Here is a 72,089-nt window from a genome sequence, read left to right on the forward strand (position 1 = left end):
AACTCCCTAGACACCACAAACACATGGGAAAGTGACAAGGACATATACTCATGCGAAAACAAAACAGCTGGATGAGAAAAAAGAGGAGGAGACACAGATATAGGCATGTCATGCGCTTCTAAAATCATGTAAAACACAGCAAGTGGATTCCAACCAGAGTCTCCCTTTTTGCCAAAAATTGGGCCACAGACACCACTTAAGTGGCATCACTTGTCCCCCAGTTGCAAACTTGAAAGGTAGATTTTCATGAAGCACAATCCAAATCCACAAGCCTTTACTCTCCCCAGGATGACACCGGGGTAGCAAAGTCCTTGCTGAACCATGACTTGTTCATCTTGGCTCATTGTTAAAAACACAGCAAGGGGACTCCAAGCAGAGTCTCCCTTTTTTCCAAAAATTGGGCCACACACACCACTTCAGTGGCATCACTTGTGCCCCAGTTGCAAACTGGACAGGTTGATTTGCATCAAGCACATTCAAAAATACGCCATCCTTAACTGTCCCCAGGATGACACCGGGGTAGGTAGCAAAGTCCTTGCTGAACCATGACGTGTTCATCTTGGCTCATTGTTAAAAACACAGCAAGGGTGTTAATGTTGGCCATAAATTTACTTTGATGCAATCTAGTCATGCATACCTCTTAAACTGTCTGCAGTCCAAATTATGAGTCACTTGTGGTAGCATGCATACCACTCTCTTTCACCCACACCAGAGACACGTACTCGGATATGAATTGAAAGTAAGACTGATTTATTCCGGAAGTTGGACAAACATTTAAAGGGAATTATTGGCTAGGTGCCAAGAATACGTAAGACGTCTCCTATTGGATAAAATAGAACAGCTTATTCTGTGATATACAATATACTGTAATGTGCTTGCTTCCTCATTTATATTAAGCAATGTCAGCATGATTCACTTGTTACAAGACTGTCTGTCTGAGTCTTATGCCAAGAGATATATGTGTGGTACAGTTCAAATACCATCTTAAATCCTGTTCTTTATGGATATCTCCATGTAACTCTTATATACTCATAATAGTTCATAATCTTGTCCATAACAAGGGGACTCCATGCAGAGTCTCCCTTTTTTCCAAAAATTGGGCCACACACACCACTTCAGGGGCATCAGTCGTCCCCCAGTTGCAAACTTGACAGGTTGATTTGCATGAAGCACATTACAAAATACGCCAGCCTTTACTCTCCCTAGGATGACACAGGGGTAGTAAAGTCCTTGCGAATCCATGACTTGTTCATCTTGATGAACTTTAGTCTGTCCACATTGTCACTGGACAGACGCGTGCGCTTATCTGTCAGCACACACCCAGCAGCACTGAAGACACGTTCCAAGACAACGCTGGCTGCTGGACACGACAACATCTCCAAGGCGTAAGTGGCAAGCTCAGGCCATTTTTCAAGATTTTTAAACCAAAAGCAGTAGAAACGTAGGAGTACTAGTGCAGAAAACCAAAGAAAAAACTCCTAAAATTAATGTTTATTAGTGTTCAATATTAAAATCTTTTACCATAAAAGCATAATTACTTTTAAATAACTAGATTATAGACTGGTCACGTGAGGTGAGTGTGAAGAAATGGTAGAGCCGACTCGTGAAAAAGAGTGCTGATTGTCTCTACACTCTAGGTAAAACAACTTAAGTCGTTGTAGTTTTTACCAGGTAGTTGCCCTATAATTATAGGGAATATAGGGAAAGAGATTTATATCCCTCCCTTTCACCTACCTACCAGCGGAGGTGCACCATAAAGTATTGGGTACCCCCCGCTCCACGTTGGCTCTCCCTATTCTATCCCTGCGACCCGTCAGTCGCAAAGGAAAGCACTCACCACCAAAGAATAAATCAGTGCAAATAGTCACAGGTCATTACCAGAATCTGGCTGCCATAAAAATGACACCCATAATATAACTGTACATATATATATATTCCTGCACAGTCATACAAATAAATGATGCTTATTAATGTAATCACATCAGATCTGGAAATAAATAAATAATAGATCTTAACTAGAATCTGGTTGCCATAAGTATGACAGCCGTGATGAAACTGTACATATGTGCGTTCCTGCACAGTTATACAAAGAATGATATTTAGTATAATCACATGGAATCTAAGATAGATAATAGTAGAAAATCCCAGCAGGGATGACTTATCTGCTAGGATCAACCAGTAGCAAATCCCGACGCGTTTCCCCCCTATATTTATCTTAGGGGTTCATCAGGGGAAGAACTAAAGATTTCATGTCCGATCCAACAGATTTCTTTCTTAGTTAGTCTAACAGTCCTAATAACCATCAAAACGACATCAGTGGCCCATAGTAGGGCCTACTTTGTAGATGGCACTTCGGGGTTACTGTGCCTATAAGCGCCAGCGGTCACTACATGCCAGACGACTTGCCTCCTACTATGGCGTTGCGGAGATTGTCTTTCTTTTTCATGACGCGTGCCAGCACTTCGGCCCTCTGCTGCTCTCTAGCGGCAATTTCATGGCCCAGCTGGCTCGGCTCCCTGTCCCAGTAAGGGGCGTTTGCGTGCCCCTGCGCGCGGGTCGGGCCCCGCTGGACTTCGCCCACACCCACCACGACCGGTACTCTCTTGTGGGGGTCCTGCGGTGACGCGGCCTGGGCTGCTGCTTTGCAGCAGCGACCCGGCGCAGCCTCAGCCGAGGCGTGGGGTGCAGGGACAGCAGGCCTCACCTGCTGGACCTTCCGGTTCCCGGCTTCCAACTCTCCTGTAGCCGGACGGACTGCCGGAGCCGGGACAGTCTCGGGTGGGGCCACTTCCGGGGCCGACGACTTCTTTTCGCGGACGGACACCTCCCGCGGGATCTTCCATGGCAGCGGGAGGGATGCGGGCCGTTCACGAGTAACGCCTACAGGCTGGTCCTCTAGGGCGGACGTACTGGATTCCGCTGCCGGTGTCGGGGACAGCAGGCCTAGTGGCGAGGCAGCAACAGCCGGTGCGGGTGGCGGGGGAGGCAGCAGGGTGAGCGGGCGCAGACCGAGCCCCTCAGCTGCAGCGACTGGTCCTTCAGGGACACAGGGGCATGGGTCGCTTATCCGCTCCTCCAGCACTGTCTCCACCTCGCGTCTCCACACGGCCGCCGCTACCTCCTCCATTTCGGCCACCCACCGCTCCATCAAGAATCGGACCTGGGCCTGCAGGCGGCAGCACATTTGCGCGGTCCGGGCCTCCACCCACGCCGCTGTTCCTGGCGTGAGCTCCGGGATCTCTGCGTTGCCGGATGGGACAGACATGTCAGCGCTTGTGCTTCCAGGAACCGGATGTATCGCAGAGTCCTGGCGTCCCCGCTTCTTTATGCTCTCGGTTACATGAGGCAGGCCTTAACCCGCCCCCCCTTAGTTCTTTCTAGCACTTCTCTCTTCAGGGGGCGGGGCCTCACTTTTGCGCCTTCCCTGCTTGGGTCAGACGCTTGAGCGGGAAATCTTCGTGCCAAAGATGGTGGAACTTAAAATTTTTCGGCCGGACGCCGCCGGCGGGGACTGCAAGGCACACTTCTAACGGTAGGTAGATCGGTTCTATCCTGTTCGTAGACGCCAAGTTGTCGCGGGCGGAGGGGACGCGCTCACTACGCTCGGGTCCGTGGCTTCTGCTGCTACTGCTCGGTGGCTCGAGCGGTGGGCTGGACCCGGGACTCGAGCAGCGCTCCTCGCCCACGAGTGAAAAGGGGTGGTTTGTTTGGGGAGATAGTTCGTGACGCCACCCACGGGTCGTGGTGACGATGGCACCACCGCTGCTGGTGACGGGGATCCCGGGAGCGATGGTAGGGAGCAGCTAGGATGTTATCCCCTCCGTGGGTAGGGGTTGGTGTTCCCGGGGCCCGGTGGTGATACGGGGAGGCTGGATAGCTGGGGTGCAGGGTTGCAGGGGCAGCGCGGCGCGGTGCCGGATGGCACTGTTGTACTCACTCAGGCACAATTCACAGAGTCTCTGGTAAACCAAACGGCTAGATGGATGGGTCCCGCAGCCGGCTGCAGTGTCTTTGCTCTCCCCGGACAGGTGATGGTGGCTGTCTTTCCGTGCACCCGTGTAGAGTGTTTTGACTCCGATGGTTTCCCCAACGGTAGTCCGCTCCCCGGCGTATAGGTACCGAGGGAGCCCTTTTTGCCCGCAGGCGCTGGCCCTTGGATCTCTAGACTGTGGCGGTGGCTGTGTATCCTCACGGTGTGGACTGTTGCCTTCTAGCGGGTCTTGGGTGTTAGGAAACCCCTGGGGTTCCGGTCACTTTCGGATTTGACCATTGTCGGCGGCTCCAAGCCTATTCGGGGTCCGATGGCCCTGCCTGTGTGGTTAGCTTCACTCCGCTCCCCGGTTCGGTACCGGCGGGCCACCGCCCGACCCCGGTCCTACAGTTCTGCAGAGATTCACTACCTCCTGCAGACGGCCACCACCGTCTGCCGACCTTACTGACGGTGCCTGGGCTCCTACCCAGACACACACAGACTTGTACTCCTCTTACTTTCACCTCCAAACTCAATCTGTCACTTTTCCCGCCTCCAGGCCTGTGAACTCCTTGGTGGGTGGGGCCAACCGCCTGGCTCCGCCCCACCTGGTGTGCACATCAGACCCTGGAGGGAGGCAACAAGGGTTTTTCGTTGACTGGTGTAACTGTCCAGGGAAGGGGGTGTGTGTGGTGTCATATCTGTGACTACCTGGCTAGTCCAGGGCGTCACATAGGCATCATCGAGTCTATAACATCTTTCACTGTAGGCATCACCGAGTCCATACCATCTTTCACAGTAGGCATTACCGAGTCCATACCATCTTTCACTGTAGGCATCGCCGAGTCCATACCATCTTTCGCTGTAGGCATCACCGATTCGATACCATCTTTCACTGTAGGCATCACTGAGTCCATACCATCTTTCACAGTAGGCATCACCGAGTCCATACTACCTTTTGCTGTAGGCATCACCGAGTCCATACCACCTTTCATTGTAGGCATGACTGAGTCGATACCGTCTTTCACTGTAGGCATCACTGAGCTTATGCCATCTTTCACTGTAGGCATCTATATGGATTTACTCGCTTTCAGGTGGCACCGTTCACACAAGCACATAGTTTCTTGTGCAAACTGGAAGGTTTAATGAGTCCATAAACTTCCAACAGAAAGTAAGACAATTTTGGTTTTGCTGCATTTTTGACTTGTGTGTTTGTTCCAGATGTTTCCACACTCATTAGTATGCATGAAATCTGCAGCAAAAACACTGAAAGAATTGATGGAGATGTGTCGCCCCTACTAATAGTTTAAAAAAGCTATGGCTTTAAGAGACGGTGCTCCCCTGTGTGTGGTTTTTCGTGGACTAGCCAGCAGAGTCAGTGCTCCTGTTTGAACTGTGTGGTTGGACTAACCCTGCCCAAAAACTTCGGGAAACAGAGAAATAGCGAAAAAATAGCTTAGGGCGGGAACACTTAAGTCGATTCACCTGAGAGAGTGATAGAGAAGAGCGGCACATAGGGTCCGGAGCCGTGATTATAGTCAGGCCCCATAGCAGATCCGCGCCACCTGCGCACGGGATGGGAGCTCAATTACAAGAACCGAGCTCCCCAAGTAGCTTCAGGCCATGGGGGTCCAACACTAAAGGGCAAGGAGGGAAGGACCTACAGGCTACCGCACCAGTACTGACCTGGTGCTTGAGACCATCACGGCAGAGACCGGTACCCCCGGGCAAGCAAAGGACAGTGAGTAAAGACCTAGAACTGCAACTGCCGTGTCTGTCTTTCAGTGTTGGCGCCAATGGCCACTACTACCACAATCATCCTTCTTGGGGCCTAGTTTCGCCTGCAGGAAGCTGAACTACCCTAGCTGTGACACCATCCGCCCCACAGGACTGCGACCGCAGCGGCGGCTAATCCCTGGCCACATACCACAGGTGGCGTCACGTGACAACTCCCAACATCCTCATCCTTACCCATCCTCCATCCTTCTCCCTTTTATTGTACACCTCGGGGCCACAAAACCGGGCAAGGGCCACCTGTGACATTCCCCTGACCCGACATCTCCGGCCCGGCGACAAGTACAGTTTAACCCCTACCCCGTGGGTGCCTCAAGGTGCAGTACCTTGTGGCGACTGAAGCCTCAGGGGTGCCACAAATGCGCACTTCTCTGTACCTGGGTATTTTCTATTTTCCTTCTTGTGACTCTGCAGAGCTTGACGAAAATCCTGGTATGTAGGGATATCCCCAGAGCTGAACTGATCACATAGTCACAGACCCGTCGCCCCCACAACTTGGAGTCTGTGTGGGTACTTGATACTATTGTACTGCCCTGGGGTTTGGCTGCGACCGCCGAGCCGCTCGGGTCCATGCTCGGGTGGGTGTCGGTGGCTCGAGCGTCCCCGGACCCGGGGGGTCACGTCGCTCTATAAAGGGGGGTTGTTTTGGTGATCAGGTGGGTGTGCGGCCGGGGCCGCTATGGAGATTGTTTGTGACGCCACCCACGGGTCGTGGTGATTGTAGACACCACCGCTGCTGCTGATGGTGGGGGCTCCCAGGTGGCGGTATTGTGGCGCAGCTAGGTGTTGACCCCTCCGTGGGGGTGTGAGTCCCGGGGCCCACTGGGGGTGATGAATGGAGCTGTCGGAGGGATGCAGGGCAGGGCGGCTGTTACGGTTGCTGCGAGCACTGGAGACTATGTCCAGATTTCTTGCTACTGCACATGTGCGAGCGCTGGAGACTAAGTCCAGATTTCTTGCTACTGCACATGTGCGAGCGCTGGAGACTAAGTCCAGATTTCTTGCTACTGCACATGTGCGAGCGCCGGAGACTAAGTCCAATCTTGGAGCCATTGCACATGTGCGGGTGACATCATCGCTGACACGAGGTCACATGTCTCTGACACCTTCTATGCCGATTGGTCGCTGGTCATGTGCTTGTGACGTCTTGCTCGGTGATAGGCCAGCATGACGTCACTCCTGTCGTTCTGGAAGCGGATTGGCTCTGGTGTCCTCCATCTTGGATGAGGCACAGAGTCTATATAAGACCCTGACACACGCCGCATGGTGCTCAGTCCTCTTGGTTCATGCATATGAGTAGACGCTCTGTGCGCGTTCCTCTAGGCATTCCTCTGTCTATGCTAGGTGAGCGCTACCGGCAGGGTAGCGTTCTTATACCTTACAGCTTCGGCTGCTGTCCGTATCCTTACCTCTTAGGGGAGCGGACATAGGCAGGTGCCTGAGGCACATGGTCTGGCTGGGCCTTGTGATTGTACTCGTAGGTGGACGTTGCCGCTAGGGTAACGTTCCTTATACTGCGTCTGGCAGTTGTTCGTATCCTCGCACACTAGGGGAGCGAACAGAGGTAGGAGCTTTGTGCGGCTTACGCTGCTGTTCGTCTCTTTTGTACCACTAGAAGAGCGGACCTAGGTAGGTGCCATTTCGCACACATTGCCTTTGTCTCTGTGATTATTAACAGAGATCATTCCACACACCCTCCAAGTAAGGGAGGAATTGCTTTACTTTCTTATTATATCCTTCTGTGAGTTAACAGAGGTATTGCACTCTGCCATAGTCTGCAGCAAAGTCTTTGCACGGTGGACCCTGACTGTCTGATACTCCTTTCGGTTATTATCAGACAGCCCCCCGTAACATTAGGACTGAGCCAAGGGTCTGGCAGTTATGGCAGAATATCAGCAGTTACACCGTTACATACAAGTACTTGAGTCACGGCTCAAGAGTATAGAGGATAAACCTCAGACCATGGTGACATCTGCACATGATCCTCGACTTGCTCTACCAAACAGATATTCTGGCGATGCCAGATCATGTCGTGGTTTCATTAGTCAGTGTCAGATACACCTAGAGGTTAACTCTTCTCGCTTCTCTACGGAGAGGTCCAGAGTAGGCTTTATCATCTCCTTACTTCAGGACAAAGCCTTAGAATGGGCGACTCCCCTATGGGAGCGCTCTGATGTGGTTACTCTGAGACATCAAGACTTTCTTGATGCTCTTAAGGCGGTATTCATGGGTCCGCAGGTTACCCATGATGCGGCCCTGAGACTGTTAGATCTATCTCAGGGTTCGTTATCCACTAGTTCTTATGCCATTGCTTTTAGAACTCTGGTGGCAGAACTAGATTGGCCAGAGAAGGTGTTGATTCCTATCTTCTGGAGAGGGTTGGCTGGCTATGTCAAGGATGCCCTTGCTACTCGTGAAGTCCCTGCTTCTCTGGAGGACTTGATCACAGTAGCAACGAGGATCGATGTACGCCATAAGGAACGTAGACTCGAGGTCTCTTCCTCACGCCCTAAGCATCGGGCTATTCCAGTTGTTGAGGGTCCACTACCATCTTCCTCAGCATCTGAAACATCTCCCACTCCTATGGAGTTAGGTCATACGTTCTCCAGACTACGCAAGTCTGGTCCTCCTATATGTTACGTATGTCGTCAGGCTGGGCACTATGCCAACAAGTGTCCTAGTCGTCAGGGAAACTCCCTGGCCTAGTAACCATTAGAGGGGGGTTACTAGAGACGTCTTCTGCACCCTCTAAGTGTTGTATCCCAGGTCAGCTCTCGTTATCTGAGAATACATGGCCTATTATGGCTTTTGTGGATTCCGGAGCTGACGGGATTTTTGTGTCCTCAGGATTTGTAAAGGGACACAATATTCCCTCTATCATGTTAGAGGCGCCTATTCCTGTCCGTGTTGTTAATGGAACTATGTTGTCTGACTCCATTACATTGAGGACAGTTCCCTTGCGCCTTTCCCTGTCTCAGGGTCACATAGAGGAGATTTCTTTTCTTGTTTTGCCTGAGGGTATAGACGACGTCCTTCTGGGTCTTCCATGGCTTCGGACTCATGCTCCTCACATTGACTGGGAGTCTGACAGCATTATTAGTTGGGGTTCGAAATGTCAGTCCCGATGTCTTCCCTTACCACCTAAGGTCGTTGCAGTTGCATCAACTGATCTCTCTCCCATACCTACACCCTATTTGGATTTCGCTGACGTGTTCTCCAAACAGGGTGCTGAGGTTCTTCCACCCCATAGGCCGTATGACTGTGCCATAGACCTTATCCCAGGTTCGGTTCCACCTAAAGGCAGGGTTTACCCCCTGTCGATACCTGAGTCGGAGGCCATGTCGACCTATATAAGAGAGAGCTTAGAGAAGGGGTTCATTCGTAAGTCTGTCTCTCCCGCGGGAGCTGGGTTTTTCTTTGTTCGGAAGAAAGAGGGTGATTTGCGTCCCTGCATAGATTACAGGGGTCTCAACGCAATCACAATAAAGAACAAATACCCATTACCTTTAATTTCGGAGCTCTTTGACAGACTGAGAGGAGCTCAAGTTTTTACGAAGTTGGATCTGCGGGGTGCGTATAACTTGGTACGAATTCGAAAGGGTGACGAATGGAAGACCGCTTTTAACACCCGAGACGGTCACTATGAATACCTCGTCATGCCTTTTGGGTTATGTAATGCACCCGCAGTATTTCAGGACTTCGTAAATGATGTGTTCAGGGATTTACTGTTATCCTCAGTAGTGGTGTATCTGGACGACATCCTGATTTTTTCTCCTGATCTGGAGACTCATCGTCAGGATGTCGTTCGTGTCCTTTCCCGTTTAAGGGAGCACTCATTGTTTGCTAAACTCGAGAAATGTGTATTCGAGCAGTCCTCATTGCCTTTTTTGGGTTACATTATCTCACAAGAGGGTCTGGCTATGGATCCTGCGAAGCTCTCTGCTGTCCTGCAATGGTCCGAACCTCATTCCTTGAAGGCGGTGCAACGCTTCTTAGGATTTATAAATTATTACAGGCAGTTCATACCCCATTTTTCTACTTTGGTGGCCCCTTTGGTGGCCTTGACTAAGAAAGGTGCTAATCCCAAAGCCTGGTCTACTGAGACATCTCAGGCTTTTGAGGCAGTAAAAAGACACTTTTCAACTGCTCCCGTTCTTCAAAGACCCGATGAGAGTAAGCCCTTCCTCTTAGAGGTTGATGCCTCTTCAGTGGGTGCTGGTGCGGTCTTGTATCAAAAGAACGGTGCAGGTAGAAAAAGGCCGTGTTTCTTCTTTGCTAAAACCTTTTCACCGGCAGAGAGAAACTATACCATTGGGGATAGGGAACTGCTCGCCTTGAGATTAGCCTTGGAGGAGTGGCGTCACTTGCTGGAAGGAGCGAAACATCCTTTCCAGGTCTATACAGACCATAAGAATCTGACGTACTTACAAACCGCTCAGCGTCTGAATCCTCGCCAAGCCCGCTGGTCCTTGTTTTTCTCCCGCTTTCACTTCTCCATCAACTATTTGTCTGGGAGTAATAATAACAAGGCAGACGCCCTGTCTCGCTCTATGCTTTCTACCCAGGAAGAGAATGACGAACCTCGTCTTATCCTTCCCTCCAGGGTTTTTCATACGCTCTCCCCTGTGACGTTAGACCAAATCCCACCGGGCAAGACATTTGTTCCGCCTGATCGACAGAATGATATACTGTCATGGGCCCACACCTCAAAGGTGGGTGGGCATTTTGGTATTAGGCGGACACGAGAGTTACTGGAGAGGTGGTATTGGTGGCCACACTTAGCCAGCCACGTCAAGAGATATGTCGGTTCCTGCTACTCGTGTGCTCGCAACCGTCCATTACGGCAGAGACCGGCTGGGCTCTTGCATCCTTTACCAGTGCCAGATAGACCATGGGAGGTGGTAGGCATGGACTTTGTGGGTGATCTTCCATGTTCACAGGGACATAGATTTGTGTGGGTCATTACGGACCATTTCTCCCGGATGGTTCATCTCGTACCGTTATCGAGAATCCCATCTTCCAGGGTACTAGCCAAACTATTCCTCAAGCATGTCTTTAGGCTTCACGGGATGCCAGATCGTATCATTTGTGATAGAGGCCCGCAATTTACTTCCCGTTTCTGGCGAGATCTTTGTAGCCTTCTGCAAATTGAGTTGAATCTCTCTTCGGCATACCATCCGGAGACTAATGGTTTGGTTGAACGTACCAATCAATCTATGATTATATACCTTCGACACTTTGTTGCTGAGAACCACGATAACTGGTCCTCCCTCCTACCCTGGGCAGAATTTGCCCTTAACAATTCGCTGGCTGAGGCCACTGGGCAGACACCGTTCGTACTCAATAATGGGCAACACCCTAGGGTACCGGTACCGTTTCCCGCTGCTGCACCTTCTCCTCTTGTGGCCGACTGGGCAAATAATGCCAGAGAGGTTTGGGATCGGACTCAAGAGTCGATCCAAGCATCTAAGGACCGTATGAAGACGGTGTCCGATCGGTTTCGTCGCCCGGCTCCTGTCTTTTCTCCAGGGGACTTTGTGTGGCTCTCTGCAAAACACGTGAGACTTAGAGTGAGCTCTGTCAAATTTGCTCCTCGCTTCCTGGGTCCTTATGAGGTTCTTCGACAGGTAAATCCTGTAGTCTATCAATTGAAGTTACCTGTCCATCTTAGGATTCATGACAAATTCCATGTCTCACTGCTAAAGCCGGCTATTTTACCTCACGCTCGTGAAGTGCACTCTCCTGCCTCTGATTCCTCTCGCTCTAGCTATGAGGTACGAGCCATAGTTGGTTCTAAGATGGTTAGAGGGCGCAGGTTCTTCTTGATAGATTGGGAGGGCTATGGCCCGGAACATCGCTCTTGGGAGCCTGAGGAGGCTGTCCATGCTCCCGACTTAGTTGCCGATTATCTGCGTCGCCGGGAGGGGGGCCCTTGAGGGGGAGGTACTGTTACGGTTGCTGCGAGCACTGGAGACTATGTCCAGATTTCTTGCTACTGCACATGTGCGAGCGCTGAAGACTAAGTCCAGATTTCTTGCTACTGCACATGTGCGAGCGCTGGAGACTAAGTCCAGATTTCTTGCTACTGCACATGTGCGAGCGCCGGAGACTAAGTCCAATCTTGGAGCCATTGCACATGTGCGGGTGACATCATCGCTGACACGAGGTCACATGTCTCTGACACCTTCTATGCCGATTGGTCGCTGGTCATGTGCTTGTGACGTCTTGCTCGGTGATAGGCCAGCATGACGTCACTCCTGTCGTTCTGGAAGCGGATTGGCTCTGGTGTCCTCCATCTTGGATGAGGCACAGAGTCTATATAAGACCCTGACACACGCCGCATGGTGCTCAGTCCTCTTGGTTCATGCATATGAGTAGACGCTCTGTGCGCGTTCCTCTAGGCATTCCTCTGTCTATGCTAGGTGAGCGCTACCGGCAGGGTAGCGTTCTTATACCTTACAGCTTCGGCTGCTGTCCGTATCCTTACCTCTTAGGGGAGCGGACATAGGCAGGTGCCTGAGGCACATGGTCTGGCTGGGCCTTGTGATTGTACTCGTAGGTGGACGTTGCCGCTAGGGTAACGTTCCTTATACTGCGTCTGGCAGTTGTTCGTATCCTCGCACACTAGGGGAGCGAACAGAGGTAGGAGCTTTGTGCGGCTTACGCTGCTGTTCGTCTCTTTTGCACCACTAGAAGAGCGGACCTAGGCAGGTGCCATATCTAGTGGTTCGTGTCCTCGCACACTAGTGGAGCGAACGCAGGTAGGAGCTTTGTGCGGCTTACGCTGCTGTTCGTCTCTTTTGTACCACTAGAAGAGCGGACCTAGGTAGGTGCCATTTCGCACACATTGCCTTTGTCTCTGTGATTATTAACAGAGATCATTCCACACACCCTCCAAGTAAGGGAGGAATTGCTTTACTTTCTTATTATATCCTTCTGTGAGTTAACAGAGGTATTGCACTCTGCCATAGTCTGCAGCAAAGTCTTTGCACGGTGGACCCTGACTGTCTGATACTCCTTTCGGTTATTATCAGACAGCCCCCCGTAACAGCGGCATTGCGGCACTTTGGGTGGGAATGGACCTATAATGCAAGCCTTAATCAGTTGATTTGACTCAGTCCAGTTGCTTCTGGGCCTCGTACAGGGTCTGAGTACCCTTCTTTTGGTGCTCCGGTTTCGGTTTGACTGCCCGGTTCAGTACCGGCGGGCTACGACCCAGCCCAGGTGCCTTGACGGTTCCGCCGGTTCTACTCCCGGCCTCCTGCATATGGCCACCACTGTCTGTCTCCTGGCCACAGGGTCCCTAGGCTCCCACCTAGGCCCTGACAGATTTACTTCTCAGCTCTCACAGCTACCTCCTCTCCTTTCCTCCCCCTAACACGAACTGTTTGAACTCTCTGTTTTTTGCCCGCCCCTGCCCATCAATCCTCTTCGCTGGGCGTGGCCAACCGCCTGACCCCGCCCCCGGGTGTGGATGTCCGGGGCAGATAGGGGTGACTCAGGGTTTTGGTTGACTGGTGGAACCTTTTTGGGGGACCAGGTGTTGTGCAGTGGACTATCTGTGACCCCTGGCTAGTCCAGGGCATCATATTCCCCCTTGGTTTAATGCAGACCGTCCGTGGGCTGCCGGGCCACCACCACCGGGTTTATTTTCTTTTTCTGAAAAATAGGAAACACCACATGCACAAGCATACTAACATTATGTAATACTATTGTATGTACTGAGGATTTCGATTGCGTTAGGGCAATGACAACCAGAGACGAGTTCTTGGTGCAAGATGTTTATAATATGCAACCAGCAATATGTACATAAACAGAACAAAAACACAGTAGAACATACACACAGGAAATACCTTCCAGGGTCGGAGCGAAAGGGAACTCCCGGGACCGCGCACCGGACTCCCCCAGGGAGACCACCAAGAGCGAACCCCTATACAGGGACTGTCTGGCAATCACCCCAGAAGGCCTAAATGCGCAGCAGCCGGGACACAAAAGGGCAATAGGTAAGTCCAAAAATGTCCGTACGGTATGAGTCCAGAGCGGTTAAGAAACGGAAGGAACCGGGCAGAAGTACCGACCAAAGACGGCAAACGGAGTCCGGGCACAGCTAGATGAGACCAGATGAAGTCCAGAGTCGGTGTCGGTTGTTTTTCAAGGGGATCCAAATAACAATCAGGCACCAAGAGCAGCAGGGCAGGAGAACACAGGAAACAGTATACTCAGGCACTGGACTAAGCTTTAGGGGCGGCTTTTATGCAGATGGACAGGAAGTAGGGCAACAGAACAGAAAACTCCATGTTAACAAAGGGCAAGCTCTTTCAAAATAAAACTGGAAAACCCGGAACTCTGACACATTATTTACATCAAGAATTCTTTTTGATATTGCCATAACGGGAGGCACTTTACTTTTAATGTTACTTTAAATGGTTTAAACGGGAACGGGTCCATTTCCTTCCGCTTTCCCACCCGAGCAACCTGACCTTGATGCTGCCCCTAAGAAACGGGCAGCACCCCTTTTCCCCAGTCCGGAAAACGGAAACTGACCCAGGTCGCCCAAGCGGGAACGGGTACGGTACATCGCACCCGGCAGTCATTCAGAGGCCCCGCGTCCAGGGGACCCCCGACCCGGAGGATCGCCACCGGTTGCAATGGTGGCGGGCCTTGGCCAACAGTTTCCCACAGGCCCATCCTCCAACCAGCCTCTCCGGAGACTGGCAGCAGCGGGAAAGCATAAAAAGGGGGGGGGGTTATTTACAAACCCAATAGTTTTTGGGTGGCCTGCTAGTTCTCAGCCATGTTCATGACTTCTCATGCAGAAGGGGAGGGTGAAACGGGGACAACATCATTCCCAACAGGAACGGGCACTTCAGTAGCTGGTCCGCTACCACAAACATAGGTCCCAACGGGGACTAGGCAGCCGGAACTGCTACCTCATTTTAATTTTTCTCTTCGGCTTCCTCCTTGTACTCCTCCTCGACTATGACCTCGTCGGAGTTGTACGGTGGGTGAGGGGAGTGGGGCCGCCCGGGAACATTGCGGCTCGCCCTCCTCTTGACATCAAGGGCGAACCAGCCCCTCTCCCCACAATGCCGGGTGTATATCACCAACTCGCAGGGCTTCAGGTCACGATCCGGGTGACCCAGGGGCAGATAGCTGTAGACATCCCGCCGGGAAAAGAAGACCTCGGCCTCCAGGCCCGGCTCATAAATGAACCCCCATCCACATCGGGGGCAAAACTGCCGGACCAGGCCTTCATAAATCTGGCCCCGCATCCTGTAGGTGGCATTCCAGAGATTCTGTTTCTCCCGGTTGGTGCGGGCCAGCACCGCGGCCCCTCGCTTCTCCCGTGCCTCGACTTCCCGGCCTAGCTGACTCTGCTGCCACTCCCAATACGGGGCGTCTGCGTGCCCCTCAGGTGCGCGGGTCGGCCCCAGCCGGAGTTCCCACGTGCCAACTACAATTGGCACTTTCTCCTGGGAACCCTGCTGTGTCGTGGCCTGGGGTGCTGCCCTGCAGCGACAACCCAGCACCGCCTCAGCCGAGGCTTGGGTGTGGGGAGCGGCCAGCTTTACCTGCTGGGCGGGCCACTGGGTATCTGGCATCTCCGTCTTGGCCGGGCGGACTGCCGGGGCCGGGATCTCTTCGGGTGCGGTTGCTTCCTGGAGTGGCGGGGCCTCCTCGGAAGCGGGCTTCCTCCGGGAACCCTCCTTCCATGGAAGCGAGACAGGTGCGGGCCGTGCATACGGTCGTCCGCGGGCTGCTTCCACAGGCGGATCCTTCTGGGCAACTGGGACGGACTCCGCCGCCGATGTCGGGGCAGACCAAGCGGGGAAGCGGCAGCAACCGATACGGGCAGCGGAGGGGGTGACAGGAGAATTGGGGGCAGACCGGGTCCCTCAGCTGCAGCGGCCGGTCCCTCAAGGACATATGGGCGTGGGTCGCTCGCCCTCTCCTCCATATTCGTCCCCATCTCGCGTGCCCGCATGGCCGCGGCTATCTCCCCCATCTCGGCCGCCCATTGCTCCATCAGGTACCTCACCTGGACCTGCAGCCAGCAGAACATGAGGGTTGTCCGGGCCTCCACCCACGCCGATGTTCCGGGCGCGGGCTCCGCGAATTCGGGGCTCTCGGACGGGGCAGACATGCTGTATGCTCGAGTTCCAGGAACAAGACGGGTAGCAGAGTCCTGGAGTCCCTGCCCTTTATCCGTTCGGTCACATGGGATTCAATCTTCGGCCGCTCCCCCTTGGTTTCTTCCTGTCACTCTTTTACTCTCTGCAGCGCCGCTCTGTTCCCAGGGGGCAGGGCCTCGCTTCACGCTCTATTTCTTGGGGAAGATGGTGAAGGCGGGAAACTTCCGCTAAAAGATGGCGACTTCTCCGTTTTTTTCAGCGGGACGCCGCTGACGACAACTTCAAGGCGCACTTCCACGGGTAAGTGGACTGGGTCGATCCTGTTCGTGATGCCAGAAGAGTCGATGTGTACCACTCTGGGGCTCGGCTGCGGCTCGGCTGCGTGCTCGGGTGGGTGTCGGTGGCTTGACCGTCCCCGGTCCCGGGGGGTCACGTCGCTCTGTAAAGGGGGGCTGTTTTGGTGATCGGCTGGGTGTGCGGCCATGGCCGCTATGGAGATTGTTCGTGACGCCACCCACGGGTCGTGATGATTGTGGGCACCACCGCTGCTGGTGATGGTGGGGGCTCCCGGGTGGCGGTGTTGTTGCGCAGCTAGGTGTTGACCCCTCCGTGGGTAGGGGGTGTGAGTCCCGGGGCCCGCTGGGGGTGATGAATGGAGCTATCGGAGGGATGCAGGGCAGGGCGGCGTTGCGCAGCGCTGTACCTGAGGGCACTGGTGTACTCACTCAGAAGAAACACACCGGAGTCACTGGTAAACCAAAAACGGAATGGTGGTCGGTGCCCGCAGCCGGCTGCGTGATTTCCCCTACTCGGGCTGGAGGTGACTTCTTTCCCTGCACCCTCTTGACTGTGTGACTGCCTATGTCTCAACAACGGTAGTCCGCACCCTGACTTGTAGGTGCCGGAGGAGCCCTCTTGCCCGCAGGCGCTGGCCCGTGGGATTGCGGTGCCTGGGCGATGGCTTGCTATCCCCCTCGGTGGGCTGTTGCCGTCTATCGGGACTTTGGGTGGGAATGGACCTATAATCCAAGCCTCAATCAGTTGATTTGACTTGGTCCAGTTGCTTCTGGGCCTCATACAGGGTCTGAGTACCCTTCTTTTGGTGCTCCGGTTTCGGTTTGACTCCCCGGTTCGATACCGGCGGGCTACGACCCAGCCCTGGTGCCTTGACGGTTCCGCCGGTTCTACTCCCGGCCTCCTGCAGACAGCCACCACCATCTGTCTCCTGGCCACAGGGTCCCTAGGCTCCCACCTAGGCCCTGACAGATTTACTTCTCAGCTTTCACAGCTACCTCCTCTCCTTTCCTCCCCCTAACACGAACTGTTTGAACTCTCTGTTTTTTGCCCGCCCCTGCCCATCAATCCTCTTCGCTGGGCGTGGCCAACCGCCTGACCCCGCCCCCGGGTGTGGATCTCCAGGACAGATAGGGGTGACTCAGGGTTTTGGTTGACTGGTGGAACCTTTTTGGGGGACCAGGTGTTGTGCAGGGGACTATCTGTGACCCCTGGCTAGTCCAGGGCGTCACACTATGATCTATGTTAATTTCCCATATTATTATACTACGTGGTGTTCCCAAAAATATTATTTCCGAAAGAGGAGTTCAGTTCTTGGCTAACTTTTGCCATAGTTTTTCCTCCACATTGGGTATCAAGTTATTGTTTTCCTCAGAATACTATACCGAGACTAAAGGCCGCTTTACACGCTACGACATCGCTTAAGCGATGTCGTTGGGGGTCACGGAATTTGTGACGCACATCTGGCCGCTTTAGCGATGTCGTTGTGTGTGACACCTATGAGCAATTTTGAATCGTCGCAAAAACGTTCAAAATCGCTTATCAGTGACATGCCCTCCTCTTCCCAATTATCGTTGCTGCTGCAGTAACGATGTTGTTCGTCGTTCCTGCGGCAACACACATCGCTACGTGTGACACCGCAGGAGCAACGAACATCTCCTTACCTGCGGCCGCCGCCAATGAGGAAGGAAGGAGGTGGGTGGAATGTTTCGTCCCACTCATCTCCGCCTCTCTGCTTCTATTGGGCGGTAGCTTAGTGACACCGCTGTGATGCCGAAAGAACCACACCCTTAGAAAGGAGGCGGTTCGCTGGTCACAGAGACGTCGCTATGCTGGTACATATGTGTTACGGGTCCGCGCCATGGGCAGCGATTTGCCCGTGTCGTACAAACGATGGGGGCGGGTACGCACGCTAGCAATATCGGTACCGATATCGCAGCATGTAAAGCGGCCTTAATGGACAGACAGAGGATGAATCAAGAGATAGAGCAATACTCGTATTTGAAGTGTGGCGCCCTGGACTAGCCAGGTCGTCACAGGTACTGCAACACACACCCCCACCCTGAGACAGGCACATCAGCCAGACACAAAATCCTTGTTGCCTCCCTCCAGGGGCTGATGTCCACACCAGGTGGGGTGAAGCCAGGCGGTTGGCCCCACTCACTGAGGAGTTCACAGTCCTGGAGGCGGGAAAAGGAGAGCAGATCAGTTAGGGGAGTGCAAGAGTGAGGAGTGAAGTAGGAGTGGAGGAGTAAACTGACCGTGTCCGGGTGTGTGGCCCGGGCACTAAGAGCAAGGTTGGCAGACGGTGGTGGCCGTCTGCAGGAGAGGCGAATCAACGCGGAACCGTAGGACCGGGGACGGGCGGTGGCCCGCCGGTACCGAACCGGGGAGCGAAGTGAAGCCAGCACACACAGGCAGGGCCTGCGGACCCCGACCAGGCTTGGAGTCGCCATTAGAGGTCAAATCCGTCAGTGACCGGAACCCCAGGGGTTTCTTAACAGCCAAGACCCGATTGAAGGCAACCGTCCGACCAGTATAAGGAAATACAGCTACCGCCACAGCTAGAGTTCCAAGGGCCAGAGGCTGCGGGAAAAAGGGCTCCTCCGGCACATATATACGCTGGGGAGGGGGTTACCGGTGGGAATCCATCGGGACCGAACATACACAAAGGTGCAGGGAAAGGCAGCCACCACTAACCGTCCGGGAGAAGCTACAGTAGCCAGCTGCGGGACCCGTCCATCCAGCCGTTTGGTTTACCAGAGACTTTGCGTACATTTGTGGCTGAGTGAGTACAACCGTGCCATCTGGCACCGCGCTGCGCAGTCCAGGTGACCCGACACTTTGCCAACCCTGCCTCCCCGTCACCTCATCGGGCCCCTGGACCACCAACCCCTACCCACGGAGGGGGAGAACAACATCCCAGCTGCTCCCTGCCATCGCTCCCGGGATCCCCGTCACCAGCAGCGGTGGTGCCCAACCTCACCACAACCCGTGGGTGGCGTCACGGACTTAATCCCCAAACCAAACTACCCCCTTTCACTCACAGGCGAGGAGCGCCGCTCGAGTCCCCGGATCCGGCCCACCGCTCAAGCCACCGAGCAGCAGCAGCAGCAGTGCCGGACCCGAGCGTTGGCGAGCGCAGCGGCATCCTCCCCGCCCGCGACAACTTGGCGTCATGAACAGGATCTTACCGTTCTACCGGCTGGTAGAAGTGCGCCCTGTGCCCCGCCGGCGGTGTCCGGCTGAAAAATTTCAGAGTCCGCCATCTTGGGCGCGAAGATTTTCCCGCTCGAGCGTCTTCTCGAGCAGTGGAGGCGCGAAAGCCGAAGCCCCACCCCTGAAGAGGAGGTGCCGAGAAAAGACCAAGGAGGGACGGATGGCGTCCGGCCGCATGTAAACAGAGGCCATAAAAGCAGGGACGCCAGGACTCTGCCGCCATTTGGTTCCTGGAAGATACCGCTGCCAGCATGCATCGTCCGTCCGGTAGCCCCGCAGTCCCCGAGCCCGCGCCCGGCACCGTGGCATGGGTGGAGGTCCGGACTGTCCAACTGAGCAGCCGTCTGCAGGTGCAAGTGCAGCTCCTCCTGGAGGAGTGGGAGGCCGACATGGCGGATGTGGTGGCGGCCATACGGAGACGCGAGGTGGAGGAAGACTTAGAGGAGCGGGTAAGCGACCCACGCCCCTGTGTCCCTACAGGATCAGTCGCTGCGGCTGAGGGGACCGGTCTGTGCCCGCTCACCCTGCTGCCTCCCCCGCTACCCGTGTTGGCTGCTGCCGCCCCGCCACTAGGCCCGCTACCCCTACAACCGGTAGCGGAACCCTGCCTGTCCGCCCTAGTGGACCAGCCTGCAGACGAGGTCCGCAGACGACCCGCACCGCTTCCGTGGAAGCTCCCGAGGGCAGCGTCAGTCTACGAAGACACACTGGCGGCATCGGAAGTGACCGCACCCAGTACCGTTCCGGCTCCGGTGATCCGTCCCGTTCAGGAGGAGGCGGAGGCTCAGCAGGTGAGGACCCCTGTACCCATATCCCACGCCTCGGCTGAGGCTGCGCCGGGTCGTCGCTGTGAGGCAGCACCCCAGGCCATGACACCGCGGGACCTTCCACAGAGGGCGCCAGTAGTGGGCAGTGTGAAGGAGGTCCTGCGGGGCCCGACCCGCACGCAGGGGCAGGCAGACGCCCCTTACTGGGACAGGGAACCGAGCCAGCTGGGCCGGGAAATCGCGGAGAGGGAGAAGCGAAAGGCTGAGATGATAGCCCGCACGATCCAGGAGAAGGAGAACCTCTGCAGAGCCACCTTCCGGGCACGGGGCCCGATACATGAGGGTCAGGTGCGAAGATTTGACCCCCGCTGGGGGTATGGATTTATTTTCGAGCCGGACCTTGAGGCCGAGGTGTTTGTGGTCCGCCAGGATGTTAATGCCCATCTACCAGAAGGCCACATACACGCGGCACTGTGGAGAGAGGGGCTGGTTTGCCCTTGATGCCAAGCTGAGAGGAGGCCAGGAGGCCCAAGAACCGGCCCAGTCCCCTCCTCCGGCCTGCGGTGTGGACTTGAAGTAAGGCAGCGGTCCCTCCGTTGCACCGTTGGGACCACCAGTACCGTTACCCTAATAAGTAAATGAATGATAAGACTAATCAAACCGAGAGAATGACCTGATTGAGACCGTGATTGACCCGGCCGTTGCCGGCAAGTTGTCCCCGTGGGACCGTTCGCATGAGGAACTCTTCATGGACATGCCTGAGAACTCGCAGGGCACCCACGAACTTGTGGAATTGTAAATATGTTGGGGGCATGTTTTCCGTTGCCGCCTCCGGAGAGGCAGGTTTGGAGGATGGGCCTGGAGGAAAGTGTTGGCCCAGGCCCGCCAATACCGAAACCGGTGGCGATCCTCCGGGGGTCAGGGGTCCCCCATGGACGTGGGGTCCCCTGAAGTGACAGCCGGGTGCGAGTTACCATACCCATTCCCGCTCGGGCAGCCTAGATCTGGACTGGGGTCAAGGGGTGCTACCCACTTCTTAGGGGCAGCATCAGGGCTAGGTTGCTTGGGTGGGAGAGCGGAAGCCGTCCGTCCGTTGTTATTAAAAATGTATATATATGTGTTTTGCAACGTTTAAGTGACCTACCTCCCGTAAGGGAAGAATTGAAATGCATAAATTGTTGTTGTTTTATATTTTCACAGTTAAAAAGAAAAATAAAACCGGTGATGGACGGGCAGCCCGCGGACGGTCTGCATTTAACCAAGGGGGAATGTGGCGCCCTGGACTAGCCAGGTCGTCACAGGTACTGCAACACACACCCCCACCCTGAGACAGGCACATCAGCCAGACACAAAATCCTTGTTGCCTCACACACACGGAACATTTCACACGGGCAACACACACACGCGTCAGTTATTTCACTCACGCACACATGGACATTCCACACGCACGTACGGCTAGCATACGGGATACACACGCAGGCCACACATGCCATAAAAACGGACCTAAAAAACGGAAAACGGACCCGAAAAACGGCCCGTTTTACACGGATGTGGTTTTAACGGATGTGTGTTGGAGGCCTGAGGTTGAGTTGCACTACACTAGTAGGTTTTCTTCTGCCGCCTGGATATTTCCATTTCATCTCCCGTCCTCTTTTTACCATGTCTTGTGGATTTTCTATTATTTACTTCATGCACTGTGCACTTTCATAAATATTTATCACTACTTGCTTCTATTAAGAACTGTGATGATCTATACACAGGATCAGGTACAAAGCTGTCATTATACTATTAACTTAATTCAAGATGTCAAATGTAAGAATTCTCATCAGAAGCCAGAATAATAGTTAATAAGTTATTTATAATATTTTTTTTTTATCAGTATGTCTTTGAAGTGTGGGAGGAAACCGGAGTACCCGGAGGAAACCCACGCAAACACGGGGAGAACATACAGACTCCGTGCACCGTGTTGCCCAATAGTTGTCAATGTGGCCCTGATCATGATGGGGCCTCATGACGTAGATGTAACTTAATATAGAAGTCACTTGATCCTTGAACATGTTTCACCACGGAAAGTCAAGGTAATTATTAAGAACAGAAACCGAGCCCGGAATCTGTTTCTTAATGCAGCAGCAGCAGGAAACTCACTCATTCCGTGAGTACATCTGACTGCGGAAAGTCCAGTAAATGTCAAATCTATTGGTTGAGAACAGAGACCGAGCCCGGAATCTGCCTCCTGATGCAGCAGGAAACTCACTCATTCCGTGAGTACATCTGACTGCGGAAAGTCCAGTAAATGTCAAATCCATTGGTTGAGAACAGAGAGCGAGCCCGGAATCTGCCTCCTGATGCAGCAGGAAACTCACTCATTCTGTGAGTACATCTGACTGCAGAAAGTCCAGTAAATGTCAAATCCATTGGTTGAGAACAGAGACCGAGCCCGGAATCTGTCTCTTGATGCAGCAGGAAACTCACTCATTCTGTGAGTACATCTGACTGCAGAAAGTCCAGTAAATGTCATAAGCATGAGTAAGAACAGAGTCTCCGAGCCCGGAGTCTGTCTTTTTTCTGATGTGTTGTCGACTTGTGGAATAGTGATCACATACGGTTGGATTCTTTCTTCACTGACGGAACACGATGAAACCTCTCTTTGGAATAGTGATCTGCAGAAATAATAAATATGAATGATTATGACTGAAGATGGAAACTGGATATCATATTTACGTGTCACGAAATGTACTATTAGTTACTGTCTTATAATCTTGTGGATTCCTAGACTCAGAATGTATCATAATGTCTGGCACTAAGCATTTCATGGATATCTAAGAAGTACAGATCAACCAGACTCTGAGAATTACATTAGAGAACTAATATTCACACTGAAAGCTCCATGAAAATAGATATGGGTAATCAAATCAGTGTCATCCAATCCTCTTTAAAAAGCATCAGTCACAGAAGCGATAGCACAGAGAACAAAATTGAAGGCCTCTAAAACTCAAGTATCGCCAATTAAAAAGACCAACAAACACCTAAAGGCGAAATGAAAGCATTTAGGTAAAAAATTGCCCATGTAGAAGATCTTAATCTGCAAAATAACTTAAAAATGAGAGGAATCCCAGGAGTTATCCAAAATGATAGACTGCAATCAAATCTAAAATATCTCATAAAAAGTGCAATTCCTCAACTGAGAGATTTGGAGCTTACTATAGATTGTGCACATAAGGCTACTGAGGTCAAGATTTATACCTAAGGAATAACCTCGCAATGTGATATTCTGTTTGCATTTCTTTTAAACTAAGGACTTACAAATAACTTAAAGAGAAATAAGATTTTGCCAGGTCCATACCAAGACATAAGAGTCTTCATGAACTTATCTAAAGAAACTATATCTAAAAGCAAACGTTATTGTGAAATAACTAGCAATACAAAAAATGCAGCGGCAGCCCATATATATTTTTTTTTTAATTATTTATTTAAATAAAAACAAAAAGGGCTTCCCTGTATTTTGATTGCCTGACATCACAGTGCTGTAAAAATAAATCTTTAAAAAAAATGACATAGCGCTCCGTGTTATTTTTGATTCTCAGCGCAGATAAAGCAGACAGCTATGGGTTGCCACCCACATCTGCCTGGCGTTACCTTGGCTGGGAATCAAAATACAGGGAAGCCCATTCATTTTTTTTATTTAAAAAAATAGTTAAAAAAAATGACGTTGGGTCCCCCCATTTTTGATAGCCAGCTAGGGAAAAGCAGAAGGCTGTAGCCTGAAAACCACAGCTGGCAGCTTTACCGTGGTTGGGGATCCAATGTGGAGGTCACCCCAGGCTCTTTTTTTATAATTATTTTATAAATATTAAAAATTACAAAAAAAAGTAGGGTCCCCCCCAAATTGGATCACCAGCCAAGGTAAAGCGGACAGCTATGGTATGGTATTCTCAGGGTGGGAAGGTCCATAGTTATTGGCCCTTCACAGCCTAAAAATAGCAGGCCGCAGGCGCCCCAGAAGTGGCGCATCCACTAGATGCGCCAATCCTGGCGCTTCACCCCAGCTCATCCCGTGCCCTGGTGCGGTGGCAAACGGGATAATAAATAGGGTTGATACTAGCTGTAAGGTCACCTGACATCAAGCCCAGCAGTTTGTGATGTCATGGCATCTATCAGATACCCGACATCACAAACTGTCAGGACTAACAAAACAAACAGACAAAAAAAATTTATTTGAAAAAACACTCCCCAAAACATTCCCTCTTTCACCAATTTATTGTAAGGAAAAAAAATAAGGGGGTCCCACGATGACTCTGGACCGTCTAGAATATAGGGGGACACGCTCAGGGAACGTATCCCCGATTTTCTAGGAGTGCAGACCCCCCATGTGAGGAGTGTGGGTGCAATGAATCTGCACCCACTCTCCCCGGGTCCACAGCAGCAGAGTCCATGTCGTAACTGTTGCTACCAAAGCTGCAATGTCCTACTCATGAGGTAAGGGCATGCCTAATCAGAAGAACTATTCTACATTTCCAAATATTGGTATTTGTTGATATTATTGCTATTCCACCTACTATATATTGGGGATAGGATCTTGGAGATGGAATACCCCTTTAAGTCCAGTTATCCAGCTGAATGAATACTAAACAACAGAGCTCGCTATTTAGACATGTTTTCTTGTGGCATATAACGGACTGTCATGTTTGGTAGTCGTTCACCAGGGCAACTATAAAAGCAAATACCTCCATTTGGAAATGTAGTATAGCTCTCCTGATTAACTATGTTCCTTACCTCATGAGCAGGGTATTGCAGAAGCTTACAGATGCATGGTTACCGCCACTCACTGTCTGAACACAGGAAGCTGAGCTGACAGCCGCTCTGTGCACGCGGCAGCGTCTATTGTGAAGCAGGGGGCCGCGGGGGATCAACGCTGCACAGGTACCGTGGGACACCGGGGAACACCGGTGGGGTTATAGGGGGTGACCTGGCAGGGCCTGGGGAGGAGTTTTCTGTCGCATGTGTCATGGCCCATGGAACAGAAATCAGAGGAGTAGGGTGAATGCGGCCGGCGCGCTGCTGTGCGCGCGGCCATCTTGGATTTCCGGGAGGGGGTCGGGGGGGGGCACTTTGGCGACACCGGGGGACCGGAGGGGACCAGGGAGGAGATTTATTTCCCATCTGACATGTTTGTTCATGCCAGATGGGAGATAAATAATTTTTTACCGGCGCTGTCATTTACTGTAACGTGATCATCGGTATACGGTGTATACTGGTGATCACGTGAGCGGGGACCGGAAAAACCGGCCTGAATCATGATCTCCAGCGTCTCAGCTACCCCCTGAAACCCCGGAGATTTTCTGACTCTGGGGGTCGCTATTCACTTATTTCTGCCTGCTGTTTATAAATGGCAGATCAGAATAAGACTACACTCACACGACCGATCCGTTTTTGCGGTCCGCAAAAACACGGTCCGTTTTTTTCACGGGTGCATCCGTGTGGCATCCGTTTCTGTTCCGTAGACGGTCCGTATGTCATCCGTTTGTCATCCGTGTGGCATCCGTTTTTTTTGCGTACCGCAAAAAACTGAAGGAGGGAAAATACATAAATTTACCCAGGATCCATAGCTTCAACCTACATGAGGCGGTCACATGTTCACTCCAGTGCCATGTTCTACTGCTTGTCACAGCGTAGAGCGCGCTGATGATTTTCCTGTGCTTGTACACTTCATATCAGTCTTTTCTGTCATTATAATGACAGAAAGACAGATAATGTCCCACTCTCCTGCATTTTGTAATTTTGCAAACTTTGGTGCATTTCATGTGGCACTAAGGGGTGCTTAGCCTTGTATTTACCAAAAAAAAAACCTGTAAAAAAATGACGTGGGGTTCCCCCTATTTTTGATAGCCAGCTAGGGCAAAGCAGACGACTGCAGCCTGCAGACCACAGCTGGCAGCTTCACCTTGGCTGGTAATCCAAAACTGAGGGCACCCCACGCTGTTATTTTAAATTAAATAAATAATTTAAAAAAAACCACGTGGGGTCCCCCCAAAATTAGATCACCAGCCAAGGTAAAGCCGACAGCTGGGGTCTGATATTCTCAGACTAGGGAGGTCCATGGGTATTGGACTCTCCCCAGCCTAAAAATAGCAGGCCACAGCCGCCCCAGAAGTGGCGCATCCATTAGATGCACCAATCCTGGTGCTTCGCTCCAGCTCATCCCATGCCCTGGTGCAGTGGGAAACGGGGTAATATACGGGGTTAATACCAGATGTGTAATATCACCTGGCATCAAGCCCTGGGGTTGGTGAGGTCAGGCGTCTATCAGATACCCGACATCACCAACCCAGTCAGTAATAAAAAAAAAAATAGACGACAAACACATTTTTATTTGAAAAAACACTTCCCAATACATTCCCTCTTTCACCAATTTATGAGAAAGAAAAACATATCCAGGTCTGCTGTATTCCAAGCGGTTACCATGACGATCCATACCATAGTCAATGTCCCAGTCAATGAAGAACAGAATGTTCCCCATTGGCTGGGAGAGCAATGCAGTGACCTGAGCTAACATCAATAGGTCAGCCCAGTTCACTGCAGGGCATGACGAGTGCTGCTGTCAGGAGCGAGGTACATTACCTGCGGTGACGATCTCCTGCACTGCTGACAGCAGCACTGTCACTGACTTCTATGTTCGCCGCCTTCACTGCCAAGTATCCCAGAAGCCCGTGACATCACCGCTAGTCACAGTCTCGGCTCCGCAGCAAGAGGAGGTGTGACAAGCGGCGGGCAGAGAAGACAGTGACAGCGCTGAGGTCGGGAGGGCAGGAGATCGTCAACGCAGGTAAGCCGAGCGGGGCCATGTGTGCGTAGTGCGAGGTGGGTGGAGCTAAGCGGGGCCATGTGTGTGGAGTGCGAGGTGGGTGGAACTAAGCGGGGTAATGTGTGTGGCGTGCAAGGTGGGGGAAGCCTAGCGGAATAATGTGTGCGGAGTGTGAGGTGGGCGGAGCCTAGCGGGGTAATGTGTGCAGAGTGTGAGGTGGGCGGAGCCTAGTGGGGCCATGTGTGCGGAGTGTGAGGTGGGCGGAGCCTAGCGGGGTAATGTGTGCGGAGTGTGAGGTGGGCAGAGCCTAGCGGGGCCATGTTTGCGGAGTGTGAGGTGGGCGGAGCCTAGCGGGGTAATGTGTGCGGAGTGTGAGGTGGGCGGAGCCTAGCGGGGTAATGTGTGCGGAGTGTGGGGTGGGCGGAGCCTATCGGGGCCATGTGTGTGGAGTGTGAGGTGGGCGGAGCCTAGCAGGGCCATGTGTGCGGAGTGTGAGGTGGGCGGAGCCAAGCGGGGTAATGTGTGTGGAGTGTGAGGTGGGCGGAGCCTAGCGGGGCCCTGTGTGCGGAGTGTGAGGTGGGTGGAGCTAAGCGGGGCCATGTGTGCAGAGTGCAAGGTGGGTGGAGCTAAGCGGGGTAATGTGTGCAGAGTGCAAGGTGGGTGGAGCTAAGCGGGGCCATGTGTGCGGACTGCAAGGTGGGTGAAGCTAAGCGGGGTAATGTGTGCGGGAGGCAGAGTGCGAAGTGGGTGGAGCTAAGCGGGGTAATGTGTGCGGGCGGCGGAGTGCAAAGTGGGTGGAGCCTAGCGGCGTCATTTGGAGCTGAGGACGTCAGTACCGGGGACTGCATGGCTGAGGACAGGTGAGTGTGTGTGTGTGTGTGTACATGCCGAGAGCAGGAGGGGGCGGAGCCCAGCTGGGAATTGTCGGCTTCCTGCACACGTAACCAGGATAAATATTGGGTTACTAACCAAAGCGCTTTGCTTGGATTCCCGATGTTTATCTTGGTTACCAGCTTCTGGCAGGCTGCCAGCGATGGCTCCTGCACACTGTAGCTGTCAAAAGCCCTGCTTTTGGTGATAGAACTGTTCTCGAACTTAACTCGAACTGTCGAGCTTTTAGCAAAAAGCTCGAGTTCTAGTTCGATCTAGAACACCCCCCAAAAATCACGCGAACCTCGAACCTCGAACAGCGCTCAACTCTACTCATACCTCCGTCTCCAAGACTTTTCTCATGCTGCGCCATTTTACTGTAATGCACTACCCCAAATGATGCTACTAATATCCAGCCCCCATGTTTTCAGAGTTGCGTTTTAATACCAAATACCTCTTAAAGGGAGTTCACACACTACTCTGATATAAAACTCTGTCTGGAATTGATTTGGTTCTCACAAATATATTCTCCTTGCCAAGAATTAAGTTAATATTGGTGAAAATACATAGTCTGAACATTCCCATCTTTTCTTACCTTTACATTTCCGTCAGGCTCAGCCGTAAAAAAGTTCTAATTTATGGAGATGTAACTATTACGTCCTCCAGGACGCAATCTATAAAGAAGAAATAGAAACAAGATAAAAAAATATTTTGATAAAAAATTATACAGAAGTATTCTCTATATATATACACTAAAGCAGTAAAGCTAACATAGTCTATCACTATGTGACACACACTATAAAATTATGCTAAGGTGATACTTTACTCCAATGACACTCCTCCGAGCATTTCCTTCCCAATCTCCTCTATGCTGCAGAGACTGTTATACTGGGAGAAATTATACACATTCTTTGGAGTTGTCCATTATTAATGGAATTATGGAAAGAAACTTTCACCTTACTCCTATGAATTTCTAAACCAAATATTACACTTACAATTAGCATTATTCTCATGAGGTTTAGAAGAAATCCCACCCAAATTATGAAAATTCTCTTGTTATATCTTTTTTGCTACTAAACATGTAATCGCAACACAATGGAAGCAAATCATACCTACACCAATATCAAAAGTAATTGAATGGATATTGATGCACAATATATATATATATATATATATATATATATATATATATATATATATATATAATCTCAGTTCAACTTTGCGATTAGGTAAAATATTTCTAAAAGATATTTAGTTAGATGAATTAAGAGTTTGTGGGGATTTTTTTACACAACATAAACCCACAACTTAAAAGCTAAAATAGATGTAGTAATAAAATATACCAGATATGTACCAAATTTAATGTTTACAAATAGTATGTAAAAAATGCAAAATTACAAAACTTGTTTTATTACTAATAATAATGACCAGACTTGACTTTACTTTCTTCCCTGTAACTTCCCATTGTTACCCCATTCTTCCCTCCTTTTGTCCTCCCTAATTTACATTTCTTCTTAATTTTTTTGTTTTGTAAAATTTGTAAATCTCAATCAAATTGATCAAGATGACCCTGACATTTGCCATTTTTTTTAACCTGTTGGAAATACCGTTGCTTTCCTCAATGTTCGCTGTTTGTGATTCTCAATTCTTGAGAAATGGCCCCCTTTTCCCATTATATAAATCTAGTTTTGTTTTTATTTTGACAAGTGGGCGTGACCCTCTAAATTCTCTTTTTAAGGAAAAACTTGATGACAATGCCCAGTTGTCTAAAATATTAGATACATTTACAGGAAAGGAGGAACATTCAAGAGAAACGAGGAGATACAAGGACAAAAGAAGAAAACACTGGATTCAGGAGAAAAGGACATTTATACTGGGTAAAAAAATGCATATTTATGGCAAGTGACAGGTTCACTTTAACCCTAGAACGCATAACTGGGGCCTCGCAGGCCTGCTAGGTCCTTTGTTTTCTATGGTAGATTGAATTGCTTGCGCGTTCTAGGGTTAAAGCAGATTCCACCAAAAATACACAGCATCTTTTTTTCATTTGTTTGTTATTTCAAAATACAATTGATGTCATATTAACAGCCCCATAATCAGGAGGGAAGTATCACACTTAGGATAAAGCTAGCTTTGTTATAATAATGAGTTAACAGCAGCTTTGCTGTTTAACCGCTTCTGTCTGTTAACTCAATAGGTTATGGAGATAGATATATTATAAAGATGCTGGGTGTTACATTTACTGATTATAAAGCTAATGCAGGTGGATAATGAACTTATTTCTGCACGTACCTTCATCCACCATCTCTGCCTTCTCACGATCTTTTTCAATATAGAAGGAAGATAGTAGAAAGAATCCTCCTCCGAGGATCACCACAAAGGAACAAGCCATGAGGGCGTACTGCAGGCTGCGAAAACTCCAAAGAGTCGAGTACAGATCTAGTCTTTTGGTGAGGTTGGATATCTGAAGATAAAAGAAAATAAATAGTTATGTATGGTTAATGAAAAAAAAACAAACCATAATTGGCTAAACATATTTACCCTGATAGCATTCAATGGATATCAAGGAAACCTGGTGGTCATAAAAAGAGCAGGTGCGTCACTGCACATGGCGGACGAGCTTCCATCCTCCCAACTATGAAGAGAACTGGTCCAAATGTCCTCAGCTCCAGTACTACACATTGTCTGGAGACAGGACTCATGTGACATCCTCCTCTAGCACATACTCTATGACATGACTCCAGGACATCGTGTCTTTGGAGTTCTGCCGCATGCACACAGGGGATGAATAGTTTGCTTGTGCACAGCTTCCATATGTTAGGGTGAACACTTATCTAGGGTTCACTCATTGCCTACTGCCTGATTCTAATTAATGTTGGATTGAGTGCATGCTTGAAAAATGACATCAGACACACACAGTTGGATATTCATCTTTCCTCGATCGAGGTTGGCCCAGAACTGACTGATTTATTCCAAAAACATGCTCTTATAAAAACTAGGAAAAGGGCATGTTCAGCCCTACAGTGGGCATACTTGGATGTGTCCATTGGTCAGTGGGTTGAACAATGTATTAGTCCATGAGCTGATTGGTGGGCGTCATCATAGGCGGGTCTATGATGTCATTGGACGGATCCATAGTGATGCTGGTAGGAGAGTCTATGTTGTCATCTGGTGGATCCATGCTGATGGGAGGGTCTATGATGTCATCGGTGGCCATGTTAGTTATATCTGAAAGCCTGACTCATGTAAAGCAAATTGACATACTTCCCACAATCCCCTGTCAAGAGGTTAATTAAGTATTTGATCCAATGGGTCTCCTCAACACATACATAGTCTCTCTGGGTACTGTATGTGTGTGGTACTGCTACTGTGTCCTGAATTGTTTGCTGTAATAGTATTTACCAAATAAACGATCATTACACCACAAACATTCATTTGCAGGACACAACGTTCCTAGTAGCATTCCTTCATATTGCTAAATATGACCACCCTAATGCAAAATAAATTAGCTAATTGCTTAAAGTGGTTGTCCAGGACTATTTTATGGGTTTTTTTACTATGGGCCTAAAAACTAACAAGTAACTACCTGGCTGTTCTACCCGGCGCCGGGTCTGAGCAGGCACTGACCAGTCCTGCCGGCGATTCTGCTGCTCCATGTCAACAGAGCCATTCTTTTTCTTCCGGGCGGCTCTTTTAATGGGGCGTGACTGCCAACCTCATGCCGACAGCTCCCCGCAGTTAGGCAGTGTGGAGCCGGCTGTCGATCAATATGACATCAGCAGTCACACATTGTCGATAGAGCAGAGAGGAAGAGAAGACGCTGCTCTATCGATGTGACATCAGCGGAAGCCACTGAATCATGGGTAAGAGCACTCTGTGCCAGCAGAGTTTGGCGCCAGTCACTATAGGCAGGTAGGATCTAACTGCCTATTAGTGCTAAAGCCCATAGTAAAAAAAAAAAATAGTCCTGGATAACCCCTTTAATTAAGTTATGATAAGACTACAGTGAGCCTCCCAAGCTCATTCAATATCGGCTACATCCATATATACTGTTAGGGTGCTCTATGTAGACTACAGAGGTACATAAAGTACTGTATCAATCAGACCTCATTGCATGGCTGCAGTCACATCTGCTATAGAAGTCCGTGTGTTGTCCGACTTTTTCTTGATACAAACACATATCTGTTTTAAATCCTCATCTGTGTCTCGGGTCCGTGAGACTGAGATTGTGTCGTATTCTCAGACTCGGCCATTAAAGAGTAACCGTCATCATATTAATATACTGATTTTATATATATATATATATATATATATATATATATATATATATATATATATATCTATATACATATATATATATATATATATACACATACACAATAGTAGACAGAAAAATAAGCAAATTTATAATACATCTTATAAGGTAAATGTAAATAAACAATAGTACACGTAAAAATAAGTAACGTTATAATAAATCTTGTCAGATAAATCTGTTTCTTTCTCCTCCATACATTTCTAAAATTCTTAGATCACACATAAAATGTTTATTTGGTGAAAACAGAATTTTAAATTACTAGGATAGAAGATGGTCCTTGCTGCCGATTAGATTTTATGTAGATGGGAGGAGCTCTGCCTCTAGCTCCTCCCCTTCTCCACAGAATGTTATAAGCACCAACTGTCATGTCCTGTCCCAGTAATGTGAGAATCTGTCTTCACTGAATACAGATTTTACCCAGGAATTGAGAATTTTGAGAATAGATGATCAGTTCGGGAGGAGGAAGAAGATTTTTGCTCTGAAAATATATTTTCCAATTCTTTATATTTTCATGTGTACTATTGATTTCTGAAATAAAGTCTATAGGAATCTGTTAAAAACAGACAGAGAAAGGAAGACATACTTTGTACTTGAGTTTTCCATCCATTGCTCCATTATTTAGAGTCTATGGATAAATAAACGTTCATATAGACTACTTCTTAATTTTTTCAAAAACAGATGTGAAAAAATGGATGCAACACGGATGACACAAGAGAAAAATGGTCCATTTTGCAAGGATGTAAGAAAGGAACAAATGTGTGAATGTAGCCATAAAGTGATATGAGTATATGTAACAACTACTTACCCCTCCGATGATAAGGGGGCTTATGGCATCCCCGAACAAGTGGGTTATCATCATGGACATGGCCTGTGCCGTTGTTCGTCTTACGGGAGACACCACATACTGAAAGAAGAGAATATTCTGGGTGAGTAAAAGGAAGACACTGAACCCAACGAGACAAGACAACGCGGACAAAGTGAACACACATAACATGTAAATACAGGGCAGTCATCCTGGACTGAGGAAGGGGCCCCGAAACGCGTTGTGTACTGAGACTTTAATAAAGACGTTTTTAATCACATGGCATCAGGTCTATTTTGGATTTTAGTTGGGAACAAACACTTGGATACAGTCAGGATTATGGGGTATTAGATGGATGAAACAGAACGTACAGACTGACTACATAAATGTAATTTTAGCTATGATAAGTTTAGCGGTTTTCTCCACTCACCAGACGAATATCAGCAGCAATGGAAAAATTCATCATAAGTAGTATATCTCCGATGAATATCAAAACCTGCAGAGAGTAAAGAACAATATAATATACACTTTAGTTTCTTGCGCACTTTTCTATGATTTATATATTTTGACTTTTTAATCCATTCATCCCCCCAGTTTCCATTCATTCATAGACCGCCCCCGCCATGGTCTATGATTTCTACAGCTCAATACATCGCTCCTATAGCCCAGACCCAGTAAGGGGATCAAAGTAATCATCAGGTACTTACATAAGTGGCCACAAGGCTAATATTTGCCAAATAAATAGCCACAAACAAGAAAATGGCCGAGCCCAGCATGCCAAACCCGCAAACTAACGGGTCGGCCCTTGGGTTGTATTTCTTGAATCTTTTGGCTATCTCCACCCCTGCTACAACTCCAATGATACCAGCGACGACGGTAAGGATGCCGAAAATCATACTGCAAAGAAGTAAAGAGATGAGTAAAAGAGCACGAAGAATCAAATATAAAAAGAACATTGTTGTAGGGGGAAATTAAATTCCCTCCAGTAATCGTCAAGTTAAAGTCTGTGAAACTTGTACCTGTCATGGTAGTTGCAGACGGCGGTCTGACACGGTGCGGTCTCTTCTAAGATTTTCCGGGCCCGCAGCAGGAACTCAGGAGCCCAGAAGCCGATGGCACCGACTGTAAAATGTACAGTTGTCGTCCCAAGTGTGCAAAATATAAAACTTCGTCTGCAGAAAGTGAAAAAGGAAAAAACATGTCAATAACGCAGAAGTCACGGGGTAGATCCCTGACATCAAACAATGCACACAACACACTTACTTCTTTGATATTTGCTTCATATCTGATAACCATGTTTTGAGGCTGAAGGATTTTCTGTTATCGGCAGCTCCTCTGGAAGGTTCCTTTACTAAGATGATCATTAGCAGGACTCCTAAAATGCTCAGAGCAGGGGGGATCTGTGTAGACAAAGAGAAACATTAGACATTACATACACACTGGTGTCATCACAAAAAGGACATGACCACAGCCCGGTTTAATAAACTGTTGTGGAAGTGGATACATTAAAGAGAATCCGCTAAACGGTCTTTCTCTGCACATCTGAGAGCAGCATAATGTGAGGACAGAGACCACGATTCCAGCGATGTGCCACTAACTGGTCTGCTTGCTGTAGTTTTGATAAAATCCCTGTTTTCTCTTCTGCAGATTTAGCAGATCTCTAAATGTTGAGCTCTGCATAACCCCACCTACATCAGTGATTGGCAGCTTTCTTTGTGTACACTGTACATAGGCAGAAAGCTGCCAATCAGTGATGGGGACAGAACAGGAGGACTACATGGCACAAGACAACTAGTCCCCTCCTCATAATCTCCTGCTGGTAAAAACAACTACAAGGAGCAGTAAGAGACACATCACTGGAATCAGGTCCTCTGCCCCTACTGATTAAACACCAAAAGCCTTCTAGATTTCCTTTAATTCCGTATAGGAATTATAATTAAGATTTACAGATTTTCCACAAGATCCCTCAGACCTATTACTTACCCGTAAGGCCCAATGCCAGTTACCACCGAGTGCATTTGTCACTGTAGATCCAATAACGTAACCAAGGCCACTGTAATAGGGAAAAATAAAGTTGTCATCATTTGTGCACACATATAAACGTGTGTTTACATTTAAATATGTGAGTGTGTTTCTCTGGCTCCTCCTTCCAACTCCGCCCCCTCCATAGACTTCTATGAGCAGCAACTGTTCCCTGATCCCCATAGAGCCACAAACCTGTCTTGTCATTGAACACAGATTTCATCAGTGAATTAAGGAGGAGAAATAAGCATATTCCCTGATGCATCTGCAGAGCAGAATCCCACCCAAAAATAAGTCCATAGCAAATCCGCCTTGTCTGAATTGCTTTATGACGGTTTAGCTATGATTCTGTAATATACCAGTAGGGGGAGCCGGAACTCCTGGTATACGCAGGGTGGTGATGAATCCACTAGGTGTCACTATCTCTACCTGTGGCTCCATCGGGGAAAGTTGTGCAAGCTGAAGTCAGAGCCAGGAGATCACGCAGTACCAAGGAGAAGGTGAAGCCAGAGTCAAGGGAGAGCCGGGTTTGAAGCCGAAAGGTATCGTCACGGACCGGAGAACTATACCGGAGTCAGTATCAAGCCGAGGTCGGGAACCGGGAGAGCAGATAGTAGTGGGAGAACACAGAGCCGGAACAACAGAGAAGGGGCCGGAGAGGGAGGAGGGGAGTCAGAGAGGATGGACGTAGTAAGGAGGCCGAGAGTCAGGGAGGATGGAAACAGTAAGGAGGTCGGGAGTCAGAGAGGATGGACGTAGTAAGGAGGCTGAGAGTCAGAGACGATGGACGCAGTAAGGAGGCCGAGAGTCAGGGAGGATGGACGCAGTAAGGAGGCCAGGAGTCAGGGAGGATGGAAACAGTAAGGAGGTCGGGAGTCAGGGAGGGTGGACGCAGTAAGGAGGCCAGGAGTCAGGGAGGATGGAAACAGTAAGGAGGTCGGGAGTCAGGGAGGGCAGACAAGGTAGACAGACAGGATCAAGCAAACTTACAGGGACCAGTGAGCACACTGCTGATAGAACTATAACTGGCGCCAATCTGATGGAAATGACACTTTAATAAGGCGCCGTGATCCCGGAAACGAGGCACAGAGGGACAGACTCCTCCCATCGGATACGCTCCGAAAAACATTGACCGCCAGAACAGGCATCAATGACAACTCTGCAACAGCAGAGATAGACATGAATTGTGACAGATTCCTTTCTTAAAATAATATAAATAGGTCTTCACTCACCAGCCAAGAGGCACTGCCACGTTAAAGATGGACAGCATGCGGCTGCGCTTGTCTTCCACAAAGAGGTTGTCAATGATTGAGGGGGCAAGTGTAGAAAAGCTTGCCTCTGCAGCTCCTAACAATGCTTTAAGTACTAGATATTGTATAAAATTCTGAGAAAACACAAAAAAAAATTGTGACTATTTAAGACTTTTTTTTAGATTCCTGAAGAAATTCCATTAAAGAAAGATTTCCAACTTTCCCAAATTTTGGACCCACTCCGGCTTTTGTTTTGCAAATACCAATGAAAAATACTGATCTAAAGTGTGAGGCTTTAGGGCTCATGCAGATGTATGTGGATCACAGACCGTAATGCATGGACAGTCCGCGGGCCAGCAGACCCCAGCGTGATAGCAACACTCAGACTCGCGGCCTGATGATGATCAGACCGCGATCCAAAGACGTCTGCATGAGGCGTAAAGCTGATTTCCTAGTTTGTATTATGAGTGAGCCGCGTGTCTACCCTTGTAAGCCCCATTATGACGGCCATATTATTGGGCGCTAAAAGAACCCGATCAGATTCACCCTTTGCATTTTTTTAGGTAAGCTTGTTTTTTTGTCACGTTTAATTATGTGGGCCAAATTCTTTAGAGTTGTGCGCACAGTTCATGAATGTTTGTGCAAATCAGTCATTATTTTTGTCTTTAACCTTTTTTTTTTTTATATTTTTTAGCCCAAAAATGCTCTAAAACGACACAAGATTTAATAAAAAAAAATTCAGACATACATAATATCATTAATATGACAGCGGAGGGGGAGGCTGGGATATAATCAACAAAAAAAGTCAGCTTTTTAAAAAGTTGCAATTGATGAATCACCCAAAAACATTTGGAAACCCCCACACAACCTCGCACATTTCTATGAGGCTGCCATGCTTGGTTCTGGAGACACACAGTCCATGATAGGATCACGATCCACAGACGTCAGCATGAGACTTAAGACTTTAAGCTTCTACCAATTGGGTTTATAGTCAGCTTACCTCATCAGGAATGAAGGAAATGTAGAACTCTACGACGGACCAGATGGTCATCCCTACACACATGATCCATATCCTGTTGCAGCGGTCCCCCAGATATCCATAGACAAGGGCACTCAGCACGTAGCTGCCCATGAATACTAAAAAAAGGGAGGAAAGAAACAAGAGGTTGCAGTCAATAAAAATTATTGTTACATTTTTTTTATATTTGAGGATTATTTAAAGTTTTGCACTTAAAAACTTCTCTCGTCCTCATCCCTTTTTGCATTATTGGTAACTATAAAGACTTGCAGGCGGCCATCGTGTGAACTCTACCAAAGTGGAACCTTATGATGTCAGGAGATTCCAGTCTGGAGTAATTGTTGTCCTCACTAGTGACCTATAGAAGAGGATTGTATACTGAAATTTTACCTATGCTGATCAATCCAGTAATGTGGTCGTCCGTCTTGAAGGAGGCTTGCATATTAGGCAGAATCGCTGGCAGAAGAAAGAGCAGAGAATGAAGGTTATTGTAATCAGAGAAGGAATAGAGGTCACAGAAACTAATGAGCCTTCTCTTTGGAATGAAGATTTATTCCTTTTTTACTGTATAACTATGGGCCAGATAACCCTTGCCGCCTGACATAACACGATGTACGGCTACCTACCTGCGCCAATAAAAGAAGCCATGATGGTCACTAGATTTATGTAGGCTAGAATCAGTAGACTGATGATTGAACGGGTGGATGAAATTCCAGCCCGCGGGGGCAGGTCCTGCTCTTGCGGATCTGCTCCTTTCTCCACATCATGAGATGGAAGTGAGGTTCCTTGCGTGGAATTCTCGAGAAGGGCCATGTTCTCGGCGCCCTGCAAACAATGGAGAAAAACACAAGATGGTAAAAATATAGCATTGGTCTCAATCCAGAAAAGAACTCTAACCTTATAGTGAGCCGTCATCTCAGAGGTCTTAATATCAGATGACTTTACCTCTGTCCATACTGTATCAACTCCTCCACACACCCTGGTGTAGATATACATCACAGTCAGGGCGCTCCATACAGGGTATGTGCCATCACCTGCCCCAACAGCAGCAACCAGAGCGCCGATCACTACTGTTTAACCATTTAGATGATAGAGGGTATGATAGAGGGTATGTGCCATCATCTGCCCCAACAGCAGCAACCAGAGCGCCGATCCCTACTGTTTAACCATTTAGATGATAGAGGGTATGATAGAGGGTATGTGCCATCACCTGCCCCAACAGCAGCAACCAGAGCGCCGATCACTACTGTTTAACCATTTAGATGATAGAGGGTATGATAGAGGGTATGTGCCATCATCTGCCCCAACAGCAGCAACCAGAGCGCCGATCACTACTGTTTAACCATTTAGATGATAGAGGGTATGATAGAGGGTATGTGCCATCACCTGCCCCAACAGCAGCAACCAGAGCGCCAATCACTACTGTTTAACTATTTAGATGATAGAGGGTATGATAGAGGGTATGTGCCATCACCTGTCCCAACAGCAGCAACCAGAGCGCCGATCACTACTGTTTAACTATTTAGATGATAGAGGGTATGTGCCATCACCTGCCCCAACAGCAGCAACCAGAGCGTCGATCACTACTGTTTAACCATTTAGATGATAGAGGGTATGATAGAGGGTATGTGCCATCACCTGCCCCAACAGCAGCAACCAGAGCATCGATCACCGATGTTTATCTATATAGATGCCACTGTCAATAACAGCAACAATTAAATGGTTGTTCACCGACACTCATCGCCTCCCCACCATAATGCATGGGCCTCCATGGAGGCTATCTTGATTTTACTATGGGATGGGTTTCATAAGGGGGGACATTAATTTTATTATAGACCACAGCACAATGAAAAACATGACGATGGATCATGCGACTGTACAGTTAAGGCCATTTATATGGATACACTTAAATAAAATGGGAGTGGTTGGTGATATCAACTTCCTGTTTGAGGCTCAATAGTATTTGGGAGGGGGGAAACTTTTCAAGATGGGTGGTGACAATAGCGGCCATTTTGAAGTCGGTCATTTTGGATCCAACTTTATTTTTTCCAATGGGAAGAGGGTCATGGAACACATCAAACTTATTGATAATTTCACAAGAAAAACAATGGTGTGTTTGGTTTTAACTTAATTTTCATAGTTCATTAGTTATTTACAATTGTTACAATTTAATTCAACTGCCCACCAAGGTATCCCGATCTGACCCCCTTAGACTTTTATCTTTGGGGTCTTCAGAAGGCAATTGTCTATGCTGTGAAGATACAAGATGTGGAGCATCTGAAACAACGGATACTGGAAGCCTGTGCTAGCATTTCTTCTGCGGTGTTGCTATCAGTGTGTCAAGAGAGGGAGAAGAGGGTTGCATTGACAATCCAACACAATGGGCAGCACTTTTAACACATTTTATAAGTGGTCATAAAATTGTAAATCACTAATGAAAGAAGAAAGTTACGTTAAAACCAAGCACACCATTGTTTTTCTTGTGAAATTCTCAATAAGATTGATGTGTTACATGAACCTCTTCCCATTGGAAGAAATAAATAAAATAAAAAATAAAGTTGGATTCAAAATGGCCGCCATGGTCACCACCAATCTTGAAAAGTTTCCCCCCTCCCATATACTAATGAGCCACAAACAGCAAGTTGATAGCCCCAACCATTCCCATTTTATTTTGGTGTATCCATATAAATGGACCACCCTGTCTATGCTGAGTGTTGTAGTACTACAGAATGATGAGAAGCAAATATAACCGGACATGCTGACACTTGTAGTCCTATATTTTTTTAGAACTGCATGCTGAGTGTTGTGGAACTACAGTATGATGAGAATGACCGTATATAGTGTAAGCAATCAAACAATCAATCATAGGATCAAGTCCCCTAGGGGAGAGTAAAAAAGTAAGATGGAAATCAACAAAAAAAAGTCTCTTTTTACATTAAAAATTATAAAATATAAAAATGTTAATCATCTCCTGTTCCTAATTTAAAAATAATAATGATTATACACAGTACAGACCAAAAGTTTGGACACACCTTCTCATCTATAGAACAACTGTTAAGAGGAGACTTTGTGCAGCAGGCCTTCATGGTAAAATAGCTGCTAGGAAACCGCTGCTAAGGACAGGCAACAAACAGAAGAGACTCGTTTGGGCTAAAGAACACAAGGAATGGACATTAGACCAGTGGAAATCTGTGCTTTGCTCTGATGAGTCCAAATCTGAGATCTTTGGATCCAACCACCGTGTCTTTGTAGAAAAGGTGAACGGATGGACGCTACATGGCTGGTTCCCACCGTGAAGCATGGAGGACGAGGTGTGATGGTGTGGGGGTGCTTTGCTGGTGACATTCTTGGGGATTTATTCAAAATTGAAGGCATACAGAACCAGCATGCCTACCACAGCATCTTGCAGCGGCATGCTATTCCATCCGGTTTGCATTTAGTTGGACCAGCTTTTGTTTTTCAACAGGACAATGACCCCAAACACACCTCCAGGCTGTGTAAGGGCTATTTGACTAAGAAGGAGAGTGATGGGGTGCTACGCCAGATGACCTGGTCTCCACAGTCACCAGACCTGAACCCAATCGAGATGGTTTGGGGTGAGCTGGACCGCAGAGTGAAGGCAAAAGGGTCAACAAGTGCTAAGCATCTCTGGGAACTCCTTCAAGACTGTTGGAAAACAATTTCCGGTGACTACCTCTTGAAGCTCATCAAGAAAATGCCAAGTGTGCAAAGTTGTAATGAAAGCAAAAGGTGGCTACTTTGAAGAACTTAGAATATAAGACATATTTTCAGTTTCACACTTTTTTAAGTATTTCATTCCACATGTGTTAATTCATAGTTTTAATGCCTTCAATGTGAATCTACAATTTTCAGAGTCCTGAAAATAAAGAAAACTCTTTGAATGAGAAGGTGTGTCCAAACTTTTGGTCTGTACTGTATATATATAATATATGCAGCGGCGAAAAAAAAAGTAGTTAGTCAGACACCAACTGTGAAAGTTCTCCCACTTAAAAAGATGAGGAAGGCCAGTAATTGACATCATAGAAAGGAAGTCCAGAAAATCACCGCGTCTGATTTGGCAAGATTTTTTTGGAAATTATGTTGGAAAATAAGTATTTAGTCATCTAAAAGCATGCATGATTTCTTCCTCTCACAGACCTGCAACTTCTTTAAGAAGCTCCTCTTTCCTCCACTCATTACCTGTAGTAATTGCACCTGTTTGAACTTATCAGTATAAAAGGCACCTTTCCACAACAACGTCAAATAGTCACACTCCAAACTCCACTATGGTGAAGACCAAAGAGCTGTTGAATGACACCAGAAACAAAATTGTAACCCTGCACCAGGCTGGAAAGACTGCAATAGGCAAGCAGCTTGGTGTGATGAAATCAACTGTAGGAGCAATAATAAGAGAATGGAAGACATACAAGACCACTGATAATCTCCATCGATTTGGCGCTCCATGCAAGATCTCACCCTGTGGGGTCAAAATGATCACAAGAACGGTGAGCAAAAATCCCACAACCACATGGAGGGACCTAGTGAATGACCTGCATAGAGCTGGGACCATCGTAACAAAGGCTACATTCAGAAACACACTACGCCGCCAGGGACTCAGATCCTGCAGTGTCAGACGTGTTCTCCTGCTTAAGCCAGTACATGTCCGAGCCCGTCTGAAGTTTGCTAGAGAGCATTTGGATTATCCAGAAGAGTATTGGGAGAATGTCATATGGTCTGATGAAACCAAAGTAGAACTGTTTAGAGGAGACAGAATGCTGAGTTGCATCCAAAGAACACTATACCTACTGTGAAGCATGAGGGTGGCAACATATTGCTTTGGGGCTGTTTCTCTGCAAAGGGACTAGGATGACTGATCTGATCTGTGTACATGAAAGAATGAATAGCGACATGTAGTGTGAGATATTGAGTGCAAACCTCCTTCCATCAGCAAGGGCATTGAAGATGAAACGTGGCTGGGTCATCTAGCATGGTAATGATCCCAAGCACACCACAAGGGCAACGAAGGAGTGGCTTTGTAAGAAACACATGAAGGTCCTGAAATGGCCTAGTCTCCAGATCTCAATCCCATAGAAAACCTTTCGAGAGAGTTGAAAGTCCGTGTTGCCCAGCGACAGGCCCCAAACATCACTGCTATAGGGGAGATCTGAAGAGAGGACAGGGCCAACATTCCACCAGCAGTGTGTGCCAACCTGGTGAAGACTTACAGAAAAAAGTTCCCCTCTGTCATTGCCAACAAAGGATATGCAACAAATTATTGAGATCAGGGGCGTAACTACCGTAGTCGCGATTGCGACCAGGCTCGGCAGCTTAGGGGCCCGCTCTGCAGAGCAAATCAGCAGCCAGCTCCTTTCTGTGAGAGGAGCTGCGCTGTTCTGGCGCAGACCACGCGGCTGCTATATGATCTGCTGCTGTCGCCGCTCCCACCGGGCCCCCCTGCCTGCTGTCAGCAGCGGTGGCACCGGACCCCCCTCCCCCGTCATCATGCACAACAATGATGAAGCATAGAGCTGCCGACGCCTCTCCATGCATCATTATTCTCCCCCTGTGCCTGCACGATGACGTCACTCCTGTGCGACTGTTGTGCTGAGAGCACAGAGAGCAGAACGTGAGGAGATTGACCTGAGCAGCGGGGGAACGGAGAGAGGTGAGGACAGCACAGAGGTGGAACAAAGAGAGAGGTGAGGACTTGTTTGTTTGTTGTTTTTTTTTTTAATTATTATAGATCAGTGCGTACACAGTAGCCAGAGGCCTGGGGAGGGCTGCATTATACATGGAAGCCTAGAGAGGCTGGCTGCATTATTATACATGGAGGTCTGTGGAGGCTGGCTGCATTATTATACATGGAGGCCTGGGGAGGCTGGCTGAGTTATTATACACAGAGGCCTGGGGAGGCTGGCTGCATTATCCTACATGCAGGCCTGGGGAGACTGGATGCATTATTATACACGGAGGCCTGAGGAGGTTGGCCGCATTATTATACAAGGATGCCTGGGGAGTCTGGCTGCATTATTATACCTGGAGACCTAGGGAGGCTGGATGCATTATTATACATGTAGACCTAGGGAGGCTGGATGCATTATTCTACATGGAGTCCTGGGGAGGCTGGCTGCATTATTATACATGGAGGCCTGGGGAGGCTGGCTGCATTATTCTACATGGAAGCCTGGGGAGGCTGGCTGCATTATTATACATGGAGGCCTGGGGAGGCTGGCTACATTATTACACATGGAGGCCTGGGAAGCTGACTGCATTTTTATACATGCAGGGCTGGGGAGGCTGGCTGTATTATTATACATGGAGGCCTGGGGAGGCTGGCTGCATTATTATACATGGAGGCCTGGGGAAGCTGGCTGCATTATTACACATGGAGGCCTGGGAAGCTGACTGCATTTTTATACATGCAGGCCTGGGGAGGCTGGCTGTATTATTATACATGTAGGCCTGGGGAGGCTGGCTGCATTATTATACATGGAGGCCTGGGGAAGCTGGCTGCATTATTACACATGGAGGCCTGGGAAGCTGACTGCATTTTTATACATGCAGGCCTGGGGAGGCTGGCTGTATTATTATACATGGAGGCCTGGGGAGGCTGGCTGCATTATTATACATGGAGGCCTAGAGAGGCTGGCTGCATTAAACATGGACGTCTAGTTATACATGGAGGCCTGGGGGTGCTGCATTATTCATAGAGGTCTTGGGGGCTGCATTATACATGGACTATAGGGGTGTATTTTATATGGAGGTCTAGGGGGCTGTATTATACATGGTCTATGGGGCTGCATTATACAACATGAAGGACACCTTATACATGGAATATGGGGTTGCATTATACATGGAGGAGTATGGGGCTTCATAATACAATATGAAGTTTTATGGGGTTGCGTTATAATACATATTGGACTATGGGGGCTACATTATAATATATGGAGGACTATGGAGCCTACCTTATACATGGACTATGGGGGTGCATTGTAAAACATGGATGACTATGTGGTATAGTATAATATATGGAGAACTATGGGGTGAATTATAATATATGGAGAACTATGGGAAATGCATTATAATACATGGAGGACTATGGAGGTGCATTCTAATATATGAAGGGTTATGTGGGACCCTTTATACCAGGGGTCTCAAACACGCGGCCCACATGCGGCCCCTCAGGGTAGTTCGTGCGGCCCCCAGGCCCGTGCCCCTGTTCAATATCGCGGCCGGTGCAGGGGCCGCAGCCACTGTCTGCACTTTATGTCAGATGAATGTGTTGCAGGCTCTGCGCTCTCGCGCCGGCAATACAATCATGTCATATAAATCACTGACAGTGACACTGCACCGGCCGCGATAGTGACCAGGGGCACGGGCCCCTGGGGGCCGCACGAAGCAGAGGTGAGGGAGCGCGGGACAGGTGAGAAGAATGGTGTGTGTGTGTGTGTGTGTGTGTTGGACGTTAACCCCTTAGCGACCTATGACGTACTGGGTACGTTATGGCTCCCTGGTACTTAAGGACCCATGACGTACCCAGTACGTCATGGCGAAATCGCGGCCCCAGTGGCTACGATCGCTGCAAATACCTTAGATTCGGGGAGGAGGGGACCTCAGGAGGGGTGGTGTCTCCTCCCCGGACCTACGGAGGCTGTGATTGGCTGACGAACGCCACTCAGCCAATCACAGCCACTAATGTTTCAGCCATTGAAAATCGCTGAAACATTGAAATCCAGCAAAGATCAGTGCAGCTGTAGCCCTGATCATTGGCTGGAGCTGGGTGACCTGTGTTTCACCCGCCCCCAGCTCTGATTGTTAGAGACTGGCCTTGTGACCAATCTCTCCAATCACTGTGGATCTGGGGCCGCAGACCACTCCCCTCAGCTTCTCTCCGGCGTCTGTGGAAGGTGAGGGGAGCTGCTGACCCATTACTACAGGATGGGGACAAAGTGCGCACATTACTATGGGATGGGGATAAGGCTGGGGACATTACTATAGGATGGGGACATTACAAGGATGGGCACAATACTATTGGATGGGGACATTATTACTATAGTATGGGGACATTACTATAGGATAGGGACTAGGATGGGCACATTACTATAGGATGGGGACAAGGTGGGCACAGTACTATAGAATGGGGACATTACTACAGGATGGGGACAAGGTGGGCACATTACTGTAGGATAGGGACATTACTACAAGGGGACAAGGATGGGAAACATTACTATAGAATAGGGATAATGCTGGGGACATTACTAAAGGATGGGCACATTACTATAGAATGGGGACAGTACTATAGGATGGGGACATTGCTACAAGTGGACAAGAATGGGGAACATTACTATAAGATGGGGACAAGGATGGACACATTACTATAGATTGGGGACATTACTATAGGATGGGGACAAGGATGAACACATTACTACAAAATGGGGACAAGGATGGGGAACATTACTTTAGGATGGGGACAAGGATGAGCACATTACTGTGGGATGGGGACTAGGATGGGGTACAATACTACAAGGGGACAAGGATGGGCACGTTACAACAATATGGGGAACATTACTAAAAGATGTTGGTCAAAATTTCTATATAGTGCTAATTGTAAGACTATTAGTTACAAGAAAGGAATAAAATAAATATATATATATATATATATATATATATATATATATATAACAAAGAATGTGCACGTTTGCTATAATGAACAAGTGAAAATGTTCAAAATCAGTGATCCCAAGGTGTGTAAAAAACAATAAAATATATTATATATGGTACCAATAAAAATATCACTTTGTCCTGCAAAGAATGTGGCCCCCCAAATTATTTGTTTTCCTCTGTGCGGCCTATACACCCATATATATATATATATATATATATATATATATATCTAAAACACCAAAACGCAACTCTGGCATTTTGTTATATTTGCCATTGGTGTATCCATTAAACCAGGAGAAAGAAAATGATGTAGGGGGGGGGAAGAGGGTATTGATTTTTGTCATGTCAGTTTCACCAAAACTTTATATGTTCCCAAAATGGTGTCTATAAAATTGTCAACTCGCCGTGGAAAAAACAAGCCCAAGGGCTCATAAAATGATGAAACTAATATTTTTTTACACAGTTCTGAAATTATTGCAGCCACTTAAGTAATAATAATAATAATAATAATAATAATAAAATTAATAATAATATATTTGGTGTTGCTGTAATCACACCGAATCACATTTACAATTCAATCTTACCACAAATAGAAAGTGGCAAAAAGGAAACACAAAAAAGTTGCTAAATTTCTTTTTTTTTTCCACCATTTCACCTCAGTTGTAATTTTTTCCCCATTTTTCTATATAATATAAGGTAAAATTAATGGTGTTTTTCAAAACAACAATTCATCTCACAAAAGATCAAGCTTCACATGGCTGTGTGGACAGAAAAATAGAGATATAGAGGAGGAAATATTGGCCGTGTTCTGAAAGGGTTAATTGTAATTTCCAGGAATCTCTACATGTCCCTCTATAATCCTTTGCAGGTCGTGTCTCACCCCTAGGAAGACCCCATTACTCATTACACTAAGTTTTACGTACCTTTCCCTCTGTCCACCGCAGGTCGCTGATAACAATAATAATAATAATAATAAAAAAGATAAATAATAATAAATATCTTCTATCGCTTTCTATAACAAATTTTGCAAAACACAACTCGTGACTGCAACACACAATAGAAAGTGACCGGGATGATTCCGTCACTCACTGTGATACACAGGGGCCGATTGTGACATCATCATTCTGTCACTGAGGGTTCTAAGCCATTGTGATGTCAGCGTGTGGTGCATGAAGATATATATATATATATATATATATATATATATATATATATATACACACACACAGATGCATCTCAATAAATTAGAATATCATCAAAAAGTTTATTTATTTCAGTAATTCAATTAAAAAAGTGAAACACATATATTATATAGTCATTACACACAGAGGGATCTATATCATGTGTTTATTGTATATTATATAGAGTCATTACACACAGATTGATCTATATCACGTGTTTATTGTATATTATATAGAGTCATTACACACAGAGGGATCTATTTCACGTGTTTATTGTATATTATATAGAGTCATTACACACAGAGGGATCTATTTCACGTGTGTATTATATTATATAGAGTCATTACACACAGAGGGATCTATTTCACGGGTTTATTGTATTATATAGCGTCATTACACACAGAGGGATCTATATCACGTGTTTATTGTATATTATATAGAGTCATTACACACAGAGGGATCTATTTCACGTGTTTATTGTATATTATATAGAGTCATTACACACAGAGGGATCTATATCATGTGTTTATTATATATATTATATAGAGTCATTACACACAGAGGGATCTATTTTAAGAGTTTATTTCTGTTAATGTTGATGATTATGGCTTACAGCTAATGAAAACCCAAAAGTCATTATCTCAGAAAATTAGAAGATTATATAAGACCAACTGAAAAACTTATTTTAAACCCACAATAGTCACAGAAATAACTTTAATCTGACAAAAGTAATAATAAATGAAAAATCCATGAAAATGAATACATGAAAGTCAGACATTGCTGCTTTTCTTCTTCCACAGAAGATTTAAAAAAAAAAACAACAACTTATGAAATAGGCCTGTACAGAAATGGGGGCTGCATTATACATGGACTACAGGGGTGTATTTTATATGGAGGTCTAGGGGGCTGCATTATACAACATGAAGGACACCTTATACATGGAATATGGGGTTGCATTATACATGGAGGAGTATGGGGCTTCATAATACAATATGAAGTTTTATGGGGCTGCATTATAATACATATTGGACTATGGGGGCTACATTATAATATATGGAGGACTATGGAGCCTACCTTATACATGGACTATGGGGGTGCATTGTAAAACATGGATGACTATGTGGTATAGTATAATATATGGATTACAATGGGGTGAATTATAATATATGGAGAACTATGGGAAATGCATTATAATACATGGAGGACTATGGAGGTGCATTCTAATATATGAAGGGTTATGTGGGACCCTTTATACTATATGGAAGGCTATGTGGTGGCCATTATAGTATTTGGAGAACTATATACAAGGGGGACAAAGATACAAGCAGGGGATGGGAACGGTTTGTGCTGCGGGGTATAAGGCTCTTTCCCTCAGCACTCAGCTTTCCCATGCTCTGCTATACATCTCTCAGCACCCAGCTTTCCCATGCTCTGCTATACATCTTTCAGCACCCAGCTTTCCCATGCTCTGATATGGGAAAGCTGGGTGATGAGGGATAGAGCCTTATACCCTGCAGCACAAACCGTTCCCATCCTTTGCTTGTATCTTTGTCCCCCTTGTATATAGTTCTCCAAATACTATAATGGCCACCACATAGCCTTCCATATAGTATAAAGGGTCATACAAATATATAAAGGGTACATGCAACGGTGCGAACTCCTTTAATGGACACACACACACATACACACACTCAGCTTTATAATATATATATATATATATATACATATATATATATATATATATATATATATATAACACCAAAACGCAACTCTGGCATTTTGTTATATTTGCCATTGGTGTATCCATTAAACCAGGAGAAAGAAAATGATGTAGGGGGGGGGGGGGTATTGATTTTTGTCATGTCAGTTTCACCAACACTTTATATGTTCCCAAAATGGTGTCTATAAAATTGTCAACTCGCCGTGGAAAAAACAAGCCCAAGGGCTCATAAAATGATGAAACTAATATTTTTTTACACAGTTCTGAAATTGTTGCAGCCACTTAAGTAATAATAATAATAAAATTAATAATAATATATTTGGTGTTGCTGTAATCACACCGAATCACATTTACAATTCAATCTTACCACAAATAGAAAGTGGTAAAAAGGAAACACAAAAAAGTTGCTAAATTTCTTTTTTTTTTCCACCATTTCACCTCAGTTGTAATTTTTTCCCCATTTTTCTATATAATATAAGGTAAAATGAATGGTGTTTTTCAAAACAACAATTCATCTCACAAAAGATCAAGCTTCACATGGCTGTGTGGACAGAAAAATAGAGATATAGAGGAGGAAATATTGGCCGTGTTCTGAAAGGGTTAATTGTAATTTCCAGGAATCTCTACATGTCCCTCTATAATCCTCTGCAGGTCGTGTCTCACCCCTAGGAAGACCCCATTACTCATTACACTAAGTTTTACGTACCTTTCCCTCTGTCCACCGCAGGTCGCTGATAACAACAATAATAATAATAATAAAAAAGATAAATAATAATAAATATCTTCTATCGCTTTCTATAACAAATTTTGCAAAACACAACTCGTGACTGCAACACACAATAGAAAGTGACCGGGATGATTCCGTCACTCACTGTGATACACAGGGGCCGATTGTGACATCATCATTCTGTCACTGAGGGTTCTAAGCCATTGTGATGTCAGCGTGTGGTGCATGAAGATATATATATATATATATATATATATATATACACACACACACACAGGTGCATCTCAATAAATTAAAATATCAAAAAGTTCATTTCAGTAATTCAATTAAAAAAGTGAAACATATATTATATAGAGTCATTACACACAGAGGGATCTATTTCACGTGTTTATTATATATATTATATAGAGTCATTACACACAGAGGGATCTATATCATGTGTTTATTATATATATTATATAGAGTCATTACACACAGAGGGATCTATTTCACTTGTTTATTTCTGTTAATGTTGATGATTATGGCTTATAGGTAATGAAAATCCAAAAGTGATTATCTCAGAAAATTAGAATATTATATAAGACCAACTGAAAAACTTATTTTAAACCCACAATAGTCACAGAAATAACTTTAATCTGACAAAAGTAATAATAAATGAAAAATCCATGAAAATGAATAAATGAAAGTCAGACATTGCTGCTTTTCTGCTTCCACAGAAGATTTAAAAAACAAACAAAACTTATGAAATAGGCCTGGACAGAAATGATGGTACCCCTGAAAATAATGAGACAAAAGAGACATGTTAAATCAAGGTGTGTCCAATAATTAGCATCACAGGGGTCTACAATCTTGTAATCAGTCAGTTGGCCTGTATATAGGGCTACATACTCATTGTCCTGTTTGGTGACATGGTGTGTACCACACTCAACATGGACTAGAGGAAGCAAAGGAAAGAGTTGTCTCAAGAGATTAGAAAGAAAACTATAGACAAGCATATTAAAGGTAAAGGTTATAAGACCATCTCCAAGCAGCTTGATGTTCCTGGGACTACAGTTGCACATATTATTCAGAAATGTAAGATCCATGGGACTGTAGCAAACCTCCCTGGACGTGACCACAGGAGGAAAATTGATGACAAATCAAAGAGACGGATAATACGAATGGTAATAAAAGAGCCCAGAAAAACTTCTATAGAAAGTAAAGGTGAACTTCAAGCTCAAGGAACATCAGTATCAAATCACATCATCCGTCGTTGTTTGAGCCAAAGTGGACTTCATGGGGGACGACCAAGTAAGACGCCATTATGGAAGAAAAACCATGAAAAAGAAAGACTGGAGTTTGCCAAACTACATGTTAATAAGCCACAAAACTTCTGGGAGAATGTTCTATGGACAGATGAGTCAAAAATGGAATTTTTTGGCAAGGCACATCAGCTGTATGTTCACAGACGGAAAAATGAAGCATATCAAGAAAGGAACACTGTCCCTACTGTGAAACATGGAGGAGGCTCTGTTATGTTCTGGGGCTGCTTTGCTGCATCTGGCACAGGGTGTCTTGAATCTGTGCAGGGTACAATGAAATCTCAAGACTATTAAGGGATTCTAGAGAGAAATGTGCTGCCTAGTGTCAGAAAGCTTGGTCTCAGACGCAGGTCATGGGTCTTGCAACAGGATAACAGCTAAAAACACCTAAGAATGGCTAAGAGGAAAACATTGGACTATTCTGAAGTGGCTTCTATGAGCCCTGACCTAAATCCTATTGTGCATCTTAGGAAAGAGCTGAAACATGCCATCTGGAAAAGGCAACCTTCAGACACCAGACACAAGGAGCAGTTTGCTCTTGAGGAGAGGCCAAAATACCTTTCGCGAGGAGCAGAAGTCTCATTGACAGTTACAGGAATCGTCTGATTACAGTGATTAAATAAAAAAAAATAAATTAGTGATTGCCTCAAAAGGTTGCGCAACCAAATATTAAGTTAAGGAGGAAGAAGGTGAGGAGGAGGAGGAAAAAGGAGGAGGAGGAGGAGGAGGGCTCCATCATTTCTGTCCAGGCTGATTTCATGAGCTTTATTTTTTTAAAAATTCTGTGGAAGCGAAAAGCAGCAATGTCTGACTTTCATTTGTTCATTTTCATAGATTTTTTTCATTTATTATTACTTTAGACAAATTCAAGTTTTTTCTGTGACCATTGTGGGTTTTCTTTCATTACACAAGGGGTACCAATAATTTTGACCACTTGTATATGTAGCACCCCACGAGCCCTAAGGGGTTACTCGTCACTGGGCTAGTGGTATTTGGGGTTTCTGCTGTGACTGGCCTGATCTGTCTCCTTGGCCCTGTCGGCTACAGGTAAAGACAGGTGCAAGGTGTCCGGTTTAAAAGGTGGGATGGAAGGAGGGTGGCGTGTCACCGGTTGCAGTGGCGACAGGGATCTTGGCCTCCTCCACCACAGACCCCACCTGCGACTTTTCCTCTCCCAGGAGCAGTGTTGAATGGGGATGGGGATGCTTTGCAGCGCCACATGTGGTGCGCGACCAGGGATTAGCCACCGCTGTGAGATGTGGCTCTCCTCCGGGGCTGGTGTTCACGCAGCTCAGGTAGTCCAGCTCCCCACAGGTGGAGTGAGCCCCGGGGAGGACAGTGGCGACTGGGGAAAGGGGCCGTTGGAGCCGAAGTGCAGGGCGATGGCGCCAGTAATAAAAGGCTGAGGCAGTTGTGACGCCCTGGACTAGCCAGGGATCACAGATAACAACATACACACACCCCCACCCTAGGCAGATACACCAGCCAAACCAAAAACCCTTGTTTCCTCCCTCCAGGGCCTGATGTCTGTCGCGGGCGGAGGAGGGGACGCTGCGCTCTCCCACTGCTCGGATCCGGCCACTGCTGCTGAGGCTGCTGCTGCTCGGTGGTGGCTCGAGCGGTGGGCCAGATCCCGGGGACTCGAGTGGCGCTCATCGCCCGTGAGTGAAAAGGGGATTGATTGTGGGGATTTATTGTCCGTGACGCCACCCACGGTTGTGGTGATATTGGTAACACCACCGCTGCTCTGGACGGGGATCCCGGGAACGGTGACAGGGAGCAGCTTTGTTGTTAGTTCTCCCCTCCGTGGGTAGGTGGTTGGTTGTCCCGGGGCCTGGTGATGGGGGTAGGGATGGATGGCAAGCGGGCTACGGGGCCTGGTGAGGTGCAGGGTTGCGGGGGCAGCGCTGTGCCGCACGGCGGTACACACTCAGCCAATGATGAGGACACAGTTCTCGGTAAAACACACGGCTGGATGGACGGGTCCCACAGACGGCTGCGGTGTTGTTTCTCTCGGCAGGTTAATGGTGACTGCCTTTCCCTGCACCTATGTACGGTAGATGGTTCCAATAGGTTCCCACCGGTAACCCGCTCCCCAGCTTGGATATGGGCTGGAGGAGCACCCTTCTGCCCGCAGGCTCTGGCCCTGGGAAACTGTTGCCTTGGCGGTGGCGGTGTCTCCCTCTCTTGGTTGGACAATTGCCTTCTGTCGGGACTCGGCTGTTGGGAAACCCAGGAGGTTCCCTTCACTAACGAAATCGGCAAATTCACGGTGACTCCTAGCCTTGCCGGGGTCCGTAAGCCCCTGCCAGATGGTGCTGGCTTCTCTTTGCGTACCGGTCCGGTACCGCCGGGCCACCGCCTGTCCACGGTCTTTACGGTAAGCTCTGATAGGCCACTCCTGCAGACGGAGCCACTGTCTGCCAACCTTGCTGATCTGTCCGGGCCACACACCCGGACCAACTTCAGGCTGCTTATCTGCCACTTTCCTCCTCTCTCTTTCACTTCGAAACTGATCTCTCCTCAACTTCAAACCGATCTCTCTCCACTCCTCAACTCATCTAAAACTGATCTGCCTGCTTTTCCCGCCTCCAGGACTGTGAACTCCTCGGTGGGCGGGGCCAACCGCCTGGCCCACCCCCTGGTGTGATCATCAGCCCCTGGAGGAAGGCAACAAGGGTTTTGTGTCTGACTTCGGTGTGCCTGACCGGGAGTGTGGGGTGTGTTGGTGTTGCTCTCTGTGGCCCCTGGCTTGTCCAGGGCGCCACAATGTCCACACCAGGTGGGGCGGAGCCAGGTGTTGGCCCCACCCACCGAGGAGTTCACAGGCCTGGAGGCGGGAAAAGAGACAGATCAGTTTAGGAGTTTGAAGTGAGAGGAGTAAACGACTGCCGTGCCTGGGTTGGAGCCCAGGCACCTACAGCAAGGTTGGCAGATGGTGGTGGCCGTCTGCAGGAGTTAGTGGAACTCCGCTGAGCCGTAAGGACCGGGGTCGGGTGATGGCCCGCCGGTACCGGACCGGGGAACGGAGTGAAGCTAAGCACACAGGCAGGGCCACCGGACCCCGACCAGGCATGGAGCCGCCGTCAATAGTCAAATCCGAATGTGACAGGAACCCCCGGGGTTCCCTAACGACCAAGTCCCGATTGAAGGCAACCGTCCACCCAGAGAGGATATACAGCCAGCGCCACAGGCTAGAGATCCAAGGGCCAGCGCCTTCGGGCAACACGGGCTCCTACGGCACCTATACGCCGGGGAGCGGCCTACCGGTGGGCAACTACAGGAGCCAAGAACTTTCTAAAAGGTGCAGGGAAAGACAGCCACCATCAGCCGTCCGGGGAGAGCACAACAACAACACTGCAGCCGGCTGCGGTATCCGTCCATCCAGCCGTTTGGTTTACCAGAGACTATGTCATTGTCTATCTGAGTGAGTACACCAGAGCCATCCGGCACCGCGCTGCCCCTGCACCCTGCACCCCCAGCCATCCGGCCTCCCCGTTACACCACCGGGACCCGGGATCACCAACCCCCCTACCCACAGAGGGGACAACATCTCAGCTGCACCCTACCATCTCTCCCAGGATCCCTGTTACCAGCAGCGGTGGTGCCATCATCACCACGTCCCGTGGGTGGCGTCACGAACAATCTCCCTAAACAAACCACCCCTTTTCACTCAAGGGTGATGAGCGCTGCTCGAGTCCCCGGGTCCGGTCCACCGCTCGAGCCGCCGAGCAGCAGCAGCAGAGGCCCCGGACCCGAGCATAGCGAGCGCGCCCCTCCGCCCGTGACACAGTGACTGTGGGTCCATGTCTTTTACTTACAGTTCTTTAAGAAGGCTGACCTCGGTGTACCGATCACGGCCGTGCAGAGCCCCAGCCAATCCCGGATAAGCAGGTAGCAACCACCGGTGTCCGTGAACATGTAAGACCTTTCTCCTCTGCGCTCGTAGTGTAATGTGGATCCCTGTGGCATGAAGTGACTTGGAGACTCCACTTCCACATTATGTCCCATTCCAAATGGGGTTAGACCCGGGGACTACCTAATCTACCCACGGCCCTGCAGAATCTGATGAAGCAACATGAAGTATGGTCCATCCTAGGGCTCTGCAATCTGTTTGTGCTGGCCTCGAGGGAGCGATTCAGTAAGCTTCCCCTCGGTTGCTGTTTCCTCCACGATGCTGAAGTTGGTTTCTTATTCGTCAGTTTCTTATTCGGGGCTGAAGTTGGTTTCTTATTCGTCAGTTTCTTATTCGGGGCTGAAGTTGGTTTCTTATTCGTCAGTTTCTTATTCGTCAGTTTCTTATTCAGGGCTAAAGTTGGTTTCTTATTCGTCAGTTTCTTATTCGGCAATTTAGTTTTTTCAGTTTTTTATGCATTTATCAACAAAAATGACACATCACAATAATAAAATACAATGCACTGATGAGCCCTAATATACATACACTCAAAACCAGCTGCGAAAATAATAAAACAGGCAAAAAAATGGGCATCAAAGTGGGCACCGAAGTATGCTAGTGAAAGGGTTAAATGGCTTTGGGCCACTGATCTAACACGACAATTGCATATCTAGTGATGCCTCTAATCAAACTCAAGTGTCTCCAGCCTGGCCCAAAGGGGTTCTGGGCATCAGAACTGGCATCAAAGTGGGCACACAGCCAATTTTCACAGATTTGAATAAGTAACTGGTGTTTTTGAGGGGTTAAATGGCTTTGGCCACTGACCTCACACCACATTTACATACCTAGTGATGTCGCACATCAAATTCAGATCACTTTAGCCTGGCCCAAACAGCTTCTGGGCATCAGAACTGACATCAAAGTGGGCAAAACCCCAGTTTTCACAGATTTGAATAAGTAACCAGTGTTTTTGAGGGGTTAAATGGCTTTGGGCCACTGATCTCACACCACATTTACATACCTAGTGATGCCACACATCAAATTCAAATCACTTCAGCCTGGCCCAAACAGGTTCTGGGCATCAGAACTGGCATCAAAGTGGGCAAAACCCCAGTTTTCACAGATTTGAATAAGTAACCAGTGTTTTTGAGGGGTTAAATGGCTTTGGGCCACTGATCTGACACCACATTTACAAACCTAGTGATGCCACACATCAAATTCAGATCAATTCAGCCTGGCCCAAACAGGTTCTGGGCATCAGAACTGGCATCAAAGTGGGCAAAAACCCAGTTTTCACAGATTTGAATAAGTAACCAGTGTTTTTGAGGGGTTAAATGGCTTTGGGCCACTGATCTGATACCACATTTACATACCTAGTGATGCCACACATCAAATTGAGATCACTCCAGCCTGGCCCAAACAGGTTCTGGGCATCAGAACTGGCATCAAAGTGGGCAAAAACCCAGTTTTCACAGATTTGAATAAGTAACTGGTGTTTTTGAGGGGATAAATGGCTTTGGGCCACTAATCTCACACCACATTTACATACCTAGTGATGACACACATCAAATTCAGATCTCTCCAACCTGTTTGGGCCAGGCTAAAGTGATCTGAATTTGATGTGTGTCATCACTAGGTATGTAAATGTGGTGTGAGATCAGTGGCCCAAAGCCATTTATCCCCTCAAAAACACCAGTTACTTATTCAAATCTGTGAAAACTGGGTTTTTGCCCACTTTGATGCCAGTTCTGATGCCCAGAACCTCTTTGGGCCAGGCTGGAGTGATCTGAATTTGATGTGTGGCATCACTAGGTATGTAAATGTGGTGTGAGATCAGTGGCCCAAAGCCATTTAACCCCTCAAAAACACCAGTTACTTATTCAAATCTGTGAAAACTGGGGTTTTGCCCATTTTGATGCCAGTTCTGATGCCCAGAACCTGTTTGGGCCAGGCTGGAGTGATCTGAATTTGATGTGTGTCATCACTAGGTATCTAAATGTGGTGTCAGATCAGTGGCCCAAAGCCATTTAACCCCTCAAAAACACCAGTTACTTATTCAAATCTGTGAAAACTGGGGTTTTGCCCACTTTGATGCCAGTTCTGATGCCCAGAACCTGTTTGGGCCAGGCTAAAGTGATCTGAATTTGATGTGTGTCATCACTAGGTATATAAATGTGGTGTGAGATCAGTGGCCCAAAGCCATTTATCCCCTCAAAAACACCAGTTACTTATTCAAATCTGTGAAAACTGGGTTTTTGCCCACTTTGATGCCAGTTCTGATGCCCAGAACCTGTTTGGGCCAGGCTAAAGTGATCTGAATTTGATGCGTGTCATCACTAGGTATGTAAATGTGGTGTGAGGTCAGTGGCCCAAAGCCATTTAACCCCTCAAAAACACCAGTTACTTATTCAAATCTGTGAAACTTGGGTTTTTGCCCACTTTGATGCCAGTTCTGATGCCCAGAACCTGTTTGGGCCAGGCTGGAGTGATCTGAATTTGATGTGTGTCATCACTAGGTATGTAAATGTGGTGTGAGGTCAGTGGCCCAAAGCCATTTATCTCCTCAAAAACACCAGTTACTTATTCAAATCTGTGAAAACTGGGGTTTTGCCCACTTTGATGCCAGTTCTGATGCCCAGAACCTGTTTTGGCCAGGCTGGAGTGATCTGAATTTGATGTGTGACATCACTAGGTATGTAAATGTGGTGTGAGATCAGTGGCCCAAAGCCATTTAACCCCTCAAAAACACTGGTTACTTATTCAAATCTGTGAAAACTGGGGTTTTGCCCACTTTGATGCCAGTTCTGATGCCCAGAACCTGTTTGGGCCAGGCTAAAGTGATCTGAATTGTATGTGTGTCATCACTAGCTATGTAAATGTGGTGTGAGGTCAGTGGGCCAAAGCCATTTAACCCCTCAAAAACACTGGTTACTTATTCAAATCTGTGAAAACTGGGGTTTTGCCCACTTTGATGCCAGTTCTGATGCCCAGAACCTGTTTGGGCCAAGCTGGAGTGATCTGAATTTGATGTGTGGCATCACTAGGTATGTAAATGTGGTGTCAGATCAGTGGCCCAAAGCCATTTAACCCCTCAAAAACACTGGTTACTTATTCAAATCTGTGAAAAGTGGGTTTTGCCCACTTTGATGCCAGTTCTGATGCCCAGAACCTGTTTGGGCCAGGCTAAAGTGATCTGAATTTTATGTGTGTCATCACTAGCTATGTAAATGTGGTGTGAGGTCAGTGGGCCAAAGCCATTTAACCCCTCAAAAACACTGGTTACTTATTCAAATCTGTGAAAACTGGGGTTTTGCCCACTTTGATGCCAGTTCTGATGCCCAGAACCTGTTTGGGCCAAGCTGGAGTGATCTGAATTTGATGTGTGGCATCACTAGGTATGTAAATGTGGTGTCAGATCAGTGGCCCAAAGCCATTTAACCCCTCAAAAACACTGGTTACTTATTCAAATCTGTGAAAAGTGGGTTTTGCCCACTTTGATGCCAGTTCTGATGCCCAGAACCTGTTTGGGCCAGGCTAAAGTGATCTGAATTTTATGTGTGTCATCACTAGGTATGTAAATGTGGTGTGAGGTCAGTGGCCCAAAGCCATTTAACCCCTCAAAAACACTGGTTACTTATTCAAATCTGTGAAAACTGGGGTTTTGCCCACTTTGATGCCAGTTCTGATGCTCAGAACCTGTTTTGGCCAGGCTGGAGTGATCTGAATTTGATGTGTGGCATCACTAGGTATGTAAATTTGGTGTGACATCAGTGGCCCAAAGCCATTTAACTCCTCAAAAACACCAGTTACTTATTCAAATCTGTGAAAACTGGGGTTTTGCCCACTTTGATGCCAGTTCTGATACCCAGAACCTGTTTGGGCCAGGCTTGAGTGATCTGAGTTTGATGTGTGGCATCACTAGGTATGTAAATATTGTGTGAGATCAGTGGCCCAAAGCCATTTAACCCCTCAAAAACACTGGTTACTTATTCAAATCTGTGAAAACTGGGGTTTTGCCCACTTTGATGCCAGTTCTGATGCCTAGAACCTGTTTGGGCCAGGCTGGAGTGATCTGAATTTGATGTGCGACATCACTAGGTATGTAAATGTGGTGTGAGATCAGTGGCCCAAAGTCATTTACCCCTCAAAAACACTGGTTAATTATTCAAATCTGTGAAAACTGGCCATTTGCCCACTTTGCTGCCAGTTCTGATGCCCAGAACCTGTTTGGGCCAGGCTGGAGTGATCTGAATTTGATGTGCGACATCACTAGGTATGTAAATGTGGTGTGAGGTCAGTGGCCCAAAGCCATTTAACTCCTCAAAAACACCAGTTACTTATTCAAATCTGTGAAAACTGGGGTTTTGCCCACTTTGATGCCAGTTCTGATGCCCAGAACCTGTTTGGGTCAGGCTGGAGTGATCTGAATTTGATGTGTGGCATCACTAGGTATGTAAATGTGGTGTGAGATCAGTGGCCCAAAGCCATTTAACCCCTCAAAAACACCGGTTACTTATTCAAATCTGTGAAAACTGGGGTTTTGCCCACTTTGATGCCAGTTCTGATGCCCAGAACCTGTTTGTGTCAGGCTGGAGTGATCTGAATTTTATGTGTGGCATCACTAGGTTTGTAAATGTGGTGTGAGGTCAGTGGCCCAAAGCCATTTAACCCCTCAAAAACACTGGTTACTTATTCAAATCTGTGAAAACTGGGGTTTTGCCCACTTTGATGTCAGTTCTGATGCCCAGAACCTGTTTGGGCCAGGCTGGAGTGATCTGAATTTGATGTGTGACATCACTAGGTATGTAAATGTGGTGTGAGATAAGTGGCCCAAAGCCATTTAACCCCTCAAAAACACTGGTTACTTATTCAAATCTGTGAAAACTGGGGTTTTGCCCACTTTGATGTCAGTTCTGATGCCCAGAACCTGTTTGGGCCAGGCTGGAGTGATCTGAATTTGATGTGTGACATCACTAGGTATGTAAATGTGGTGTGAGATAAGTGGCCCAAAGCCATTTAACCCCTCAAAAACACTGGTTACTTATTCAAATCTGTAAAAACTGGGGTTTTGCCCACTTTGATGCCAGTTCTGATGCCCAGAACCTGTTTGGGCCAGGCTGGAGTGATCTGAATTTGATGTGTGTCATCACTAGGTATCTAAATGTGGTGTCAGATCAGTGGCCCAAAGCCATTTAACCCCTCAAAAACACCAGTTACTTATTCAAATCTGTGAAAACTGGGGTTTTGCCCACTTTGATGCCAGTTCTGATGCCCAGAACCTGTTTGGGCCAGGCTAAAGTGATCTGAATTTGATGTGTGTCATCACTAGGTATATAAATGTGGTGTGAGATCAGTGGCCCAAAGCCATTTATCCCCTCAAAAACACCAGTTACTTATTCAAATCTGTGAAAACTGGGTTTTTGCCCACTTTGATGCCAGTTCTGATGCCCAGAACCTGTTTGGGCCAGGCTAAAGTGATCTGAATTTGATGCGTGTCATCACTAGGTATGTAAATGTGGTGTGAGGTCAGTGGCCCAAAGCCATTTAACCCCTCAAAAACACCAGTTACTTATTCAAATCTGTGAAACTTGGGTTTTTGCCCACTTTGATGCCAGTTCTGATGCCCAGAACCTGTTTGGGCCAGGCTGGAGTGATCTGAATTTGATGTGTGTCATCACTAGGTATGTAAATGTGGTGTGAGGTCAGTGGCCCAAAGCCATTTATCTCCTCAAAAACACCAGTTACTTATTCAAATCTGTGAAAACTGGGGTTTTGCCCACTTTGATGCCAGTTCTGATGCCCAGAACCTGTTTTGGCCAGGCTGGAGTGATCTGAATTTGATGTGTGACATCACTAGGTATGTAAATGTGGTGTGAGATCAGTGGCCCAAAGCCATTTAACCCCTCAAAAACACTGGTTACTTATTCAAATCTGTGAAAACTGGGGTTTTGCCCACTTTGATGCCAGTTCTGATGCCCAGAACCTGTTTGGGCCAGGCTAAAGTGATCTGAATTGTATGTGTGTCATCACTAGCTATGTAAATGTGGTGTGAGGTCAGTGGGCCAAAGCCATTTAACCCCTCAAAAACACTGGTTACTTATTCAAATCTGTGAAAACTGGGGTTTTGCCCACTTTGATGCCAGTTCTGATGCCCAGAACCTGTTTGGGCCAAGCTGGAGTGATCTGAATTTGATGTGTGGCATCACTAGGTATGTAAATGTGGTGTCAGATCAGTGGCCCAAAGCCATTTAACCCCTCAAAAACACTGGTTACTTATTCAAATCTGTGAAAAGTGGGTTTTGCCCACTTTGATGCCAGTTCTGATGCCCAGAACCTGTTTGGGCCAGGCTAAAGTGATCTGAATTTTATGTGTGTCATCACTAGCTATGTAAATGTGGTGTGAGGTCAGTGGGCCAAAGCCATTTAACCCCTCAAAAACACTGGTTACTTATTCAAATCTGTGAAAACTGGGGTTTTGCCCACTTTGATGCCAGTTCTGATGCCCAGAACCTGTTTGGGCCAAGCTGGAGTGATCTGAATTTGATGTGTGGCATCACTAGGTATGTAAATGTGGTGTCAGATCAGTGGCCCAAAGCCATTTAACCCCTCAAAAACACTGGTTACTTATTCAAATCTGTGAAAAGTGGGTTTTGCCCACTTTGATGCCAGTTCTGATGCCCAGAACCTGTTTGGGCCAGGCTAAAGTGATCTGAATTTTATGTGTGTCATCACTAGGTATGTAAATGTGGTGTGAGGTCAGTGGCCCAAAGCCATTTAACCCCTCAAAAACACTGGTTACTTATTCAAATCTGTGAAAACTGGGGTTTTGCCCACTTTGATGCCAGTTCTGATGCTCAGAACCTGTTTTGGCCAGGCTGGAGTGATCTGAATTTGATGTGTGGCATCACTAGGTATGTAAATTTGGTGTGACATCAGTGGCCCAAAGCCATTTAACTCCTCAAAAACACCAGTTACTTATTCAAATCTGTGAAAACTGGGGTTTTGCCCACTTTGATGCCAGTTCTGATACCCAGAACCTGTTTGGGCCAGGCTTGAGTGATCTGAGTTTGATGTGTGGCATCACTAGGTATGTAAATATTGTGTGAGATCAGTGGCCCAAAGCCATTTAACCCCTCAAAAACACTGGTTACTTATTCAAATCTGTGAAAACTGGGGTTTTGCCCACTTTGATGCCAGTTCTGATGCCTAGAACCTGTTTGGGCCAGGCTGGAGTGATCTGAATTTGATGTGCGACATCACTAGGTATGTAAATGTGGTGTGAGATCAGTGGCCCAAAGTCATTTACCCCTCAAAAACACTGGTTAATTATTCAAATCTGTGAAAACTGGCCATTTGCCCACTTTGCTGCCAGTTCTGATGCCCAGAACCTGTTTGGGCCAGGCTGGAGTGATCTGAATTTGATGTGCGACATCACTAGGTATGTAAATGTGGTGTGAGGTCAGTGGCCCAAAGCCATTTAACTCCTCAAAAACACCAGTTACTTATTCAAATCTGTGAAAACTGGGGTTTTGCCCACTTTGATGCCAGTTCTGATGCCCAGAACCTGTTTGGGTCAGGCTGGAGTGATCTGAATTTGATGTGTGGCATCACTAGGTATGTAAATGTGGTGTGAGATCAGTGGCCCAAAGCCATTTAACCCCTCAAAAACACCGGTTACTTATTCAAATCTGTGAAAACTGGGGTTTTGCCCACTTTGATGCCAGTTCTGATGCCCAGAACCTGTTTGTGTCAGGCTGGAGTGATCTGAATTTTATGTGTGGCATCACTAGGTTTGTAAATGTGGTGTGAGGTCAGTGGCCCAAAGCCATTTAACCCCTCAAAAACACTGGTTACTTATTCAAATCTGTGAAAACTGGGGTTTTGCCCACTTTGATGTCAGTTCTGATGCCCAGAACCTGTTTGGGCCAGGCTGGAGTGATCTGAATTTGATGTGTGACATCACTAGGTATGTAAATGTGGTGTGAGATAAGTGGCCCAAAGCCATTTAACCCCTCAAAAACACTGGTTACTTATTCAAATCTGTGAAAACTGGGGTTTTGCCCACTTTGATGTCAGTTCTGATGCCCAGAACCTGTTTGGGCCAGGCTGGAGTGATCTGAATTTGATGTGTGACATCACTAGGTATGTAAATGTGGTGTGAGATAAGTGGCCCAAAGCCATTTAACCCCTCAAAAACACTGGTTACTTATTCAAATCTGTAAAAACTGGGGTTTTGCCCACTTTGATGCCAGTTCTGATGCCCAGAACCTGTTTGGGCCAGGCTGGAGTGATCTGAATTTGATGTGCGACATCACTAGGTATGTAAATGTGGAGTCAGATCAGTGGCCCAAAGCCATTTAACCCCTCAAAAACACTGGTTACTTATTCAAATCTGTGAAAATTGCCTGTGTGCCCACTTTGATGCCAGTTCTGATACCCAGAACCCCTTTGGGCCAGGCTGGAGACACTTGAGTTTGATTAGAGGCATCACTGGATATGTAATTGTGGTGTTAGATCAGTGGCCCAAAGCCATTTAATCCTTTCACTAACATACTTTGGTGCCCACTTTGATGCCCATTTTTTTGCCAGTTTTATAATTTTCGCAGCTGGTTTTGAGTGTATGTATATTAGGGCTCATCAGTGAATTGTATTTTATTATTGTGATGTGTCATTTTTGTTGATAAATGCATAAAAAACTGAAAAAACTAAATTGCCGAATAAGAAACTGACGAATAAGAAACCAACTTAAGCCCTGAATAAGAAACTGACGAATAAGAAACTGACGAATAAGAAACCAACTTCAGCCCCGAATAAGAAACTGACGAATAAGAAACCAACTTCAGCATCGTGTCAGCAAACTCCCAGCACCACTGCTCACCAGCCATGTCACCCGGAAGTAATGCAGCAAAAGGTCCTGTGAGGATGGCAACATCACGTGACACACCAGTGTGGGCGGAGCCAGACTCCAGACAGTGCTGCTGAGGAGATGCGTATAGATACTGACTACATGAAAGCATCCTCATGAGGCAATAGAGATGTGTGCAGCGCATGTGTGTCGCCCTGGGCAAGCCAGGGGACACAGGTAACAACACACACGCACCCCACATTCCCTGCAGGTACACCAGCTAACCCACAAATCCTTGTTGCCTTCCTCCAGAGGCTGATGATGCACACCAGGGGGTGGAGCCAGGCGGTTGGTGTCCGCCCACCAAGGAGGTCACAGCTCTGGAGGCGGGAGAAACCAGGCAGAAAGCTCAGGGAGGAGCAGGAGTGAGGGAAAAAGGAGTAGGAGGTGAACAGAGTGTAGCTCAGGAGGGAGCTAGAGTGAAGTGAAACAGCAGTGAGAGTGACAGAAAGCCTGGAGCTGGTCTGTGGCTGTGTGCCCAGACGGAGTCAGCAAGGTCAGCAGACAGTGGTGAAGGTCTGCAGTGGGACTGTCTGGAGGTTGCTGGAAGGGCCACGGAGGCTGTGTGTATCCGGGGGTCTGGAGCAGTATACGAAGGGCAGTCAGCACCAAGGCAGGGGCTTTTCGGATCCCAGCAAGGCTTGGAGTCGCTATACATTGCTAAATCCGTTAGTGAAGGGGACGCAGATCTCCCAACAAGCAAGTCCTGATTGACGGCAAAGGTCCAACCACAACGGGGAAACACCGCCACCGCCAAGGCACCAGTTTCCCAGGGCCGGCGCCTGCGGGCAAAGTGTGGAGCTCCTCCGGCACAGATTGCAGTCGGGGAGCGGGTAACCGGTGGGAATCCACCGCTACCAAACAGACATTTCAAAGGTGCAGGGAAGAGACCGTCGCCGCTAACTGCAGGGAACCGCAGCACCGTGAACCGTCCGAGGGACCCGTCCAACCAGCCGTTTGTTTACCGAGAACTGTGTCGTGTTTACTGGCTGAGTGAGTACCTCAGTGCCGCAAGGCACAGCGCTGCCCCTGCGCCCCTGCACCCCACTGGGCCCCGGGATCACCAACCCCTACCCACGGAGGGGCAACACAACAACTGGCTGCTCCGCATCACCATCCCCGGGATCCCCATATTGAGCAGCGGTGGTGAAATCACCACAACCGTGGGTGGCGTCACGAACTATAACAATCCCCACACCCAACCACAAAACCCCCCTTTCACTCACGGGCGAGGAGTGTCGCTCGAGAAACCCCGGGATTCGGCCCCCAGCTCGAGCCACCACTGAGCAGCTGCCGGACCCGAGCAGAAGGGGTGAGCGCGGTGTGCTGACACTCTCCTCCCCGCCCGCGACAACTTGACGTCACGAACAGGATCTTACCGCTCTGCCGTCTGGTAGAGGTGCGCCTTGTTACCGCCGGAGGTATCCGGCAGAAAAATTTCAGAAGCCGCCATCTTTGGCGCGAAAAGTTCCCGCTCGAGCGTCTTCAGTAGAGGCGCGAAGGCCAAAACCCCGCCCCGAGAGAGGAGGGGCTGGAAAGAGCTAAGGGGGACGGAAACAAGATGTCTGCGCCCGACGGAGCCGCTGGAGGAGCGGTGGTCGCAGCCGCAGCGGCACCCGCGGATGGGAATGGGCCTGCCCAGGTCCCGGCCGTACCGGCGGGAGGTGCCGCGGCCCCCGCGCTTGCTCAGGTCATGCCGTTTTCCTTGCCCTATGCGCCCGGAGCTGCCTGGCTACCGCAGTATGACGGGAAACCGGATGCCCTACAGGCCTTCCGGAAAAAGCTTAACCCGTTGCTAGAGCTGTACCCCCTGACTGATAAGCAACGTGCAGCGATAGTGCTAGGCCAGTTAACCGGTGCGGCGGAGCAGGAAGCGGAGACCTGGGCCGAGGGGGACCGGCTCTCTGTAGCCACCATCTTCGAGAAACTACAGACTGCCTTCGAGACCCGGACTGAAGCTGAGCTGAGGATGCAGTTTTACCAGTGCCGGCAACGAGCTGGAGATAGCATTCGGGACTATGCTCTACGTCTGCAGACCGCCCTCCGCACGCTGAAGCGGGTGAACTCTATTAATGAGGCGGATAGCAACAAGATGTTAGTGGAGCAATTTGCGCAGGGGATGAGGTCCCCTGAGGATCGTAAACAACTCCGGCTGTGGGCCCTGGAACACCCTGATGTGGACTTTGCTGTGTTAAAGGAGCGGGCTATCAAAGCACTACAGCCCCCAGCTGCTGAAGTTCTGGAACCCGTCCCGTGGCCCGTCGAGACAGCTCCCGTTGTGGCGGCCTCAGCCAAACCAACCTCGTTAATACCTGCAGCACCGAGCAGCACAGTAGAAGAGCTGGCAGCCCAGGTCCGTCGCATGGACGGAGACCTTGCCAAAATCCTTGCTGCACTGCAACCTCTGACCAGATCTCAGCCTCCAGCGCAGATACAGCTTGCTGACAGTCCCGAGGATGTCCCCTGGATGCAGCGGAGAGGCGCTAACAACCCGCGGAGCAGACCTCCAATCTGCTACAAGTGCCGTAAGCCGGGCCATTACTACCGACAGTGCCCGTTAAACGAGCAACCCCTGGGGCCCCGGGCCAATCCTCAGGAGTAGAACACCGTGGCCCCCCGGACTGGCGAGACCGATATATCGGGGCCCGCCCTAACATCCCCGTGGCTGTGGACGGCATACCAGTGATGGCTCTCTTGGACACTGGATCACAGGTAACTACCATACCGTACACGTTGTATCAGCGGTATTGGGCCACAGACGAGCTGGCGCCTCCAGACAATAGTATAACTTTGATTGCCGCTAATGGACTTCCATTGACCCAGGTGGGGTATAAACAAGTGGCTATGACAGTGGGGCAAGCTGAACTGCAACACCAGGGTATGATTGTGATCATGAATGAACCCAGTGATCATAACCCGAAAATAGTGCTGGGAACCAATGTGATGGAACACTGCATGGCTGATGTGTTGAACCTATTGCAACAGCTAGCCGCCACAGCGGCGGGGAGCCGGCAGAGGGCTGTGCAGCGTGAGATCCGCGCCCTGATGTACCGCCAGCATGTAAGCTCAACAGGAGGGGAGATTGGTGGAGTGAGAGTGATGGATGTTGCTCCATTGACTGTGCCCCCTAGGAGTGAGATGATGATCTGGTGTAGGGCAGCAGTAGGGCCTCAGGGGCGTGACTACCCTGCGATGATGGAGCCCATGCCTTCCGAGCACTGGCCCACTGTAGTGGCCGCCCGAGGGGTGGTAGATGTGAAGAAAGGGAGAGTGCCCGTGAGAGTGTTGAACTGTGGGGAGGAAGTCAGGCTCCCCCGGTATGCCACCATTGCCAAGCTGCTCACCCTGGACCCTCACACTATCCATGAAGCCAGTCCATCCACACTCCCACCTACCACCAGCACTTCCCCACCCCAGGGGGACACAAAGGAGTGGCACCAACAGCTACATGTAGGCACTGATGATACCCCTACACATCACAGGGCCGGGGTACACAGGGTGGTGCAGGAGTACGAACAGGTTTTCAGTAAGCACCCCCTAGACTTTGGGCAGATCAAAGGGGTCCAACACCACATTCCCACGGGTGAACATCCCCCTATCAAAGAGAGGTATAGACCTATTCCCCCTGCACATTACCAGTGTGCCAAAGATATGTTGAGGAATATGAAGGAGGCAGGGGTTATTCGGGACAGCTGTAGTCCCTGGGCCGCTCCGTTGGTACTGGTCAAGAAGAAGGATGGTACCATGCGGATGTGTGTGGACTACCGGAAGATCAACCAGATAACCCATAAAGATGCCTATTCCTTACCTCATATTGAAGAGTCTTTGGCTGCACTGAGAACTGCAAACTACTTCTCGACCCTTGACCTCACCAGCGGATACTGGCAAGTGGCCGTGGCCCCAGAGGACCGGGAGAAGACCGCCTTCACCACCCCGATGGGGCTCTGCGAATTCAATAGCATGCCGTTTGGGCTGTGCAATGCCCCCGGGACCTTCCAACGGTTGATGGAGTGCTGTCTGGGACATTTAAACTTCGAGACCGTCCTGCTGTATTTGGATGATGTGATTGTTTATTCCCAGACATATGAAGCCCATCTGGAGCACCTGGCCGAGGTGTTCGCGTCCCTTGCCAAGTACGGGATGAAGTTGAAGCCCTCAAAATGTCACCTGCTGAAACCCAGGGTGCAGTATCTAGGGCATGTGGTGAGTGCGGATGGTGTCGCCCCCGACCCTGAGAAGATTACTGCCATCCAGAGCTGGCCGAGACCAACTACAGTGAGGGACGTAAGGCAGTTTCTGGGTCTGGTGGGGTACTATCGGCGCTTTATAAAGGGGTACACGAAGATGGCTGCCCCCATGCAAGATCTCCTCGTGGGACAGACCAAAGGTGGTAGACCCATTGGAGCCCCACTGTCGTGGGAGGACAAGCATGAGGAGTCCTTTTGCCAGTTGAAGGCGGCCTTGACCGGAGAAGAGGTCCTGGCGTACCCTGACTATGGGCGCCCGTTCATCCTCCACACGGACGCCAGTAACGTGGGGCTAGGAGCGGTCCTATCCTAGGTCCAGGATGGAAAGGAGAAGGTGATTGCCTACGCTAGCCGAAAACTCCGGCCGACCGAAAGGAACCCCGAGAATTATAGCTCCTTCAAGCTCGAGCTATTGGCGTTGGTATGGGCTATCACGGAGCGGTTCCGCCACTACTTGGCGGCAGCAACCTTCACCGCGTTTATGGACAACAATCCGCTGACCCACCTAAACACGGCCAAGTTGGGCGCGCTGGAGCAGCGGTGGGTAGCCCGACTAGCCAACTATGATTTCACCATAAAGTACCGAGCTGGTCGTGTCAACATAAATGCTGATGCACTCTCCCGGATGCCCCATTTGTCAGAAGAGGGGTGCGAGGATGACGACCTCGAGGAGATCGAGTTGCCTGCGTTTCACCAGCCGCCTACTGAGAGGGTACAAGTATGCCAGCAGAGGGTAGATCTGGACCCGCGGCCCAGTCAAGAGTGGCAGGACGCCCAGGACCAAGCGCTGGCTGTCCGCCTTGTCAAAACTCTGGTGGAACAAGGTGCTATGGGAATAGACCCTGCCGCTCCAGCCGAAGCCCAACGCTTGTGGAAAGAACGAAAACGGCTTTACCTACACCAAGGGAGGCTGTACCGTGAGCTGATCAACCCGAAGACCCATGAGAAAATATGCCAGTTGATCGTTCCTCAAGCTGAGGTCGCTACTGTCCTGCGGGCATACCATGATGGTGCTGGCCACTTCGGGTGGAAGAAGCTGGAGATGCTGTTGAGGGAGTGGTTCTATTGGAGTGGGATGCGTGAATCGGTGGAAGCCTGGTGTCGAGAGTGCGGTCCTTGTACACTGAGGAGAAAGGACGAGACTAGCCAGAGGGCACCGTTACATCCCATAGTCACCCATCAGCCGCTGGAGCTGGTCGCCCTGGACCATGTCAAGCTCACCCCTAGCCGAAGTGGGTACACCTACGCATTGACCATGGTAGACCACTACTCAAGATTTATGGTGGTGGTCCCCGTTAAGGACCTAACTGGTCGAACCGCTGCTCGAGCGTTCCAGGCTTATTTCTGCCGACCCCATGGGTACCCCGAGAAGGTGCTGACTGACCAAGGCCCGGCTTTTGAAGCAGAGGTGTTTCACGAATTCTGCCAGTTGTACGGCTGCAAGAAGATCCGGACCACTCCGTACCACGCCCAAACCAACGGCATGTGCGAGAAAATGAACCATTTGGTCCTGGGGCTCCTCAAGACGCTACCGCTGGAAGAACGGAACATGTGGCCGGAAAAGCTACCTGACTTGGTCGACATGTACAATAATATCCCGTCTAGCTCGACGAAGTGCACCCCAGCGTATCTGATGAGGGCTCGGCCTGGCCGCCTGCCGGTGGATCTGGAGATGGGGTTGGAAGCCCCGGAAGCACTCCCTTCAACGGCGGAGTGGGAAAGTCGGAGGAGAGCACAGTACCGGCAAATCCAGGAGTATGTGGAGAAAAACCTCAGTCGAAGTCGAGAGCAGCAGGAGCACCAGTTCAATCAGAAGGCGCCCGCAGGTCCTTTCCAGCCAGATGTGGTGCTGAAACGGAAGAGAAGAGCCCACAAGCTGGATGATCAGTGGGAGCAAGTCCCTTACGTCATACAACCCACAGAATGGGGAGATGGGAAGACCTACCAGATCAGTCGTGACCAAGGGGGCACCCTAGCCACAGTTTCTCGGGACCATCTAAAAAAATGCCCCCCAGCGTTGAAGGCAGAGGCTGAAGTACCGGTTCCTCCACCAGTGGAGAAGGCAGCAGAGGTAATCCACACTGTAATGGGTGACTTCCCAGCAAACTGGCCTACACAGAACGGCGCGGTGATTCTTCCAGTGATACTGTTCCCACAACCCGTGGATGAAGAAGTAGTGGAAGCGGTTAACCGTGAGCCAGAACCAGTGCCAGTGCCCAGGGATGAACCTGTACCCAGCCCCCCTACACCTCCGCCTGCTCCACACTATAGCAGGGAGGAGGAACCGATTGTTCCCTCTACCCCACTGTCTAGCACCACTGACACCGGGCCCCGAAGGTCCACCCGTTCCAACCTAGGTAGACCCCCACTTAGGTACAGGGAGACCGTTCTATGAGTAAAAGGGGTCCGCAAATGTAAAAGAGTGTTCGTTGTTTGTTTAAAAGTTGAAAAGTTGAAAGTTCTGCAGATGATAAGAAAAATGATAATTACCGTGAAAGTTACCTGATTTGCTTGTGATTGCAACCGGCTGGAGCCGGCACCGTTGTCCCCGTGGGGACCGTTTAAGTTTTGCATGGGAACTATCCATGGACAAGCCCGTGAACTTGCAGGGCACCACAAACGTTAAGTGGCTTGTAAATATGTTGGTTACCGTTACCGTTTCCGCAATGCCGCCTCCGGAGAGGCAGGTTGGAGGGAGGGCCCTCAGCAGAGCAGGCTAGGGCCCAGCCACCAAAGGAACCGGTGGCTACCCTCTGGAGGGCAAGGACAGATCCCGCTCGGGTGACTTGTGCTGGACTGTGGGTCAAGGGGTGCTGCCTGGGTTTTAGGGGCAGCATCAGGGCAGGTTGCTTGGGTGGGAGAGAGCGGAAACCGTAACCGTAAACCGTTAGTAACGTTAAAAGAATGTGCCTCCCGTCTTGGGAAGAGTTATGATTAAAAATGTACATAATTTACCGTTTATGATGTTATACCCTTTTTACATTACAGAAAACAAAAGGAAAATAAAACCGGTGTTGGACGGGCAGCCCGAGGACGGTCTGCGTTTTGCTAAGGGGGAATGTGTCGCCCTGGGCAAGCCAGGGGACACAGGTAACAACACACACGCACCCCACATTCCCTGCAGGTACACCAGCTAACCCACAAATCCTTGTTGCCTTCCTCCAGAGGCTGATGATGCACACCAGGGGGTGGAGCCAGGCGGTTGGTGTCCGCCCACCAAGGAGGTCACAGCTCTGGAGGCGGGAGAAACCAGGCAGAAAGCTCAGGGAGGAGCAGGAGTGAGGGAAAAAGGAGTAGGAGGTGAACAGAGTGTAGCTCAGGAGGGAGCTAGAGTGAAGTGAAACAGCAGTGAGAGTGACAGAAAGCCTGGAGCTGGTCTGTGGCTGTGTGCCCAGACGGAGTCAGCAAGGTCAGCAGACAGTGGTGAAGGTCTGCAGTGGGACTGTCTGGAGGTTGCTGGAAGGGCCACGGAGGCTGTGTGTATCCGGGGGTCTGGAGCAGTATACGAAGGGCAGTCAGCACCAAGGCAGGGGCTTTTCGGATCCCAGCAAGGCTTGGAGTCGCTATACATTGCTAAATCCGTTAGTGAAGGGGACGCAGATCTCCCAACAAGCAAGTCCTGATTGACGGCAAAGGTCCAACCACAACGGGGAAACACCGCCACCGCCAAGGCACCAGTTTCCCAGGGCCGGCGCCTGCGGGCAAAGTGTGGAGCTCCTCCGGCACAGATTGCAGTCGGGGAGCGGGTAACCGGTGGGAATCCACCGCTACCAAACAGACATTTCAAAGGTGCAGGGAAGAGACCGTCGCCGCTAACTGCAGGGAACCGCAGCACCGTGAACCGTCCGAGGGACCCGTCCAACCAGCCGTTTGTTTACCGAGAACTGTATCGTGTTTACTGGCTGAGTGAGTACCTCAGTGCCGCAAGGCACATCGCTGCCCCTGCGCCCCACTGGGCCCCGGGATCACCAACCCCTACCCACGGAGGGGCAACACAACACCTGGCTGCTCCGCATCACCATCCCCGGGACCCCCACATTGAGCAGCGGTGGTGAAATCACCACAACCATGGGTGGCGTCACGAACTATAACAATCCCCACACCCAACCACAAAACCCCCCTTTCACTCACAGGCGAGGAGTGTCGCTCGAGAAACCCCGGGATTCAGCCCCCAGCTCGAGCCACCACTGAGC

General features: G+C 48.6%; 1 protein-coding gene across 1 annotated transcript; it reads right to left on the minus strand.

Annotated features, from left to right (window-relative positions):
- Positions 1 to 22,119: 22,119 nt before the first annotated feature.
- On the minus strand, positions 22,120 to 46,931 carry LOC142311256 (protein spinster homolog 1-like). The gene is made up of 14 exons (XM_075349495.1): positions 46,844 to 46,931; positions 37,883 to 38,081; positions 37,647 to 37,712; positions 37,239 to 37,375; positions 36,221 to 36,372; positions 34,950 to 35,019; positions 34,230 to 34,366; positions 33,986 to 34,138; positions 33,674 to 33,863; positions 33,397 to 33,462; positions 32,970 to 33,068; positions 30,142 to 30,313; positions 28,445 to 28,523; positions 22,120 to 22,837 (listed from the first exon to the last, which is right to left on the minus strand). Exons 2-13 carry the CDS (start codon positions 38,067 to 38,069, stop codon positions 28,486 to 28,488), a joined length of 1,467 nt encoding a protein of 488 aa, XP_075205610.1. The 5' UTR covers positions 38,070 to 38,081; positions 46,844 to 46,931; the 3' UTR covers positions 22,120 to 22,837; positions 28,445 to 28,485.
- Between the last annotated feature and the right edge of the window lie 25,158 nt (positions 46,932 to 72,089).

This window comes from Anomaloglossus baeobatrachus, chromosome 5 (genome assembly GCF_048569485.1).
Source record: "Anomaloglossus baeobatrachus isolate aAnoBae1 chromosome 5, aAnoBae1.hap1, whole genome shotgun sequence".
Classification (NCBI taxonomy): Eukaryota; Metazoa; Chordata; class Amphibia; order Anura; family Aromobatidae; genus Anomaloglossus; species Anomaloglossus baeobatrachus.

What these genes read in the sequence shown, in the direction of transcription:
- LOC142311256 (XM_075349495.1), bottom strand. Translation starts at nt 38,069, where the DNA reads ATGGCCCTTCTCGAGAATTCCACGCAAGGAACCTCACTTCCATCTCAT. An exon ending in ATGAAGCAAATATCAAAGAA is followed by an intron (nt 34,139 to 34,229) that starts GTAAGTGTGTTG and finishes CACTTTCTGCAG; the next exon opens with ACGAAGTTTTATATTTTGCA. An exon ending in GCCCCCTTATCATCGGAGGG is followed by an intron (nt 30,314 to 32,969) that starts GTAAGTAGTTGT and finishes TTTTATCTTCAG; the next exon opens with ATATCCAACCTCACCAAAAG.